Source organism: Thamnophis sirtalis, unplaced genomic scaffold (genome assembly GCF_051295495.1).
Source record: "Thamnophis sirtalis isolate CommonGarterSnake01/CBP01778 unplaced genomic scaffold, rThaSir2_p1.2 scaffold_6, whole genome shotgun sequence".
NCBI classification, from domain to species: domain Eukaryota; kingdom Metazoa; phylum Chordata; class Lepidosauria; order Squamata; family Natricidae; genus Thamnophis; species Thamnophis sirtalis.
The window spans coordinates 20,835,169-20,906,803 of NW_028261386.1; the positions used below are offsets into that span (position 1 = coordinate 20,835,169).

The 71,635-nt window shown below is 41.2% G+C and overlaps 3 protein-coding genes and 1 long non-coding RNA gene across 4 annotated transcripts in view; 3 read left to right on the forward strand and 1 right to left on the reverse strand.

Annotated features, from left to right (window-relative positions):
- The first annotated feature begins 12,724 nt into the window (after nt 1-12,724).
- LOC148044887 (C-C motif chemokine 4-like) lies at nt 12,725-24,729 on the forward strand. Its single transcript, XM_087719087.1, has 3 exons — nt 12,725-12,843; nt 13,809-13,911; nt 24,567-24,729. The coding sequence occupies exons 1-3, from the start codon at nt 12,768-12,770 to the stop codon at nt 24,646-24,648; spliced, it is 261 nt and encodes an 86-aa protein (XP_087575213.1). The 5' UTR covers nt 12,725-12,767; the 3' UTR covers nt 24,649-24,729.
- A 9,649-nt stretch (nt 24,730-34,378) lies between these two features.
- Nucleotides 34,379-36,103, forward strand: LOC148044888 (C-C motif chemokine 18-like). Its single transcript, XM_087718034.1, has 3 exons — nt 34,379-34,454; nt 35,260-35,359; nt 36,022-36,103. The coding sequence occupies exons 1-3, from the start codon at nt 34,379-34,381 to the stop codon at nt 36,101-36,103; spliced, it is 258 nt and encodes an 85-aa protein (XP_087574160.1).
- Nucleotides 36,104-60,243: 24,140 nt separating this feature from the next.
- Nucleotides 60,244-62,921, reverse strand: LOC106554231 (C-C motif chemokine 4). The gene is made up of 3 exons (XM_014072855.2): nt 62,793-62,921; nt 61,945-62,056; nt 60,244-60,635 (listed from the first exon to the last, which is right to left on the reverse strand). Exons 1-3 carry the CDS (start codon nt 62,860-62,862, stop codon nt 60,521-60,523), a joined length of 297 nt encoding a protein of 98 aa, XP_013928330.2. The 5' UTR covers nt 62,863-62,921; the 3' UTR covers nt 60,244-60,520.
- A 69-nt stretch (nt 62,922-62,990) lies between these two features.
- LOC148044889 (uncharacterized) overlaps nt 62,991-71,635 on the forward strand; it is a 10,004-nt gene continuing 1,359 nt past the window's right edge. Inside the window, exon 1 of the long non-coding RNA XR_015696884.1 lies at nt 62,991-63,219. This is a non-coding gene — a long non-coding RNA (uncharacterized LOC148044889). The remainder of the gene's footprint in view (nt 63,220-71,635) is intronic.

Here is a 71,635-nt window from a genome sequence, read left to right on the forward strand (position 1 = left end):
CCTAACCCTTAACCTAACCCTAACCCTAACCCTAAACCTAACCCTTAACCTAATGCTAAACCTAACGCTAACCCTTAACCTAACGCTAAACGTAACCCTAATGCTCTAAACCTAACCCTAACCCTTAACCTAACCCTAACCCTAACCCTAAACCTAACCCTTAACCTAATGCTAAACCTAACGCTAACCCTTAACCTAACGCTAAACGTAACCCTAATGCTCTAAACCTAACCCTAACCCTTAACCTAACCCTAACCCTAACCCTAAACCTAACCCTTAACCTAATGCTAAACCTAACGCTAACCCTTAACCTAACGCTAAACGTAACCCTAATGCTCTAAATCTAACCCTAACCCTTAACCTAACCCTAAACCTAACCCTAAACCTAACCCTAACCCTAACCCTAACCCTAACCCTAACCCTAACCCTAACCCTAACCCTAACCCTAACCCTAACCCTAACCCTAACCCTTACCTTTATGTGAATCGGCTTGCTTTAATTGTATTTTTATTTCAATTTTTAATTTTTTTCGTCGCGCTGTGATGACGTCAAATGCGCGCTTTCGTCGATCGCGCTTTTGTGGACCACGGTTTTGACGGGTCACGGTTCTTCTTTGCACTTTTTCCAAACTCTAAACATCTTTATTGTAATGCGGTGACCAAAACTGGATGCAGTATTCCAGGTGTGGCCTTACTAAGGCTTTATGGAGTTGTACTAATACTTCACATGATTTTGATTCTGTGCTTCTCTTTTATACAATCAAGGGCTGTATTAGCTTTCTTGGCTGCTGTCGCACATTGCTAAACCACATTTAAGTGATCATCCATCAAGACTCCACGGTCCCTCTCATAGTTACTGTTTTTGTACCTTTGGTTTTTCCTGCCTGTTATGACGTAAAACCTTGATGTTCGCCATATTACCTTTCTTTTTGTTGGATTAATCAAGTCTGTCAAGATCATTTTGGAACCTGAGCTTATCTTCTGAGGTGTTGGCTATTACTGCCAGCTTAGTGCCATCTGCAAATTTGATGAGTTCCCCTTCTATCCCCTCATCTCAGTGAAAACATTGAAGAGTACTGGGCCTAAGATGGAACCTTGTGGCACCCCACTGCTTACCTCCCTCCATGTAGATGTAGTACCATTAAGGACTACCGGTACTCATTGGAGTGCAGTTTGTCAACCAGTTACAAATCCATCTGGTGCTGATGCTATTTTTCTAGTTTACCAAGAAGTAGGTTGTGGTCTGTTTATGGTTTCATTTGCTTCTTTTCCATTGTTGTCTATAAAATACTTGTACTTCTATTCAAAGTCTTAAATGCAGCCAGAATTGCTCTCATGGCTGTTTATAAATTACCCAACTGTTCCCTTGTATACAATACCCTAGGCAAAGGGAGAGAAAATTAATTTGACCAGTTCTCATCTGTTACCCTTTGGCTTCTAAAACCACCACCTAAAACTTCCCTTCCTGTCCCTCCCTTCCCTCTTGTGGATGAGGAACATGAGTTCATTAATTTGTTTCCATTATGGCAGGTGGAAGATAGTAAGATGGTTTGTGTTGTTCCAAAGATGTCTCTTTCCTTGGCACCATACAGCACCTCATTTCTAGCCATGATTTTGTAGTTCTTAAGAAACTCCCTTTCTCCTCCATGCCATTTTAACACCAAGAACCACATATTAGAATGGTTTCTGTTACTGAAATAAGCATTGGAGTACAAAAATACCAGTACATATGTTTTCCCATTATCATTCATAAGGTTGTTTAATGTGGAATTGGAATAATTTCATGCTCTTTGCTGCCTGCTGTCCATGAGATCCATTCACTTTTTTATATTTGGGAAACATAAGGCAATAACAACTGTAATATATAAATGCATGGGAGGGTGGTGTGCAATTTAATTTATTTACTGTATTTTTCAGAGTATGAGACGCACCTTTCTCCCTCAAAAAAGAGGCTGAAAATCTGGGTGCATCTTATACACGAAGTACAGCATTTGTTTGCCTCCTGAAACCCCACTCCCTTAACCAAAATGGCTGTTCATAACCTTTAGGAGGCTTATAGAATGCTCCTGGGGGCTGGGGAGGGCAGAAATGAGCGAAAAACAGCCTCCAGGAGCACGTTACAAGCTTCCTAAAGGCTATTCATGCCCTTGTTTTGAAAAAAACAGGGCTGTTTTCATGAAAAATGGGCTGGTTTTGGGAGGTCTGCAGAGTGAAAAAACATTTTTTTTTTAATTTGCCTCTTCAAAATCTTGATGCGTCTTATACTCCAGTGTGTCTTATATTCCAAAAAAATTGGTATGTTTTGAATGGCTAAGCTGTTACTGGTGGGATGGTACCATGATTTCCCAAAAATAAGATCGGGTCTTATTTTCTTTTGGGCCACAAAATAAGCATTAGGGCTTATTTTCAGGAAATGTCTTATTTTTCTTCCATGTACGGGAGGCACACTTCTGCTTGCTCACCATGAGATGGAAGAGTGGAGGTGCCCCACAAGCCCAGCACAGCTTACTTCAGGACCCCCACAGCCAAGTCACCCACGCACCTACACCTGCATTACCTTGCGGCAATGATGCCAGCAGCTCCACTCTTTTGTTGCTTATAACCCTTTGGGTCTTTTTTTTAAATATAAAGTACCAAGCAGCTAAGTATAACTTACAAGAAATCTCATGGTTTTGGAAACACTACAGAGGGTAATAATCTGGAAAGAATAATATAAGCACCCATAAGTCTTGAACAGTAAGATCTGGAAAAGAGGCAGTTCCCTTGCAATGGAGATAAAAGTTGCAATTATTATTGTATCTTTCTTATAATCTACGTATTTATGTTTTGCATGAATAGGCTATTAATGGTAGGATGGTACCGTGTTTCCTTGAAAATAAAACCGGGTCATTTTCTTTTGTGCCACAAAATAAGCACTAGGGATTATTTTCAGGACGTGGTTGGGCTGAATGAGACGGGTGACTCTTAACCTCTCTCTGTGAGGTTAAGAGAGGATTTAAATTTGGATAAATAAATAATATAACACTCCTGTCTTGTGAAAGAGCTGAGCTTGGCTTCTTTTGATTAAGCCAAATCCCAGTATGAAATGTCCTAGGTGTCTTTTGTCCATATTTGAGATTTCAGCTCACTGTTACAATGTTATGTTAAATAATTTCAAACATTAATATTTGTGAATGAACGAATATCAATGAAAAATCACTGGATATTACACTGGAAATGCACATGAACATTTTTGGGCAGGAAATCTAAAATCCGGACAAAAGCATTTTGTTTTCTAAGAAAGCATAAGAATTTAAACATGATTTCTTTCTAGAAATAACTTTGAGAGCCTGTGTGGTATATGTTGGACTAGGATTGGATACACCTGGGTTCAAGGCAACTTTATCTATGGAAACTCTCTGGATGATTTAGAGTCACCAGTCTCATACAGCCCAACCAATCTCAAAGTGTTGCTCCTTTTAAAAATGAAGGGTAATACACACGTAAGGTATCAAAAAAATGAACTTGAAAACTGTGACCCTAATCTGAAAGACAATATAGCAAACAAAATATTTTTTGTTTCCGAAAGATCCTAATGAATGATAATATTAAATATTCATTGTTTATACAAAGACTCACATTTCAGATCAAAATCATACTGGTCAGATCAGGAATTGCTCCTGCTCCTTATATATTATACCACAAGGTTTTCTGAATCTAGAAAAAACAAATCTGCTAGCTTAAAGAATGTATAAAATATCTGGGATTCATGTTTAAAATATGATATGAAATAAGAGCAAGTTTCATACAAGAGAAGCCAGGCAATGTTCTATTACTCTGTTTTTCAAAGAATTTACCTAACTTAATAACTTTTTGTTATAATTCTGTAATTCTGAAATTCATTTGCACAGTTTTTTTTACACTTTTCCAATGTATAGAAATCTTAGGAGTACTTGTTCCACTTATAGTAAAAAAATACTAATGTTTGTGTACGAAGGGTTTTCAATAAAGCATGCTATACACTCAAAAACCATAGAAATGGTGATGGATTTGAGAAGAAAACCTCCTATACTACCATCTCTTACAAAACTTGACAACACAGTATCAAAACCTCAAAACTGTAGAAATAGTGCCTCCACCTTCCTTTCTGCCCCACTCCTCCCAACTCCATTCATCCCAAACCGCAATTCAAATAAATCTTAGTCCCCGCTTTCCTCGCAGAAAACACTTCATGCGCAGTTTGGATTGAAATTCAAATAAGTCTTGTAAAAGTCCCGTATAATGTCTGTCTAGAATAAGCAATGCTTCTTTCCATTCCTCATCAGTACACAGCTTTACCATTTCATACCAAACAGAAATCCTAAAGTTTTAATCAGTCCAAAAGCTTAGAAAGTGTTTTAAAGACATCGCTGGATCTATATTCTTTACTCTTCTGCCCTTTCAGAAAGAGAAGGCTACACTTGTATACTGTTGATCCTTATCTTTTCTTTTTATTTTTCTCTTTTTTTTTCTTTTTATTTTTTCCCCTTCTTTTTTCTTTTTAGCGTAACTGAATAGATTAAGGAATAGAGAAATGCACCATAGTGAGAGAGGAAAGGAAGAGGGAGAAGTAAGGAGGGAGGAAGAGGGGAATGTAAGGAGGATGAGAGGGGAAGGAGGGTGAGGAAGGCGAGAAAGGAAGATAGGAGGGGAAAGGGAAGTAGGAGGGGTGATCGTTGGAGGGAGAAAGGAAAGTTGGAGGGGGAGAAGAAGGGGTGTATGAAAGTGATAGGTTGGGTTTATGAGTTGTGTTTAGGTTGGGGTTTTTCTTTTCTTATTATTATATTATTATTATTGCAAATATCCAGTATATAAGTGAATGTACAAAATTGAAAATGAAAATGAATAAAACATTTAAACAGAAAAAAAAACACTGTAGAAATAGTGATGATTTTAGAAGAAAACCTCCTATACTACCACCTCTTACAATACTAAAGAACACAGTATCAACAGTAGAGACCTTCAAGTTTCTAGGTTCTATCATATCTCAAGACTTAAAATGGACACCTAACATAAAAAATGTCATCAAAAAAGCACAACGAAGAATGTTCTTTCTGTGCCAACTCAGAAAGCTCAAATTGCCCAAGAGCTGCAGATTCAGTTCTACAGAGGAATTATTGAGTCTGTCATCTGCACTTCCATAACTGTCTGGTTTGGCTCTGAAACCAAACACGACAAATGTAGACTTCAACGGATAATTAGAACTGCAGAAAAAACAATTGCCACCAATCTCCACTGAGGATCTCTATCAAAAAGTCAAATTGAGTCAAAAAGAGAGCTCTGATAATATCTATAGACCCCTCACATCCTGGACATAAATTGTTTCAACTTCTACCTTCAAAATGACGCTATAGGGCACTGCACACCAGAACTAGACACAAGGACAGTTTTTCCCCGAATGCCATTACTCTGCTTAACAACTAATTCCCACAACACTGTCAATAATTTACTAAGAATATATTACTAATATTCTTCTCTTCCTTCCTAGTACCTATCTCTTCCCACTTATGACTATAACCATGTTGCTTATATCTTTCAATTTATATTGTTTTATTTGTTTCCTAGTACGATTTGATAGCTTATTAGTAACCTTGATTATCACATTATCACTGAATGTATTTTATTTTCCTTATGTACACTGAGTGCATATGCACCAAAGATAAATTCCTTGTGTGTCCAATCACACTTGGCCAATTAAAAATTCTATACTATTCTATTATTCCATCGGAAATTCTCTGGCAACATTAAAATACAAATTATTGCGTTAGTCCAGGGGGGGGGGGACAATGTACAGATTGCCTGAGTTCTTTTCTGGGTCATGTGAAATAACATTTCAACAAAAAATAAGAAGAATGGGGTGTTTCCATAGTATTAATGTATTTTCTAATAATAACAACATCCAATCTTTTAGACATGACCTGAACAATAATTATCATTTATTTGAATTCTTTATAGCAAGGGTGTCAAACTTGATTTGTCACAGGCTGCATCAGGATTTTGTTTGCCCTTGGGGGTTGGGGTGGGTATGGCCTGGTTGTTGCAGCTGATTGAATATGTGTTCAGTTCAGTTCAGTTCAGTTTATTGTATTTATATGCCGCCCTTTTCCCCCGAAGGGGACTCAGGGCGGCTCACAACTCGAACCGGGGAAGGGGGATACAGACAAAAATTTAAAAAACAAGCATAACAATATATAATTTAAAACTCACAACAGTCATACCATTCGAGATGGGGGCAACAGCTCTTTAGCCCCAGGCCTGTCGGAACAGCCAGGTTTTGAGGGCTTTGCGGAAGGCCTGGAGGGTGGTGAGGGTTCGAATCTCCATGGTGAGTTTGTTCCAGAGGGTCGGAGCAGCCACAGAGAAGGCTCTCCTCCGGGTAGTCGCCAGTCGACACTGGCCGGCGGATGGAATTCGGAGGAGGCCTAATCTGTGGGATCTAATCGGTCTAGTGGAGGTAATTGGCAGCAGGCGGTCTCTCAAGTACCCAGGTCCAATACCATGAAGGGCTTTATAAGTGACGACTAGCGCCTTGAAACGTATGTGTGGCTGGTCCAGGGTGGCAAATTTGGAAAGACTTGACATTGCCAAGGTCAACGGCAACAATCAGACTTAGACTTACATACTGCTTCATAGTGCTTTTACAGCCCTCTCTAAGCAGTTTACAGAGTTAGCATATTGCTCCCAACAATCTGGGTCCTCATTTTACCCACCTTGGAAGGATTGAAGGCTGAGTCAACCTTGAGCTAGTGAGATTTGAACTGCTGAACTGCAGCTAGCAGTCAACTAAAGTACCCTGCAGTAATGCACTCTGACCACTGTGCCATCTTGGCTCTATAGGGTGTATGTGATTGTCAAGAAATGTTGCAATGCCTTGTTTAGAAAATCATAGAAAGTACTGTGTAATTGTAGGACTTTCTTTGCTTCACAAGGCAACAACTTGCCTTTTGGACCTCGTTTTTCTGAGAAGACAGTGATCCTATGCACAATGTTCCCATTGTTTTCAGACTAATGCACTTCATATACTTTTACTTCATTCAAAAATCAATACCTCTTATCAGCTGCTTGAGGGGAAGTCTTCCTCATAATTGTTCAGTGAGTCAAAACTTATACTAGAGAATGGAGGGCTGCTCTAATCCTGAAGACAATTAGGGAGCAAATGAATGTTTGAGGTATATGAGCTGTGGAATGGGTGGGAACAATTACTCTTCTACTAACCACTCATGTTCAGAATCCTGTGTACCTACTTGCTCCATTTAGCTTTTACGATGAACCAGTCTGGATGGGCTATTAGACAAGAAGATCAGCGAGAAGATAAACATTTTCGATGTTGGCTGCAATTATAGAGCTGAGGTGGCACAGTGGTTAAATGCAGCACTGCAGGCTACTTCAGCTGACTGCAGTTCTGCAGTTCGGCTGTTCAAATCTCACCGGCTCAAGGTTGACTCAGCCTTCCATCCTTCCGAGGTGGGTAAAATGAGGACCCGGATTGTTGTGGGCAATATGCTGACTCTATAAACCTCTTAGAGAGGGTTGAAATCCCTATGAAGCGGTATCTAAGTCTAACTGCTATTGCTATTGCTATCAGCTGCAGTCAATATGACTAGGATATGTTTTCTGAGAAGGTTTCCAAACCCCAATCTTCCTACACTAATGATTGGGGGGAAAAACATTCAGAAGGAACTATATCTTCAACTTTGCTACGCTTAACTTCAGAATGCAGAAAACAGGAAAGACCTTAAACCAATAAGAGCTTCAGATGATCAATAGAAGACTATAAGAAAGCTATAAGTATTTTGCTTCAAATCCTTCAGCTTATCCACTGTCACAAATATTACTATTTCTACCATTCCTTCTTGTAATAGGAATTAGAGTAATAGATATAGGAGTAATTAAGTGAATAATAGATATAGGAGTAATATAAGCAATTAAACAGTTAAAAAAATCAAGCTGCAGTTTCTCTTTCTCCAAAATCTCAAATCTCAAAGCCACCCAAAAGGTCATTCGTTTTTTTTTTGAAAAGTTTTTTTAATTTTAATTAAAAACACGAAAAAAGAATCATCCTTCATTACATCTTATAGAAAGCGTGTCAATAGGTTACAGATAACCTTCGTGCATTTCTTCCACAGTCATTACTTATAGTTCATATTAGATTATACACTTTAAATCAAAAATCTTTGTACATCTTACTATCAATGTGCCACAATTCTCATTTGACTACAATTATTTGAATGTGCTTTTACCTCTAATAATTCATACTTAAAGACACAACCACATAATGGCATTCATTAGCTATTTCAAAAATCCTCCAATAACATTACACCTTTATGACATGTTCTAAGTAAAAGTCAATTAATAAAGTTTCTAAACCTTTTCCCCCTTTTTTTCAACTCGCTGTTTAGAGTTTGTATCCAAACTTGTATCCAAACTTGTATCCAACATGTATATATCATTAAGCTGCATCCATTATCATTTCATTATTGTTATTATAATTAATTATTTGTTAATGAATAAACATTTAATAACAATCTAAAACAATCTAAAAATTACTAAATTCCTACTTATTCATCACCAAAATTAACTAATTTTTTATTATCAACTTTCATTGTCAACCTGTAACTTTCCAGTAACAAAGCAGTCTTATCTCTCTTGCCAATTGTGGCATCAGTCTTCTTTTTATCTCCTTTATAAGATTTTTATAGACTTCTCTCCACATTTGGTTGTTTGAAGAATCTCTCAGGTAATCTCGTTGCCCTCCATCTGCTATTAAAATTAGCTTGTCTTTGGTTGTCAATCGTGCTTCTGAAAAAATTTCTCTTCTTAAATCAATCATCATTTCTCTTTTTCTTCTTCTGTATCTTGGAATCTGAGGTAGAGCTCCAGTTCGTCAAATTCCCTTTTCCATATTCCCTTCTTTCCACTTTCACATTTGCTCCATTAATAAAATCATCTATTGTCTTGTCTTTATCTTCTATGTCTTCATTCTCCCCTTTGATTTTGGGGGCTCCAACCCCTTTATCTTTTGCTGTGAGGAACACTAGTTTTTCCAACTTCTTCTCAATTCTCTCATATCCTTCCAGTAGATTTTGAATTCCAGACAAGATATTTTGGAATTTTAAGGCTTCCTCATCTGAGTATTGATCCATGTTTCCAAAAAAGAAGGAGGAAAAAGAAAAACTAATAGCCACTGCCACTCTAGCCTTTCAGGCCTCTTTTATTTTATTTTTATCTTAGATTGACTTAAACACAAGTTCTTTTATGCTCTTCAAAGGAGAAGGTTCCCCCCCCCCTTTCTCTCCCCTGCCAAAATAGTTCTCAAAGGGCACCTGCGTAAACAATTCATGCCCTTGGCTCTTTATCAGTTTCTGTAAACAAATTGCAAACCCTTCAGTTACAAAGTCAGTAAGATCAAAGAGGAAAAGAGAAGAAATACGTTGTTTCAAAAACTCCCACCTCTGACCGCCGAGTGGCAGTGTTGCTACCTTTCACTTTCTAATATTTATCTCTGGCTTAAAGGAAACAAAGTTCTTTTAATGAAATTTAATGACAAGTAATAGGAAGAATTGTTAAAATAAAAAGGAAGATTTTAATCCAAAAGTCAAAAAATAAAGTATCAAAAAACAGAAGAAAAATTAATCCATTCACTTTAAGAGGAGAAACAAAAAATGTTGCAAGCACTTCAATCCACAAAGTACAGTTACAAAGAAAAAAAAAGCTTTCCAGAGCAATCCAATATAGGTTAATTTCGCCGCTTAATTCTTTTGCTGAAGGATTTAATTTGGCTAAAAAAAAAGTTTCTTTGGGTAGTCTTTCTCAAAATAGAAAAAATACCTCACCAGATGGAGTCATTTCCTCTTTTCACTTCCCTTCCTTCCGTAGCCTTCCCAACTTCATCTGCCTGGGGCTGCCTGTTTACCGCCGGATTGAAGAGCTTCCCTTGGGTCAATCAGGGACTTTGCGGTGTCCCTGAGACCAGCAAGGCTTCGTCTTCCTGGTCACTGTCTCTGCGGGATGGTTTAGGTCCAAATGGACCATCCAGCGGCAAAAGTATCAACGGCAGTCTCGGAGTGTCGAGACCGCATATTGTATCGTCGTGATGTTGGCTCCTCCTTCTCTCAAAAGGTCATTCCTGTTTCATTAATGCCAGTCTTGAAATCCTATACTAGTATATCTTGACTTCTGTGGAAATCTAACTGCTACTCTGCAAACTCTGCTATGAGTGAGTGGATCAATAATTTCTTGTCTTCTCTTACCAATAACTTCCATTTTCAGAAAATGGAAGACAGGACAAGGGGGCATGTTAGCCTAAACCCAATCCTCACCAAAAGGAAGGAAAAGCCATACATGTACATGGTCATCATGACATCATGAACTCCATTCACCTGTTCTTATAAACATGGAAAATGAAGTTGCCCAAATTGAATAGTATAAAGCAGGAAGGATGCTACTGGGCAACTCAGCTGCCAGGTCACCAGTGGGATGACTAATGTGCTCTTATAGATTGCTTTGCTATGATTGTTTATGCAGAGAAAAGTGTCATTCATTTCTGGACATTTGTTAAAGCTCTAAGACTGTTTTTGACCCAGTTGCGCAAGAGTAGAGGTCCCTGACTCACTGCCTTGCTCTTTCCTCAGACAGGGAAACTAGAAGGTCCTTTCAGGGCTTCTGGGTTTCCTCTTCAACTCTAACTCTTGAACTCTTAACACATGATAGTTTTCCTTGCTGTCTGATTCATGTTCCCTGTGACTCAAAAGTTCCTTGCCCCAAATGTTATCCTTTTCACTAGTTGGGTGGAAAACTGGAAGTCCCATTCACCTGATAAAACTCTACATTCTAAAGAAATATTCTAAAGAAAAGAAACAAAAATTAGTTGAGCAATTTCATCCTAGATTAGATTTTGCTTTTTAAATTTCTCCTTCTGTTCTTAATATCAGATTTTTATTATTGTCATATAGACTAATCCCAGGAGATTGAGTTGGATGCAAACAGAAATCACTAGTCTCAGAGATCTCTCAATAGAAGGAGAGGTGGTTGATCTGTTGGATTCTAGACAAGCTAGTGAGGTCTTTCTTTCTACCAAGGAGAACCTACTGAACTAAAATTCGGGTCACGAGAAATGTTCTGTTTCTTTCATACTGCAAATGTATTATTAGGAACCTTTGATGCATCCTTTCCCTGCTGGAATATTTGCCAATGGGCGTCCAAAATGTCTTCTGAAAAGGAGAGACCTTCTGTGGCAAATGTCCAATGCCCCTCTGGGGTTTAATCTGATATTATTTCATCATTGGCATTATTTGCTTCTACAATTAAAAGAACATTTCACGTTCCTACAAATGAGAATTCTTGACATTTTTAATGATTCATATCACTTATTAATGACAGGTGACAAATTACATTTTGGTAATTACTCATTTAAGGAAGGGACTGAGTGACATTTGCAAAAGTCAGAAAGCTTTTTCTGTGGAAAGAAAACAATGATGTGTTCATATATTAGGCCAAGGAATAATGTGGCCTGTTTGGTTTTGCTTAATCGCTAGCTATTGCGATTGCTTAATTATGTTTTATAATTCAGTGGTTTATTTAGATTACTACATTTTGTTCAACAAATCATGTCTTTATGTATTCATAGGTATGTTCATCCGATGAGCTGTGAGAGACAGGAAGAAGAGCTGCAGGCTAGCCAGCAGGCAAAAGATATCTCAGTCCACAGAGGAAATGGCATATGGGGGCCATTTCATGTTAGCCTGAACCCAATCCTCACCAAAAGGAAGGAAAAGCCATACATGCACATGGTCACCATGGGGTCATTCACCTGTTCTTATAAACATGGAAAATGAAATTGTCCAAATTGAATAATATACAGAGAGCAGTTCAGGAAGGATGCTACTGGGAAACTCAGCTGCCAGGCCACCAGCAGGATGACTAATTTGCCTTTATAGATTGCTTTGCTATAATTGCTTATGCAGAGAAAAGTGCTATTCATTTCTGAATATTTGTTAAGGATTTAAGTATGTTTTTGACCAGTTGGGCAAGGGTTTAGGTCCCTGACTTTGTTGGATCACATTTCTTTCCACCAAGGAGAACCATGCTGAATTAAAATTTGTGTCAAGAGAAATGTTCTATGTCTTTCATATTGCAAAAATATTATTAGGAACCTTTGGTGCATCCTTTCCCTGCTGGAATATTTGCCAAGGGGAATCTAAAATGTCTTCTGAAAAGGAAAGACCTTCTCTGGCAAATGTCCAGTGCCCCTCTGGGGTTTAATCTGATATTCTATTCTATTCTATTCCATCCCATCCCATCCCATCCCCAGACACTGCAGGGAACTGTGCTGGTCCAGCCACCACCCCCCCGGAAGAAAGCTGTGCTAACAGCCTCTGCTGTGAAAGGCAGAGAAGATACAGGAAGTTCTACCTCAGAGGACATCTGCTCATCTCGGGTGGACCTTTGGATCGATACCAGGGCCAAGCTCAAGCCAACGAGCAAGTTTCCCTTGAGAACTCATTTGTTTCCCACCAGTATTCCTTCATTTCTTTGCAAATCAGCTCTCTTAGAAATCCCCAAAACCTTGCACCATTTTCAGATTCTGAGGCCCTAATTGAGATTCAGATATGATTTTATTTCCAGCAAATCTCCACCCTCTTCTCAACCGGTCTATATAACACGAGACGTTCTGCCTCTCAGCATGGAACTAGGGAGGTGCACAAGCTACCACAACTGCTATTTCTTCACACCTTTGATCCAAGAGCAAAGATGAACAGCTCCCTGGCTACCCTCGCCCTCTTCCTCATTGCTGCTATGTTCTTATCCCAAGCTCAGGCTAAGTCCCGTAAGACTTCATTTTCTTCTCTTTTTCAGCATCCCACCTACCTTCTGAGGGCGGTTGGGTGGCTCATGTTTAAAACATTGGACTTGTCGGCTGAAAAGCCGGCAGCTTAGGTTCGAGACCTGAGCGTCAAGAGATGGGGAGAGCTCCTGCCCTTGCCTCAGCTCTTGTCAATCTAGCAGTTCGAGAACATGCAAATGCGAGTAAGTAAATAGGTACCACTTTGGTGGGAAGGTAATAGTACTCTGTAATGTCATGTTGGCCTCATGACTGCAGAAATGTCTTTGGACGGTGCTGTCTCAAGGGCTTTGAACTGGAGATGAATATTGATAAGAATTATTTTCCGTATTGAACATTGTCTATTGAATGGACAAAAAGGAAAGTGGATTCCCTATGTAAGAGAAATCTAAAGTTCCTTTCCAAAATAAGTGTATTTTCCTCTAGTGCCAGGTAGAATTTTTAGGAGTTAGTGCTTTGGGGCTCACATAGTCACTATCTAGCTATAATAGATACATACTAGTAAGAATCCATTCTATTCACGAAGGAAGAAAGGAAGGAATCTGCCTGAGTGAGACAATTCCTGCATTCTTAATTTCTGCAGAAATCATTGTTGAATTTGCTTCTGAAATTTTCACTACTCAAAGTAAAATACAAATCTCCACTTCTTAAAAACATTGTTTAAAAGACTTTGGGCCAGTCGTTCTTAGTTCAACCTATCTCTAGGGCTGTTCTTGTGGAGAATATGGAAGGATGAAGCATTAGCTATGTAAGCTACCATGAATTGTACAAAGTAGGGTTGGATATAAATCTAATAATAATAACATGATCCATTGTAAAGTCAGTCCAGGAAAAATCTGCCCATATTATTGAGGGGAATGTAAATTAGCAGATGAGAACTTCAGTTTCAAGACTCAATGATTGGGGAAGGGAAACCATTAAAATGTCACGTCTCTTTTCCTGTCTTTCAGCCCCCACTACCTGTTGTTTTGAGTACACACCCAGGCCTGTTCCACAGCACCTCCTGAAGTCCTATGAGCGTACAAATTCCAGGTGTTCCAGGCCAGCTATCATGTAAGTACTTTAAAAAAATCTATCAACTCCTAAGGAATTCCTGAATATGTTAAATGTGATGTTGGCTGCCCTTGAAACATCTAGTATCTTTGTGTGACCTTTATGGAAAAGTGCACCAGCCAATAATCATCATATTGCCCTATATTGACTTTATGTGAATTTAATTTAAGTGTAAAATTAGTTGTGGTCCCGCCCAACATATCACAATGAGGCCAGAAAGTTCTTCACACAGAGAAAAAAATCGATTAGTTTTTTGCAATAAACATTAATGAATAGGTGAGGTTGCAATTGCAAGGCCCTTGGCTGCTATGTTGATTTATTTGTCACCCCCTCTGCCCATGCACCCCCTTTCATGAAATCAATTTGGAACAGGAGCCTCTTGAGGGCAACTGATGGGAGGGGATCTGCGCCCTTGAAAACTGAGTGTGGTGCCAATTGTAGAGAATTGTTTTCTTTCCATCTTGTGACGAAATATGCATGTTTATGTCTCTTCTGCAGATTTACCACAAAGAAGGACAGAAAGATTTGTGCAGATCCCAGTGAAGCATGGGTCCAGGATCGTATAAGAGAGTTGTCTTAAAACTGACAACCTCCCACCTCCTTCATATTCTCCTGGATAATCCCCAAGAAGTCAAAGCTTTTAAAATGCTTCAGATGTGGAAAAAAAGAACACGTGTGACTCTTATTCTGACCTTGCACACTCCTAACTTAAACATCATTCATGGAAGATGAAATATGAATAAATCTCAGGGTGATGGAATCCATATATGTCTCTGCTAGTCTATGTTTGAAATCTTTTCCGAGAGCTCCTTCAGGTTACACAACAATTCTTATTGCATTGAAAGATTGACTAGGACTCTGTCTGGGCTCTGCCCATCTCCTTCCCTGGGAGTGGGGATTCCTGATTCCTTTTTCAGACTTGAAAGATGGATGTCAACCTTGCAAGGTAGACTAGTCAGGAAACACCGTGAGATGAACTAATAGTACTTTATTGTAAGGTTCCATTAACAGAACCTTGCAAATTTGAAAATACCTTCCTCTTCCATTTCCTTATACAGCCCAAGAAACTAGGGATGGTCCCTGTTGAGTCTCTTGTTCTACTCACATTCCTGATGCAGGCTGAATTGCCTGTCATCTACCTCTGTCTGCCCTGACTCCCAAGATCATTCCCACATACCACTATACCCTCCATTGGCTGTGCTGTCGGTGCACTAGAACCTATGAGACAAGGAAGCAGCAGCATGCAATGCAGTGGAGATACTGTGTATTCAGAGTGAAGCCTTTGAAAGCAGCGTGGAAGGTGGAATAAAAGCTATTGAAATTCTCCATTGGGGCTATTTTTTTTGTCTCACTCACGTAAGAGGTGGCTCCATTCTGAAATGGCTGTACTCTTGTTGGTTTTCTCTTCATTTCCAGCACTCTTATTCTTAAAAAGAAAGTATAGTGCTGTTTACATGGTTGTATGCAGTAGGGATTTTGATGCTAGATGGATGCTGCTTTAATATTGAAACCTGGCAGGTTTTCTCTGTTTGCAAGGAAGGGAGAAGGGGAGGAGAGGGGGGAGTGGTTGTTTATAAGTAATCAAGAGTTCGCTTATCACAAACAGCATCTTAGCCAAGGTGGCAAGAAACCTGGGAAGGCGTGCTTAAAGTAATTTCAAGTGACTGCACTTTAATTAACTCAGTATAAATGACAATAGGAAATTTTTATTAAAACTTTTAAACAAGAAGTTTTAAACAAATTAATAAAATTGAGGCCTTTGAACTATGGTGCTGGACAAGAGTCCTACGAGTCCCTTGGACTGCAAGGCGATCAAATCGGTCAGTCCTAGAGGAGAAGGACTGGAGAAGAGCCTAATGCTGGGAAAGACTGCGGGTAAAAGAAGAAGGGGACGACAGAGAATGAGGTGGCTGGATGGAGTCACCAAAGCAGTGGGCCTGAGTTTAAATGGACTCCAGAGAATGGTAGAGGACAGGAAGGCCTGGAGGAACATTGTCCATGTTACTTGAGTCTCCAATGACAATTATTACTATAGGAACACCTGCACACCCCAGTCACATGCCCACACTTTTTCATGAACCAAATGTTCATGACAAGACAGCCTGGTGCCAAAGGTACCCCTTCTTTCAGGCTATGTCCTAGCAATTTATGTCCAGTAAAACTTTGCGATACATCCATAATCTGTCATAGAAAGCATAACATTTCAGCTAGCTCTGCTGAAGCAGCTTCAGGATGGCATTTACTTTCGATTTTGAACTAAAAACATCCAACAGGTACAATAGATTCACTTTATCAACTTTCATTTATTTAACCACTGCACTAACAGAACAGAATAACAGATTTGGAAAGAACCTTGGAGGTCTTCTAGTAGAACCCCCTGCTCAGGCAGGATACCCTCTACCAGCGATGGCTGGTGTGCCATAAGTGGGGGAAGCATAATGGGGGTCGTATGCGGGTATGCCACACTCATAATGCAGTGCGTGATGCCTCCCTGGGTGCATGGCAGGTGCCCCCCCCCCATTTTTTGCATGCTTTTTTCACCCTCCCCAGGCTCTAGAGGATTTATAGGAGCCTGGGGAGGGTGAAAACCGCCTCCCCTACCCCACCCGGAGACCCTCCGGAGGCTTCAGGGACCTTCAGGAGGCTCTGAGAAACTCCATAGACATTTAACCATATCATCTCAGTTCACAATCCATCTTGTTCATCTAGATTGGCAGTTAAGCTTCTAGTAAAAAGCTCCTACAAAAAGCTTACTATTGAATGTATCCCATTTGAATTCCTGCTTCATCCCAGTAAGGTTTCATTTGTGTTCTCTGTTTAATAAGGAACTTTTGTATTTTACTTACTTTACTGGAAATACATATACCTTTTAGATTTCCATATAATAGGTAATTAATTATTGGACATGTTCAGAATCATAAAGAAGATGCATTTATATCAGTGTTTTCCAAACTTGGCAACTTTAAATTATGTGAACTTCAGAGTTGGTCCACAGATCTTAAAGTTACCAAGTTTGAAAAATCCTGATACATACAAAATGCAAAGCTTAGCTTTAAACTTATTAATGTTTGTATACATGTGTACACAGGCTTCTGAACATGAGTGGTTAGGAGAAGAGTCATTGTTCCCACCCAATCCACAGCTCCAATATCTCAAAACCTTCATTTGGTCCCTAATTGTCTTCAGGATTAGAGCAGCCCTTCACCCCATTCTCTAGTATAAGGTATGACTCATTGAACAATTATGAGGAAAACTTCTCCTCAAGCAGCTGATAAGAGGTAAAGATTTTTAAATGACGTAAAAGTACATGGAGTGCATTAATCTAAAAACAATGGGAACATTGTGCATAAGATCACTGTCTTCTCATAAAAATAAGGTCTGAAAGGCAAGATGTTGCCTTGTGAAGGAAAGAAAGTGCTACAGTTACACAGTACTTTCTATGATTTTCTAAACGAGGCATTGCAACATTTCTTGACATGCACATACACAGTATCTGCAGCTAAAGAAGGAATTGGGTTAAGTTGCCTTTGACCTTGACAATGTCAATCAATGATTTCCAACTTTGCTGATTCAAAGATCAGGGCCCACCAACACAAAATGGCCATAGGAACCAACAGTCAGAGTCAAATGAATAGAGGAATGAACTTGAAGGAGAGTCCATAACTTCATGGAAATTTCAGAAGCAAAGCAGTAATGTGTCCCAGATTTTAAAAATACATTCTTTAAGATATCAATTGGAGATTTCTAGATTCAAACATTTTTGTGGTATAATGCACAAGGAGAAGGAGCAATTCCTGATGTCCTGCCAGCTTTCGCATTGACCTTCCTTATGGGAAGCTGAAAGAGAGCATTGAAAACCAACCTTCCTTTCTTCCTCTCTCCCTTCCTCCTTTCCGTCCTCTCTCCCTCCCTCCCTCCCATTTCCTTCACTCCTCTCTTTCTGTATTGGCCTATTAATTATTTTCACTGCTTTACATCTTTAAGTTAATCAGTAGTTATGTTAATGTTATGTACAACTCTTGCATTTTGGTAGCCAAAGTGATTTGAATAATCTAAGTTGATTGGTTATTAAATGTCTATTTTTGCACCTTTGAAATGGGTAACACATATTGTATATCAGTGCCAGGAAGGGTCCAGTGTGCTGTGCTATGTTTACTTCAGCTGTGATGGCGAACCTATGCCACATGTGCCACAGGAAGCCATATCAGTGGGCACGCAAGCTCAGCTCCAGCGCACATGCACGCTCTGGCCAGCTGATTTTCAGGCCTCCTGGGCCCACCAGAAGTCAGGAAACAAGCTGTTTTCACCCTCCCCAGGCTCTGAGAAAGGCTTTGGAGCCTGGGGAGAGCGAAAAACGGACCTTCCAGTCTGATCAGAAGTCGGCAAAGGGGCTGTTTTCAGCCTCTGGAGGGCCCCTGGTGTGTGTGTGTGTGTGTGTGTGTGTGTGTGTGATGAAGGCCATTTTCACAAATTGAGGCTGCTAAAAAGAGATGTCTAGAGCATTAGTGATGCTTAATAAACACTGAACCAAACTAAACATTGGTTAGAACCACTATTAAGCCTACCTTGTGTCAGTAAGGGTGGCAAAGTGTCAGTATTTCTGTACGCTCATTGGAGAAGTGGATTGCTTCTTGTTCATCCTGGTTCAGCCGAACCGGTAAGGATGATTCAGTCTGGGTCGCAAAACTGGCAGTGACCCAGACTGGCCATGCCCCCGAATTGGTTCTCTGGTCTGTTCTGCTGTTGCTGGCATGTTTCTGCGGATGCACGAAACAATTCACAGTCAACTGCGCATGCGCAGAAATCATTTAAATATATTTGTCAGAGCTGAAGAAGCTTCTTGGATGAGAAGCAAAATGTCTTCAAAGACAAAAAACCCAGAAAGTCCAGTTGTCTATTGAAAAAAGCAGTTTTGGGATAATGGGTGGAAGCTTGTTAAAGAGAAATTCAACCTAGAAGGTGGAGAAATTTTCTGACAAAGAGAACAATTAATAAGTGGAATAGTTTGCCTTGTGGAATTATGGCTCCATCCCTGGAAGTTTTCAAAAATAGGGCAACCATTTGACTGGGATGGTATAAGTTTTCCTGCCTTGAGCAGGGAGACTAGAAGACTTCTGGGGTCCCTTCCATCCCTATGATTCCATGATATTTTATGTTCTAAGTTCTATGAACACAAAGGAAAACAGTCTGTTGCAAGATATTTTGTTTTTATTAAAATATATGCTTTATTAAAGTATTTAATCAACATTTTTCTGATTCTTTACAAGCTTATTAAAGATAGGGTACAGAAAAATATACATTTTCAAAAAAAATATAAATCTTTCTTTCTTCATCAGTAAATACAATAAAATAATGCAATCACCCAATCCATGATTTTTTCATGGTATATCATGTGAATCTAGCCAAATCCTTCCCATTTGAGATCAAGATTATTATTATTTAAGTGCTTTTGATAATTCCACATCAATTCACAACAAATTGCATTGTTCTCATAAGAAATGTCATCCTCAGTGAAGAAGTAAGGTCTTTGGGCCTTTGGTGGCATCCATGGCTGTAGGGAAAACAAGTGACTTTCCCACAATCAAAATAAATTTGTCTTTCTGTGGCTATTGTACCTTCCATAAAGTATAGGGATTGCAGCTTCTTTGTTTGAACCTATAATTTATTTGGGTTCTTTGAAAATCTTGGGTAGAGAAAGAAAGAACTTGGGGGTTATGTTGCATTGACTTCTATTTGATGGGGCTGCCCAGTGTATCTGTGTGAATGTGAAACAAGTAGAGAAACTACAACAAAGAAAGCAAATGCTGGAGCACCACTTGATTGGCTTTAGGTTATTCCATTCTGTTTTAGGTTTCAACTGTCCAAAATGAAAAGACATTCTATCAGCATGATAAGGTTGTACAGGAAACAGAAACAAGACTGTTATTAAAGTGCATAAGTTGAATTAATTAACTGGGAAGACACTTTCAGTTGAATTAGCACATGACAATAGCATAAGGCTATTGATAAGTCTGATCAATCAAGCTCCCTGGATGTGTACTTGTTCCAACCCTGAACAAAGCTACCTTTATTTCATGATTACCTTTTATAGAAACGGCACTTTAATTGTAACATTACATTAGATAAATTAACAACGTGAGTTTCCTTTAATAAAGGATCTTCAATTATAGGATTCTGAATGGTCTTTTCATCTTTGGATTGCTTTTTCTAGAATCACAATAGAATACACTACCTTTCAACATCAAATTATCTTAATTTTCCAATATTTATACATATACACAAACTCCCTAATAATGACTGTAAGAATTAGAAGTTGATGGTAGTTTTTCAAACAAAGATGTCAGTCAGAAAAGATGATCCCTTGTGTGATTAATTGGAAGGAAGACTTGAGAGACTGAGGTTGTTATCCACAGATATAAAGAAGCAATGCAATCAATAATTTCTAGCATCAAACCACTCTTCAACTCTGTCTGTATGCTCACCTTGTTATATACTGGCAGCAACTGAGATTGTGGATATCAGACGGTGAATGGACCTTAGTTGTGAGTTACATGATTGATTTTCCCTATGAGTTGGCTCATTTGTTTACACTTTTCTTTTAGTTTTGATTGAAAGGTCTGTTGACCAAATTTTAATTCTACTAAACTGCTCCAACTACTCAAACAAACATTGGGCTAGGCAGGTTCCTGTAAGAAGCCCAATGGCAAGACGTGAAAAACTGTTTTCTGCTCCTTGAATACACACAATGATCAGCATTCAGAAGGAAATTGCTTCAGTATAAAGCAGCCATAAAGTGAGATTTGGACATTACAGGTGAAACCTACTGGGTCAGGCTGGACAGCCTCTTAGAACCCCTTTACTTCTATATTAAAAGTCACATAGACAAGAGTAGGGACTTGCAATAGAATAACCGGGACAGTTAGAAGTTACTTAAAGGAAGTGTCCCCATTCACTGATCACAGGATGTCCTTGCCAACGTCCCTACTTGTGTTAAAAGTCCAAACCACAAAGTTCAATTAAAGTTCATTAATAACACGTAAGCCATACCCGAAACAAAAGGAGAAGTAAGACCTTCATCCCCTTATAAGGTTTTCTCCTCAAGGTAACCACTAAGAAATGTGTTAAGAATTTCTGTGTTGCAATGCTTTTGGGAATGTATAAGAATGCCTGCTTCGATGATTAAGGTTGTTCAGAACTTGCAATGTTAGCCATGGGCTAGCTTTCTGAACCTGGCTGCCAAATAAACTTTTCCTATATTCTGAGAAGTCTAACGCCTGTCATTTTCTGCAACAAGTATATGCAATATTTTTTTTACTTGTTTCAACCTTTTTCAGCCTGGAGTCTCTAGAGCCATGATGGTGAACCTATGGCAGTCGTACCACAGGTGGCACACGAAGCCATATCTGTGGGCAAGCCAGTGTTGCCCTGGCTTGCTCCAGCATGCATGTGTGCCCTGGCCAGCTGATTTTCAGCTGGCCCACCCATGCTGCCAGAAGTCTCCATGTGATGCCAAGTAAGTACAGGGCTTGTGCAGAGGCTCTGGGAGGGCATTTTCAGCCTCCAGAGGACCTCCGGTGTGTGTGGAAGGCCATTTTCGCCCTCCCCAGGCTCCTAGAAAGCCTCTGGAGCCTGGCGAGGGAGACAAATGGGCCTACGAGGCCCACCGGAAGTCAGGAAATGGGCTGTTTCAAGCTTCCCAAGGGCCTCGGAGGTTGGGTGGGGGGGGGGCAGGGAAGGCCACAACTCCAGGGGCTTTCTTGGAGCCTGGATAGGGGAAAAAATGGGCCTACCGGAAGTTGGAAAACAGGCTGTTTCCGGAATCTGGAGGCTTCAATGAGGCCTGCTAGACCCAAAACGGGACATGGCAGGTGTGGGGATGTGCACCCATGTGCCTGGAAGTCACATGGAGGGGGGAGTGGACACAAGCACACACACGACAGCACACATGAACTTTTGGCACCCCAGGGAAAAAAGGTTTTTCCATCACTGCTCTAGAAGTTTTAGAACAAAATGCTAATGGGCAACATGGTTTTGGATGACAAGAGGCTGGTAAAGACGGCTTATAATAAAGAATCCACTGAAAAAGGGCTCCACCACAAATCCGCGAAGCACTTCTGCGCAGAGACATAAGCGCGAAGACTAATTGGCGCCGTTCTAAGCGCTAGGGAAAAACGCGACCCTACCGCGATGACATAATCGCGGAAGGCAAAATTGTGCATTCCCAAGCACTCAGTACCCTAAACCTAACCCTAAACCTAACCCTAAACCTAACCCTAAATCTAACCCTAAACCTAACCCTAAACCTAACCCTAACGCTAAACCTAATGCTAAACCTAACCCTAACCCTAACCCTAACCCTAACCCTAACCCTAAACCTAACCCTAAACCTAACCCTAAACCTAACCCTAAAACAAACCCCTAAACCTAATCCTAACGCTTACCTTAATTGAAGTCGGCTTTCTGCCGCGGCGCCGTTTTAAAGTGCCCTTCTGTTGCCGCGCTGTTGTTGCGGCGGTGATGACGCGAAGTAATGACGACCCGTACTTGTCAACGCATATTTGTCGGCGCTCTTTTGCCTAGCGCGGTTTTGTCGTGGCACGCTGAAAAAGGACCACTTCTCTTGTGGGAATTTATATCGTGTTTCTCAATCTTAGAAACTGTAAGATTCCTGGAGTTCAATTCCCAGAACCTGAGAATTCTGGAAGTTGAGGTCCAGACACTTTACAATTCCCAAGGTTGTGAGATACTAATCTGAAGCCTTCTGGTAACCATTATATTATTCTGTAGCAAGTTTCCCTTGAGAACTCATACCAGTATTCCTTCATTTCTTTGCAAATCAGCGCTCTTAGAAATCCCCAAAGCCTTGCACCATTTTCAGAATCTGAGGCCCTAATTGAGATTCAGATATGACACCTGGATTTTATTTCCAGCAAATCTCCACCCTCTCCTCAAGTGGTCTATATAAGAATAGAAGTTCTGCCTCTCAGCATGGAGCTAAGGAGGTGCACAAGCTACCCCAACTACTATTTCTTCTCTCCTTTGAGCCAAGAGCAAAGATGAACAGCTCCCTGGCTACCCTCGCCCTCTTCCTCATTGCTGCTATGTTCTTATCCCAACCTCAGGCTACGCACCGTAGGACTTCATTTTCTTCTCTTTTTCAGCATCCCACCTACCTTCTGAGGGCGGTTAGGTGGCTCATGGTTAAAATGCTGGACTTGTCGGCTGAAAAGCCGGCAGCTTAGGTTCGAGACCTGAGCGTCAAGAGATGGGGAGAGCTCCTGCCCTTGCCTCAGCTCTTGTCAACCTAGCAGTTTGAGAGCATGCAAATGCGATAAATAAGTACCACTTTGGTGGGAAGGTAATAGCACTCCGTGATGTCATGTTGGCCCCATGACTGCAGAAATGTCTTTGGACGGTGCTGGCTCAAGGGCTTTGAACTGGAGATCAATATTGATAAGAATTATTTTCTGAATTGAACATTGTCTATTGAGTGGACAAAATGGAAAGTGGATTCTCTATGTAAGAGAAATCTAAAGTTCCTCTCCAAAATAAGTTTAGTTTTCTCCAGTGCCAAGGTAGAATTTTTGGGAGTTAGTGCTTTGGGGCACACATAGTCACTATCTGGCTGTGACAATTCCTAGTAGCATACTAGTAAGAATCCATTATATTTGGGAAGGAAGGAAGGAAGGAAGGAAGGAAGGAAGGAAGGAAGGAAGGAAGGAAGGAATCTGCCCAAGTAAGACAATTTCTGCGGAAATCATTGTTGAATTTGTTTCTGCCCATCTTATATGAGGGGAATGTAAACTAGCAGGTGAGAAGTTCAGGTTCAAGACTCAATGATTGGGGAAGGGAAACCATTAAAATGACACAAGTCTCTTTTCCTGTTTTCCAGAGCTCTCTTGTTGTCTTCGCTACACAGGCAAGGTTATTCCACTGAAAATCTTGAAGTCCTATGAAAGGGCATATGGCATGTGTCCCCAGCCAGCTATCATGTAAGTACTTAAAAAAAATCTATCAACTCCTAAGTGATTCCTGAATATGTTAAATGTGATGTTGGCTGCTCTTGAAACATTTAGTATCTTTGCGCGACCTTCATGGAAAAGTGCAAAAGCCATAATCATTGCATTTCCCTATTTTGACTTTATGTGAATTTAACTTAAATGTAAAATGAGTTGCTGTCCTTCTGGATAGGCATTCCCACCCAACAGATCACAATGAGTCCAGAGAGTTCTTCACTCAGAAAAAAAAACTATTCATATTTTTGCAATAAATATTAATGAAGAGGTGGGGTTTCAATTGCAAGGTACTTGGCTGCTATCTTGATTTATTTGTCACCCCCTCTGCAGATATCCCTATGCCAAAATTTAAATTCATCTCCATCTTGAAGGGGCCTATGTGCAGGTTTAGTTCAACACTTCAATCCACAACTTTCAGGCAAATCAGTCCTTTAGCTGAAATATTGAAATTCATTGAAAGGTTTAGTGGACATCTGCCAATGCACCCCTTTTCATGAATTCAATTTCCAACAAGAGCCTCTGGAGGGCAACTGATGGGAGGGGATCTGCGCCCTTGAATACTGAGTGTGGTGTCAATTGTAGAAAATTGTTTTCTTTCCATCTTGTGACAAAATATGCATGTTTATGTCTCTTCTGCAGATTTCTCACAAAGAAGGACAAAAGGATTTGTGCAGATCCCAATGCAGCATGGGTCCAGGATCGTATAAGAGATTTGTCTTAAAACTGACAACATCCCACCTCCTTCATATTCACCCGGAGAATCTCCAAGAAGTCGAAGCTTTTAAAATGCTTCGAAGATGGAAAAAAAGAACACGTGTGACTCTTATTCTTGCACACCCCTAACCTTGCACACTTCTAACTTAAACGTCATTGATTGAAGATGATATATGAATAAAATCTCAGAGTGATGGAATCCATACATCTGCTTGTCTATGTTTGAAATCTTTTCTGAGAGCTCCTTCAGGTTACACAACAATTCTTATTTCATTGAAAGATTGACTAGGACTCTGTCTGGGCTCTGGCCCTTCTCCTTCCCTGGGAGTGGGGATTCTTGGACCGTCCATCTGCTCCTGCACCACCATTCATAACAATGCTCCTTTTCAGACTTTGTCTGCCCTGACTCCCAAGGTCATTCCCACACACCACTATACCCTCCATTGACTGTGCCGTCGGTGCACTGGAACCTATGAGACAGGGAAGCAGCAGCATGCAAGGCAGCGGAGATCCTCTGTATTCAGAGTGAAGCCTTCGAAAGGAGCGTAGAAGGTGGAGTAAAAGCTATTGAAATCCTCCATTGGGGCTATTTCTTTGGTCTGTTCATTATACTTACGTAAGACGAGGCTCCATTCTGAAACGGCTCTACTCTTGTTGGTTTTCTCTTCATTTCCAGCACTCCTATTCTTAAAAAGAAACCACACCTTATACTGCTGCTTATGTGGTTGTATGCAGTAGGGATTTTGATGCCAGATGGATGCTGCTTTAACATTGAAGCCTTGCAGGTTTTCTCTGTTTGCAAGGAAGGGAGAAGGGGAGGGGAGGGGAGTGGGGAGTGGTTGTTTATAAGAAATCAAGAGTTTGCTTATCACAAACAGCATCTTAGCCCAGGTGGCAAGAAACCTGGAATGGCTTAAAGTCATTTCAAGCGACTGCACTTTAATTAACTCAGTATAAACAACAATAGGAAATTCCTCTTAGCTTCCGAGCTTTGGCATTTAGCCAACACCAGCATTAAATACACTTTGGTGAAACCTTGGCTGATCTTGCACAGGTGCCTGGGGCTTGGCTGTCTTCCGCACTATTAGAAGGTAGAACGTAGAATGATAGAGTTGGAAGGTCTTCTAGTCCAACCCCCTGCTCAAGCAGAAGACTTTATACCCGTGGTGGTGAACCTATGCCACAGGTGGCATGCAGAGCCCTCTCTGTGGGCACGTGAGCCAGTTGCCCCAGGTCAGCCTCACTGCGCATGTACGTGCTCCTCCCACCAACCAGCTGGTTTTTGGGCCTCTGCAGGGTATGAGTGGGAGGCAGTGCGTATGCAGGAGATCCGCATGCATGCATGGGGGTGGGGTGCATGCATGGGGTGGGGTCCATATGTGGGATTGCATACACATGTGGAGGATCATGTATGCGTGCATTGGCATGACATGTGGGGGGTTGCGCACGCATGCAAAGAGGCAGGGGTCGTGCGGGGGTTGCACACACATTGCATTATGGCACACAAAAACAAAAATATTAGCCATCACTGCTTTATACCATCCTGGATAAATGGCTGTCCAGTCTCTTCTTGAAAGCCTCCAGTGATGGGGCACTCACAAATTCTGGAGGCAAGAAGTTCCACTGGTTAATGGTTCTCATGGTCAGGAAGTTTCTCGTTGGTTCTAAGTTGCTTCTCTCCTCCTTAACACGAGTATCAACCATGTGGCATTGTAATTAATACAGGTGGGAGTTTCTGCACATCTGGGATTTCCAACATGAAAGCTTGTGCTTATTACCACTCCTACTTCATAGACAGGAACATTTTTCTTTTAAAATATGGCATTGGACCTGTGCACAATACTGCAATTTAAACATCATTGGGCTGATCTGTGCAGATGTGAAACAGTTTGTGTGAACCTGGGGTCAGGTTCTTTTTTCATAATGCTTAAACTGCCTGTGCTATTCTGTAGAGGGGGCTCACATTACTATAATTACTAGGATATTTTGAAACAAATCTTTTAATGGATACTGTTTGTTATAGGTTTTATGGGACACTTGCTCTTGACTTTTGGTTAACAGTCCACAATTCTTTCTTCTTTTTCATTTTAATCCATATATGTTTGATTAAAACATTTAAACAAGAATAACTAAACAAATTATTAGAAACTAAGGGAGAAAAAGAAATCAAAGGAAAAGGAAAAAGGGCAAGAAAAATAAAAGTTAAAGATAGAGAAAGTTTCATAAGCACAGATACAGTTTAACCTCTCTCTCTCTCTCTCTCTCTCTCTCTCTCTCTCTCTCTCTCTCTCTCTCTCTCCTCCCTCCCTCCCTCCCTCCCTCTCTCTCTCTCTCTCTCTCTCTGTGTGTGTGTGTGTGTGTGTACTGCCACCCTGTCTATTTAACTCATACGCAGAGCACATCATGAGAAACATGGGGCTGGACAAATCAAAAGTTGGAATTAAGATTGACAGGAGAAATATCAACAGCCTCAGATATGCAGATGATACCACTCTAATGGCAGAAAGGGAAGAGGAACTAAAGAGTCTCTTAATACGGGCGAAGAAGGAGAGTGCAAAAGTTAGCTTGAAACTCAACATTAAGAAAACTAAGATTATGGCATCTGGCCCTCTCAATTTTTGGCAAATAGATGGGGAAGAAATGGAGGTAATAGTTTTCCTGGTCTCCAAGATCACTGCAGATGGGGACTACAGACAAGAAATTTAAAAAAGCTTGCTCCTTGGGAGGAAAGCTATGGCAAATCTAGACAGCATACTAAAAAACAGAGACATCACTCTGACAACAAATGTGCCCATAGTCAAGGCTATGGTTTTCCCAGTTGCAACGTATGGCTGTAAAAGTTGGACAGGCTGAGCACCAAAGAATTGAGGCCTTTGAACTGTGGTGTCGGAGAGGACTCCTGGGAGTCCCTTGGACTGCAAGGAGATCAAACCTGTCAGTCCTAGAGGAGATGAACCCTGATTGCTCTTTGGAAGGCCAAATCCTGAAGATGAAACTCAAATACTTTGGCCACCTAATGAGAAGGAAGGACTCACTGGATAAGAGCCTAATGCGAGGAAAGACCGAGGGCAAAAGAAGAAGGGGATGGACAGAGAATGAGGTGGCTGGATGGAGTCACTGAAGCAGTGGGCGTGAGCTTAAATGGACTCCAGAGGATGGTAGAGGACAGGAAGGCCTGGAGGAACATTGTTCATGTTACTTGAGTCTCCAATGACAATTATTACTATAGGAACACATGCACACCCCAGTCACATGCCCTCACTTTTTCATGAACCAAATGTCACTGACAAATCAGCATGGTGCCAATGGAACCTCCTCTTTCAGGCTATGCCCTAGCAATTGCTCCAGTAAAAGTTTGAGATACATCCATAATCTGTCATAGAAAGCATAACATTTAAGTTAGCTCTGCTGAAGCAACTTCAGAATGAATGTTGGGCTCTCTTAGAATTTCCAACATCACCCTTTAGACCAGTGTTTCTCAACCTTGGCGACTTTAAGTCCTGTGGACTTCAACTCCCAGAATTCTCCAGCCAGCTGTGCTGGCTGGAGAATTCTGGGAGTTGAAGTCCACAGGACTTAAAGTCGCCAAGGTTGAGAAACACTGCTTTAGACCATCTCTGCCAATTTGGTGAGGAAGGTTGTTGGATAACAAAATAGTACCTAGCATCTCCGGGCTCTTTCATTGATTCAGCACCAGGCATAGAGCCTTATAACCTGCCCCAGTGTGAAGGGGTTTCTGGTGAGCAAGATGCTGCTCCAAGGGTCAAGAATGTTGCCCTCCCCAGCTCAGATTGAAAAACCAGATGAGCACACAGTGATTACAAGGAGTCAGCAACTGCTGGAAGTTCCAACAGCCCTCGGGAGGTCTCTAGCGAGGCTAGAGCTACTTAGGGCTTGGTTCCAAAGTTCCCCTCTCCACTCACATCATTGCAATGGGGTTCTTGGCAGCTGATCTGCATTCATGGCCATTGGAAGCATCCTGTGGTCACATGATGGAGATTTACAATGTTTATTGCCAGAAACTGGTGTTTACTTTTGATTTCCAAGTAAAAACACCCAACAGGTACAATAGGTTCACTTTATCAACTTTTGTTTACTTAACCCCTGCATTAACAGAACATAACAACAGATTTGGAAGGGACCTTGGAGGTCTTCTAGTCCAACCCCCCGCTGAGACAGGAAACCCTACACCATTTCAGACAAATCATTATCCAACATCTTCTTAAAATCTTCCAGTGTTGGAGCATTCACAACTTCTTGAGGCAAGTTGTTCCACTGATTTATTGTTCTAACTGTCAGGAAATTTCTATTTAGTTCTAGATTGTCGCATACGGAGTCCCTGATTGGCCCGCAGTTTGAGTGGGAAAGTTCCGAAAGCAGATTGGTTGGCTGGTTTTTACACCAGGCTATTTAAAGGAACTGTCAAACGGGAACAGCATTCGCTTTCTGCCTCCCAGCTTGTTGCCGGTCTGTGCTTGTTGAATTGTTAGAAATACTGTAAATGTTAGCTTGTTAAGCCTGCCTCACCTTAGTCATTACTCGATCTACCCACGGTTCCCAGTATTTAATATTGGGGAGGAAGGTGGGATTGAGTGCTAAGGAGGCAATCTGAGCTGAGCACTAACACAAAGAGCTGAACACCTCATGGACAAGCTAGTCACTGGGAACGATGAGAGGTTGTTACCTCAGCCGGGCCAAATGCATCCCTCACTGTGCCACAGTTTGACAACGATAGCTGCCCTCACGTCCTTCACACCATTCAGCCCTACTACAGAAATGTGGGAATCATAGGTGGAAAGATTTGAATGTTTCCTCACAGCCAACGATCTCTCTGAAATCTCCAGTGAACGTAAATGTTCCTATTTCTTGACTGTGTGTAGCACTGAGATGTTTGACACAGCCCAGGTTCTCTCTGCGCTGGTCTCTATCCACTTAGTGCCATGGGAGACGCTGTTAATGAAATTAAAGAACCACTATGCCCCATCATCTTAAAGCATTGCCTGCCACCATGCCTTCTATAATAAGAACCAGACCGATAGGGAGTCTACAAACCACTATGTGGCGGCTCTGCAATCCTTCACTGCAAATTCAATGCTGGATCATTTGGTCTGCGGGGTGAGGGACCTTCCCCTCCAACTCCATTTGTTGGCTAAGCCTAAGGTGCCCTTCCAGTCAACTTTGGATGAGGCCAGGGTGACCGAAATGTCCACCCAGTCATTGGCGGTCATCCAGAACCGCTAGATCCCTCAAGGATCCGTGAAAGCTGTCACTTCACCCTGCACTGGGCTCCCTCAGAATGAAGCTGATAGCGAGCCAGAGACTGAAGGAGAAGAAGAGGTAAACTGCCTTTCTCTATATATATATCTAGCAATAGGACTTAGACTTACATACTACTTCATAGTGCTTTTACAGCCCTCTCTAAGCAGTTTACAGAGATATTTTATTGCCCTCAACAATCTGGATCCTCATATTATCCATCTCTGAAGGATGGAAGATTGAGTCAACCTTGAGCCAGTGAGATTTGAACTGCCAAACTAAAGTTGCAGTTTTGAGATTTGAATGGGAGGACTGAATGCAATGACTGTACAATGAATCCTCAACTCACTTCAGTCAGTCAGACCTTCAGCTTTAAAAGTCTTTAAGTCACTCTGACCACTGTGCCATCTTGGCTCTATACGATGTATGTGATAGTCAAGAAACGTTGCAATACCACGTTTAGAAAATCATAGAAAGTACTGTGTAATTGTAGGACTTTCTTTGCTTCACAAGGCAACATCTTGCCTTTCAGACCTCGTTTTTCTGAGAAGACAGTGATCTTATGCACAATGTTCCCGTTGTTTTCAGACTAATGCACTCCATATACTTTTACTTCATTCAAAAATCATTACGTCTTATCCTAACAATTCCTCATAATTGTTCAATGAGTCAAAACTTATACTAGAGAATGTAGGGCTGCTCTAATCCTGAAGACAATTAGGGAGCAAATGAATATTTGAGGTATATGAGCTGTGGAATGGGTGGGAACAATTACTCTTCTACTAACCACTCATGTTCAGAAGCCTGTGTACCTACTTGCTCCATTTAGCTTTTATGATGAACCAGTTTGGATGGGCTATTAGACGAGAAGATCACCGAGGAGATCTTGAATGCTGGCTGCAATGATCAGCTACAGTCAATATGACGAGGATATGTTTTCTGAGAAGGTTTCCAAACCCCAATATTCCTACACTAATGATTGAAAAAAAAAACATTCAGAAGGAACTATATCTTCAACTTTGCTATGCTTAACTTCAGAATGCAGAAAAGAGGGAAGACCTTAAACCAATAAGAGCTTCAGATGATCAATAGAAGACTATAAGAAAGCTATAAGTATTTTGCTTCAAAATACTGCAAATTCTGAACAAAAAGAGCATCCTAATAATTCTAGGCTATAAGGAAATGAAATTACTTTTCTCTCTCATGTTTCCCCTATATGTCCTGCTTGCTGCAAATCTGAGCAACCAAACCAAGGGTTCAGGTGTAGCTGAGAATTACTTCACCTCTTGCTCCACAGTCCAATTAAAGCCTTGGTCACTGCTTCAAATGGGGAGGCACTTAACGATTTGGACCAGATCATACCCATGTGGCCATTCCCTTCTAAATCCCCTATCACTTCTCAGGGTTTACTGAGAATTGAGGCTGCTGAAAAGAGATGTCTAGAGCATTGGTGGTGCTTCATAAAGGCTGAAGCCAACTAAACATTGGCTAGAACCACTATTAAGCCTACCTTGTGTCAGTGAGGGTGGCAAAGGGTCAGTATTTCTGTACGCTCATTGCATAGGTAGGTTGCTCCTAGTTTAGCCTGGTTCAGCTGCACTGGTAGGTATGATTCGGCCTGGGTTGCAGAACTAGCAGCAACCAAGGCTGTTCATGAATTAAATCAGAGTTCAAGACATAACTTTCATCAAAGTATCAATTTAATAAGACAGACTTGTTGGTACAAACTGTGTAAACCTGAATCTGAAAGCTTCCTGGGTTCCCACCGAGTTGAAAGTTGAAGACCTTGCCCCCACACCCACAAGTTCATCACATGGTCCAATATTCCTCTGCCACACTGGCATTTCCGCCCATCTAGTTCCGGTCAGGTGCAGAGGTGCAGAGATAACGGATGACCTTGGGCTTCTAGAAAGGAATGTTTTATTTTGACAACAACACATTCTATAATTCTACTCCTTACTATTCCCCCTCCCAATTCCCCACTAATGAAACAGCATAGAAAAATAATAGGAAGTGTGGCAGGTAAAAATCCTAAAAGGAATATCACTGTAGGCCTGACAGGCGGTCTCTCCTCAGAAGAAAAAAGTTTAAATATATTTAAATATATTTAAATCATTTAAATATATTTGTCAGAGCTGAAGAAGCTTCTTGGATGAGGAGCAAAATGTCTTCAAAGACAAAAAAACCAGAAAGTCCAGTTGCCTCTTGAAAAAAGCAGTTTTAGAATAATGGGTGGAAGCTTGTTAAAGAGAAATTTATCTTAGAAGGTGGAGAAATTTTCTGACAAAGAGAACAATTAATCAATGGAATAGCTTGCCTTGTGGAATTATGGCTCCATCACTGGAAATTTTCAAAAATAGGGCAACCATTTGACTGGGATGGTATAAGTTTTCCTGCCTTGAGCAGGGAGACTAGACTAGAAGATCTCTGAGGTCCCTTCCATCCCTATGATTCCATGATATTTTATGTTCTCAGTTCTATGAACACAAAGGAAAACAATCTGTTGCAAGATATTTTGTTTTTATTAAAATATATGCTTTATTAAAGTATTTATTCAACATTTTCTGGTTCCTTACAAGCTTATTAAAGATAGGGTACACAAAGATATATATTTGCAAGAAAAATATAAATCTTTCTTTCTTTCTTCATCAGTAAATACAATAAAATAATGCTTGTGAAATATCCAGCCCCACGATAACTGTGTAAATGTTGCGTATTTTAACGTGTTGTCTTGTTTATTTATCCCCTTCCCTTGTTTATTGTGAGTCGCCCGGTGTCCTTCGGGAGTGGGCGGCATACAAGATCAATAAACTACAAACTACTACAAACTAACTACAATCACCCAATCCATATTCTTTGCATGGTATATCATGTGAATCTAGCCAAATCCTTCCCATTTGGGATCAATATTATTATTATTTAAATGCTTTTGATAATTGGGCATCAATTCAGAAGAAATTGCATTGTTCTCAGAAGAAATGTCATCCTCAGTAAAGAAGTAAGGTCTTTGGGACAGGAGGAATACACGATTGTAGGGAAAACAGGTGACTTTCCCACAATCACAATAAACTTATCTTTCTGTGGCTATTGTACCTTTTATTGTACATAAAATTTGGGACTGCAGCTTCTGTTTGAACTTATAATTTATTTGGGTCGAGAAATACAGAACTTGGGGGTCATGTGACATTGATTTCTACTTGATGGGGCTGCCCAAACAGTGTATCTGTGTCAGTGTGAAACAAATAGAGAAACTACAACAAAGATAAAAACAAAGAAAGCAAATACTGAAGGAAATTGCTTCAGTATATGCAATTTTTTTTTATTTGTTTCAACCTTTTTCAGCCTGGAGTCTCTAGAGCCATGATGGCGAACCTATGGCACTCGTACCACAGGTGGCACACGGAGCCATATCCATGGGCAAGCCAGTGTTGCCCTGGCTCGCTCCAGCACGCATGTGAGCCCTGGCCAGCTGATTTTCAGCTTGCCCACCCATGCTGCCAGAAGTCTCCATGTGATGCCAATTAAGTACAGGGCTTGTGCGGAGGCTCTGGGAGGGCATTTTCGGCCTCCTGGCAAGGGCGAAAAATGGGCCTACCAGGCCCACCGGAAGTCAGGAAACGGGCTGTTTCAAGCTTCCCAAGGGCCTCGGAGGTTGGGGGGGGGGGGCAGGAGAAGTCACAGCTCCAGGGGCTTTCTTGGATCCTGGATAGGGGAAAAAATGGGCCTACTGAAAGTTGGAAAACAGGCTGTTTCCGGCATCTGGAGGCTTCAATGAGGCCTGCTAGCCCCAAAACAGGGCGTGGCGGGTGTGGGGTTGTGCACCCATGTGCCTGGAGGTCGCATGGAGGGGGGGAGTGGACACAAGCACACACACGACAGCACACATGCACTTTTGGCACCCCAGGGAAAAAAGGTTCGCCAGCACTGCTCTAGAAGTTTTAGAACAAAATGCTAATAGCCAACATGGTTTTGGGTGACAAGAGGCTGGTAAAGACGGCTTATAATAGAGAATCCACTGAAAAACGACCACTTCTCTTGTGGGAATTTATATCGAGTTTCTCAATCTTAGAAAGTGTAAGATCCCTGGAGTTCAATTCCCAGAACCTGAGAATTCTGGAAGTTGAGGTCCAGACACTTTACAATTCCCAAGGTTGTGAGATACTAATCTGAAGCCTTCTGGTGACCATTATATTATTCTGTAGCAAGTTTCCCTTGAGAACTCATTTGTTTCCTACCAGTATTCCTTCATTTCTTTGGCAAATCAGCGCTCTTAGAAATCCCCAAAGCCTTGCACCATTTTCAGAATCTGAGACCCTAATTGAGATTCAGATATGACACCTGGATTTTATTTCCAGCAAATCTCCACCCTCTCCTCAAGTGGTCTATATAAGAATAGAAGTTCTGCCTCTCAGCATGGAGCTAAGGAGGTGCACAAGCTACCCCAACTACTATTTCTTCTCTCCTTTGAGCCAAGAGCAAAGATGAACATCTCCCTGGCTACCCTCGTTTTGTTCCTCATTGCTGCTATGTTCTTATCCCAACCTCAGGCTAAGCGCCGTAAGACTTCATTTTGTTCTCTTTTTCAGCATCCCACCTACCTTCTGAGGGCGGTTAGGTGGCTCATGGTTAAAACGCTGGACTTGTTGGCTGAAAAGCCGGCAGCTTAGGTTCGAGACCTGAGCGTCAAGAGATGGGGAGAGCTCCTGCCCTTGCCTCAGCTCTTGTCAACCTAGCAGTTTGAGAGCATGCAAATGCGATAAATAAGTACCACTTTGGTGGGAAGGTAATAGCACTCTGTGATGTCATGTTGGCCCCATGACTGCAGAAATGTCTTTGGACGGTGCTGGCTCAAGGGCTTTGAACTGGAGATGAATATTGATAAGAATTATTTTCTGTATTGAACATTGTCTATTGAGTGGACAAAATGGAAAGTGGATTCTCTATGTAAGAGAAATCTAAAGTTCCTCTCCAAAATAAGTTTAGTTTCCTCTAGTGCCAGGTAGGATTTTTGGGAGTTAGTGCTTTGGGGCACACATAGTCACTATCTGGCTGTGACAATTCCTAGTAGCATACTAGTAAGAATCCATTATATTTGGGAAGGAAGGAAGGAAGGAAGGAAGGAAGGAGGAAGGAAGGAAGGAAGGAAGGAAGGAAGGAAGGAAGGAAGGAAGGAAGGAAGGAATCTGCCCAAGTGAGACAATTTCTGCATTCTTAATTTCTGCGGAAATCATTGTTGAATTTGTTTCTGCCCATATTATATGAGGGGAATGTAAACTAACAGGTGAGAAGTTCAGGTACAACACTCAATGATTGGGGAAGGGAAACCATTAAAATGACACAAGTCTCTTTTCCTGTTTTCCAGAGATCAAGTGTTGTCTTCGCTACGCAAGCAGGCCTTTTCCAAAGAAAATCTTGAAGTCCTTTGAAAATGGAAATCCCTCGTGTCCCAAGCCAGCTATCATGTAAGTACTTAAAAAAAATCTATCAACTCCTAAGTGATTCCTGAATATGTTAAATGTGATGTTGGCTGCCCTTGAAACATCTAGTATCTTTGCAAGACCTTCATGGAAAAGTGCACCAGCCATAGTCATTGCATTTCCCTATTTTGACTTTATGTGAATTTAACTTAAATGTAAAATGAGTTGCTGTCCTTGTGGATAGGCATTCCCACCCAACAGATCACAATGAGTCCAGAATGTTCTTCACTCAGAAAAAAAATATATTCATATTTTTGCAATAAATATTAATGAAGAGGTGGGTTTCAATTGCAAGGTACTTGGCTGCTATCTTGATTTATTTGTCACCCCCTCTGCAGATATCCCTATGCCAAAATTTAAATTTATCTCCCTCTTGAAGGGGCCTGTGTGCAGGTTTAGTTCAACACTTCAATCTACAACTTTCAGGGAAATCAGTCCTTTAGCTTAAATATTGAATTTCATTGAAAGGTGTAGTGGACATCTGCCAATGCACCCCTTTTCATGAATTCAATTTCCAACAAGAGCCTCTGGAGGGCAACTGATGGGAGGGGATCTGCGCCCTTGAATACTGAGTGTGGTGTCAATTGTAGAAAATTGTTTTCGTTCCATCTTGTGACAAAATATGCATGTTTATGTCTCTTCTGCAGATTTATCACAAAGAAGAACAGGCGGGTTTGTGCAGATCCCAAAGAAAAATGGGTCCAGGATCGTATAAGAGATTTGTCTTAAAACTGACAACATCCCACCTCCTTTAAATTCACCCGGAGAATCTCCAAGAAGTCGAAGCTTTTAAAATGCTTCGAAGATGGAAAAAAAGAACACGTGTGACTCTTATTCTTGCACACTCCTAACCTTGCACATTCCTAACTTAAACGTCATTGATGGAAGATGAAATACGAATAAATCTCAGGGTGATGGAATCCATACATCTCTCTGCTTGTCTATGTTTGAAATCTTTTCTGAGAGCTCCTTCAGGTTACCCAACAATTCTTATTTCATTGAAAGATTGACTAGGACTCTGTCTGGGCTCTGGCCCTTCTCCTTCCCTGGAAGTGGGGATTCTTGGACCGTCCATCTGCTCCTGCACCACCATTCATAACAATGCTCCTTTTCAGACTTTGTCTGCCCTGACTCCCTAGGTCATTCCCACATACCACTATACCCTCCATTGACTGTGCTGTCGGTGCACTGGAACCTATGAGACAGGGAAGCAGCAGCATACAAGGCAGTGGAGATCCTCTGTATTCAGAGTGAAGCCTTCGAAAGCAGCGTGGAAGGTGGAGTAAAAGCTATTGAAATCCACCATTGGGGCTATTTCTTTTGTCTGTTCATTATACTCACGTAAGACGAGGCTCCATTCTGAAACGGCTCTACTCTTGTTGGTTTTCTCTTCATTTCCAGCACTCCTATTCTTAAAAAGAAACCCCACCTTATACTGCTGCTTATGTGGTTGTATGCAGTAGGGATTTTGATGCCAGGTGGATGTTGCTTTAACATTGAAGCCTTGCAGGTTTTCTCTGTTTGCAAGGATGGGGGAAGGGGAGGAGAGGGGGGAGTGGTTGTTTATAAGTAATCAAAAGTTTGCTTATCACAAACAGCATCTTAGCCCAGGTGGCAAGAAACCTGGAATGGCATGTTTAAAGTCATTTCAAGAGACTGCACTTTAATTAACTCAGTGTAAACGACAATAGGAAATTCCTCTTAGCTTCCGAGCTTTGGCATTTAGCCAACACCAGCATTAAATACACTTTGGTGAAACCTTGGCTGATCTTGCACAGGTGCCTGGGGCTTGGCTATCTTCCTCACTATTAGAAGGTAGAACGTAGAATGATAGAGTTGGAAGGTACATTGGAGGTCTTCTAGTCCAACCCCCTGCTCAAGCAGAAGACTTTATACCCGTGGTGATGAACCTATGCCACAGGTGGCACGCAGAGCCCTCTCTGCGGGCACGCGAGCCAGTTGCCCCAGTTCAGCCTCACTGCGCATGTCCATGCTCCTCCCACCAACCAGCTGGTTTTTGGGCCTCTGCCCAGTATGAGTGGGAGGCAGTGCGCACGCAGTAGATGCACATGCATACATGGGGGTGGGGTGCATGCACTGGGTGGGGTGTATATGTGGTATTGCGTACATATCTGCGTATTCTGCCCTGAGTGTCTCAGGAATAGGGCGGCATACAAACTTAATAAAATCAAATCAAAATCATGCATGTGTGCATGGGGTGTGTCACGTGGGGGGTTGCACACGCATTCGAGGAGGCAGGTGTCGTGCAGCTGTCGCACACACATTGCATTATGGCACGCAACGACAAAAAGATTAGCCATCACTGCTTTATACCATCCTGGATAAATGGCTGTCCAGTTTCTTCTTGAAAGCCTCCAGTGATGGAGCACTCACAAATTCTGGAGACAAGAAGTTCCACTGGTTAATGGTTCTCATGGTCAGGAAGTTTCTCCTTGGTTCTAAGTTGCTTCTCTCCTCCTTAACACGAGTATCAACCATGTGGCATTGTAATTAATACAGGTGGGAGTTTCTGCAAATCTGGGATTCCCAACATGAAAACCTGTAGTTATTACCACTCCTACTTCATGGACAGGAAGTCTTTTCTTTAAAAATGTGCTAATGAACCTGTGCACAATACTGCAATTTAAACATCATTGGGCTGATCTGTGCAGATGTGAAACAGTTTTTGTGAACCTGGGGTCAGGTTCTTTTTTCATAATGCTTAAACTGCCTGTGCTATTCTGTAGAGGAGGCTCACATTACTACAATTACTAGGATATTTTGAAACAGATCCTTTAACGGATACTGTTTGTTATGGTCGTTTTATGGGACACTTGCTGTTGACTTTTGGTTAACAATCCACAATTCTTTCTTTCCTTCTTTTTCATTTTAATCCATATATGTTTTATTAAAACATTGAAACAAGAAAAACTAAACAAATTAATAGAAACTAAGGGAGAGAAAGAAATCAAAGGAAAAGGAAAAAAGGCAAAAAAATAAAAGTTAAAGCTGGAGAAAGTTTTATAAGCATAGATATAGTTCAACCTCTCTTAAATTTACATCATGTTACAATACTCTTCCTTTCTTGGGCTGAGGAAAGGACAGGCCCAAAGTGACCCATCCTCAGGGAAGCAAGCGGCTAGGCCTTTCTAGCCCAGCACTAACAATTACATATACTGCTATCATCCCAAGTCTACGTAAAAAAACACAATGTCACATTTATAATTTTTCCTCAAAGGAACATGTTCTTACAATTATATTTGAGCATGCTTGTGTTAAGATAACCGGCATTGTCACTTTTCTGTGTACACACTGGCACACATTGAAATTCTGATGCCCTGTCTCAAAAGTCTCTCTCTCTCTCCCTCTCTCTCTCTCTCTCTCCCTCCCTCCTTCCCTCCCTCCTCCCCTCCCTCCCTCCCTCCCTCCCTCCCTCTCTCTCTCTCTCTCTGTACTGCCTCCCTGTCTATTTAATTTATACGCAGAGCAGATCATGAGAAACACAGGGCTGGACAAATCAAAAGTTGGAATTAAGATTGCCAAGAGAAATATCAACAGCCTCAGATATGCAGATGATACCACTCTAATGGGAGAAAGGGAAGAGGAACTAAAGAGTCTCTTAATGCGGGCGAAGAAGAAGAGTGCAAAAGTTGGCTTGAAACACAACATTAAGAAAACTAAGATTATGGCATCTGGCCCGTTCAATTCCTGGCAAATAGGTGGGGAAGAAATGGAGGTAGTAGTTTTCCTGGGCTCCAAGATCACTGCAGATGGGGACTACAGCCAAGAAATTTAAAGAAGCTTGCTCCTTGGGAGGAAATCTATGGCAAATCTAGACAGCATACTAAAAAGCAGAGACATCACTCTGTCAACCAAAGTGCCCATAGTCAAGGCTATGGTTTTCCCAGTTGCAACGTATGGCTGTAAAAGTTGGACAGCCTGAGCACCAAAGAATTGAGGCCTTTGAACTATGGTGCCGGAGAGGACTCCTGCGAGTCCCTTGGACTGCAAGGCAATCAAACCGGTCAGTCCTAGAGGAGATGAACCCTGACTGCTCTTTGGAAGGCCAAATCCTGAAGATGAAACTCAAATACTTTGGCCACCTAATGAGAAGGAAAGACTCACTGGAGAACAGCCTAATGCTGGGAAAGACTGAGTGCAAAAGAAGAAAGGGACGACAGAGAATGAGGTGGCTGGATGGAGTCACTGAATAGTAGGTGTGCGCTTAAATGGACTCATTTAAGGATGGTGGAGAACAGGAAGGCCTGGAGGAACATTGTCCATTTTACTTGAGTCTCCAATGACAATTATTACTATAGGAACACATGCACACGCCAGTCACATGCCCACACTTTTTCAAGAGCATGACATCACAAACACATGACATGACATCACAAACCAAATGTCACTGACAAGACAGCCTGGTGCCAAAGGTACCCTTTCTATCAGGCGATGTTCTAGCAATTTATGTCCAGTAAAAGTTTGAGATACATCCATAATCTGTCATAGAAAGCATAACATTTAAGTTAGCTCTGCTGAAGCAGCTTCAGAATGAATGTTGGGCTCTCTTTGAGTTTCCAACATCACCCTTTAGACCACATCTACCAATTTGGTGAGGAAGGCTGTTGGATAACAAAATAGACAGTACCTAGCATCTCCGGGCTCTTTCATTGATTCAGCACCAGGCATAGAGCCTTATAACCTGCCCCAGTGTGAAGGGGTTTCTGGTGAGCAAGATGCTGCTCCAAGGGTCAAGAATGTTGCCCTCCCCAGCTCAGATTGAAAAACCAGATGAGCACACAGTGATTACAAGGAGTCAGCAACTGCTGGAAGTTCCAAAAGCCCTCGGGAGGTCTCTAGCGAGGCTAGAGCTACTTAGGGCTTGGTTCCAAAGTTCCCCTCTCCACTCACATCATTGCAATGGGGTTCTTGGCAGCTGATCTGCATTCATGGCCATTGGAAGCATCCTGTGGTCACATGATGGAGATTTACAATGTTTATTGCCAGAAACTGGTGTTTACTTTTGATTTCCAAGTAAAAACACCCAACAGGTACAATAGGTTCACTTTATCAACTTTTGTTTACTTAACCCCTGTATTAACAGAACATAACAACAGATTTGGAAGGGACCTTGGAGGTCTTCTAGTCCAACCCCCCGCTGAGACAGGAAACCCTACACCATTTCAGACAAATCATTATCCAACATCTTCTTAAAATCTTCCAGTGTTGGAGCATTCACAACTTCTTGAGGCAAGTTGTTCCACTGATTTATTGTTCTAACTGTCAGGAAATTTCTATTTAGTTCTAGATTGTCGCATACGGAGTCCCTGATTGGCCCGCAGTTTGAGTGGGAAAGTTCCGAAAGCAGATTGGTTGGCTGGTTTTTACACCAGGCTATTTAAAGGAACTGTCAAACGGGAACAGCATTCGCTTTCTGCCTCCCAGCTTGTTGCCGGTCTGTGCTTGTTGAATTGTTAGAAATACTGTAAATGTTAGCTTGTTAAGCCTGCCTCACCTTAATCATTACTCGATCTACCCACGGTTCCCAGTATTTAATATTGGGGAGGAAGGTGGGATTGAGTGCTAAGGAGGCAATCTGAGCTGAGCACTAACACAAAGAGCTGAACACCTCATGGACAAGCTAGTCACTGGGAACGATGAGAGGTTGTTACCTCAGCCGGGCCAAATGCATCCCTCACTGTGCCACAGTTTGACAACGATAGCTGCCCTCACGTCCTTCACACCATTCAGCCCTACTACAGAAATGTGGGAATCATAGGTGGAAAGATTTGAATGTTTCCTCACAGCCAACGATCTCTCTGAAATCTCCAGTGAACGTAAATGTTCCTATTTCTTGACTGTGTGTAGCACTGAGATGTTTGACACAGCCCAGGTTCTCTCTGCGCTGGTCTCTATCCACTTAGTGCCATGGGAGACGCTGTTAATGAAATTAAAGAACCACTATGCCCCATCATCTTAAAGCATTGCCTGCCACCATGCCTTCTATAATAAGAACCAGACCGATAGGGAGTCTACAAACCACTATGTGGCGGCTCTGCAATCCTTCACTGCAAATTCAATGCTGGATCATTTGGTCTGCGGGGTGAGGGACCTTCCCCTCCAACTCCATTTGTTGGCTAAGCCTAAGGTGCCCTTCCAGTCAACTTTGGATGAGGCCAGGGTGACCGAAATGTCCACCCAGTCATTGGCGGTCATCCAGAACCGCTAGATCCCTCAAGGATCCGTGAAAGCTGTCACTTCACCCTGCACTGGGCTCCCTCAGAATGAAGCTGATAGCGAGCCAGAGACTGAAGGAGAAGAAGAGGTAAACTGCCTTTCTCTATATATATATCTAGCAATAGGACTTAGACTTACATACTACTTCATAGTGCTTTTACAGCCCTCTCTAAGCAGTTTACAGAGATATTTTATTGCCCTCAACAATCTGGATCCTCATATTATCCATCTCTGAAGGATGGAAGATTGAGTCAACCTTGAGCCAGTGAGATTTGAACTGCCAAACTAAAGTTGCAGTTTTGAGATTTGAATGGGAGGACTGAATGCAATGACTGTACAATGAATCCTCAACTCACTTCAGTCAGTCAGACCTTCAGCTTTAAAAGTCTTTAAGTCACTCTGACCACTGTGCCATCTTGGCTCTATACGATGTATGTGATAGTCAAGAAACGTTGCAATGCCATGTTTAGAAAATCATAGAAAGTACTGTGTAATTGTAGGACTTTCTTTGCTTCACAAGGCAACATCTTGCCTTTCAGACCTCGTTTTTCTGAGAAGACAGTGATCTTATGCACAATGTTCCCGTTGTTTTCAGACTAATGCACTCCATATACTTTTACTTCATTCAAAAATCATTACGTCTTATCCTAACAATTCCTTATAATTGTTCAATGAGTCAAAACTTATACTAGAGAATGTAGGGCTGCTCTAATCCTGAAGACAATTAGGGAGCAAATGAATGTTTGAGGTATATGAGCTGTGGAATGGGTGGGAACAATTACTCTTCTACTAACCACTCATGTTCAGAAGCCTGTGTACCTACTTGCTCCATTTAGCTTTTATGATGAACCAGTTTGGATGGGCTATTAGACGAGAAGATCACCGAGGAGATCTTGAATGCTGGCTGCAATGATCAGCTACAGTCAATATGACGAGGATATGTTTTCTGAGAAGGTTTCCAAACCCCAATATTCCTACACTAATGATTGAAAAAAAAAACATTCAGAAGGAACTATATCTTCAACTTTGCTATGCTTAACTTCAGAATGCAGAAAAGAGGGAAGACCTTAAACCAATAAGAGCTTCAGATGATCAATAGAAGACTATAAGAAAGCTATAAGTATTTTGCTTCAAAATACTGCAAATTCTGAACAAAAAGAGCATCCTAATAATTCTAGGCTATAAGGAAATGAAATTACTTTTCTCTCTCATGTTTCCCCTATATGTCCTGCTTGCTGCAAATCTGAGCAACCAAACCAAGGGTTCAGGTGTAGCTGAGAATTACTTCACCTCTTGCTCCACAGTCCAATTAAAGCCTTGGTCACTGCTTCAAATGGGGAGGCACTTAACGATTTGGATCAGATCATACCCATGTGGCCATTCCCTTCTAAATCCCCTATCACTTCTCAGGGTTTACTGAGAATTGAGGCTGCTGAAAAGAGATGTCTAGAGCATTGGTGGTGCTTAATAAAGGCTGAAGCCAACTAAACATTGGCTAGAACCACTATTAAGCCTACCTTGTGTCAGTGAGGGTGGCAAAGGGTCAGTATTTCTGTACGCTCATTGCATAGGTAGGTTGCTCCTAGTTTAGCCTGGTTCAGCTGCACTGGTAGGTATGATTCGGCCTGGGTTGCAGAACTAGCAGCAACCAAGGCTGTTCATGAATTAAATCAGAGTTCAAGACATAACTTTCATCAAAGTATCAATTTAATAAGACAGACTTGTTGGTACAAACTGTGTAAACCTGAATCTGAAAGCTTCCTGGGTTCCCACCGAGTTGAAAGTTGAAGACCTTGCCCCCACACCCACAAGTTCATCACATGGTCCAATATTCCTCTGCCACACTGGCATTTCCGCCCATCTAGTTCCGGTCAGGTGCAGAGGTGCAGAGATAACGGATGACCTTGGGCTTCTAGAAAGGAATGTTTTATTTTGACAACAACACATTCTATAATTCTACTCCTTACTATTCCCCCTCCCAATTCCCCACTAATGAAACAGCATAGAAAAATAATAGGAAGTGTGGCAGGTAAAAATCCTAAAAGGAATATCACTGTAGGCCTGACAGGCGGTCTCTCCTCAGAAGAAAAAAGTTTAAATATATTTAAATATATTTAAATCATTTAAATATATTTGTCAGAGCTGAAGAAGCTTCTTGGATGAGGAGCAAAATGTCTTCAAAGACAAAAAAACCAGAAAGTCCAGTTGCCTCTTGAAAAAAGCAGTTTTAGAATAATGGGTGGAAGCTTGTTAAAGAGAAATTTATCTTAGAAGGTGGAGAAATTTTCTGACAAAGAGAACAATTAATCAATGGAATAGCTTGCCTTGTGGAATTATGGCTCCATCACTGGAAATTTTCAAAAATAGGGCAACCATTTGACTGGGATGGTATAAGTTTTCCTGCCTTGAGCAGGGAGACTAGACTAGAAGATCTCTGAGGTCCCTTCCATCCCTATGATTCCATGATATTTTATGTTCTCAGTTCTATGAACACAAAGGAAAACAATCTGTTGCAAGATATTTTGTTTTTATTAAAATATATGCTTTATTAAAGTATTTATTCAACATTTTCTGGTTCCTTACAAGCTTATTAAAGATAGGGTACACAAAGATATATATTTGCAAGAAAAATATAAATCTTTCTTTCTTTCTTCATCAGTAAATACAATAAAATAATGCTTGTGAAATATCCAGCCCCACGATAACTGTGTAAATGTTGCGTATTTTAACGTGTTGTCTTGTTTATTTATCCCCTTCCCTTGTTTATTGTGAGTCGCCCGGTGTCCTTCGGGAGTGGGCGGCATACAAGATCAATAAACTACAAACTACTACAAACTAACTACAATCACCCAATCCATATTCTTTGCATGGTATATCATGTGAATCTAGCCAAATCCTTCCCATTTGGGATCAAGATTATTATTATTTAAATGCTTTTGATAATTGGGCATCAATTCAGAAGAAATTGCATTGTTCTCAGAAGAAATGTCATCCTCAGTAAAGAAGTAAGGTCTTTGGGACAGGAGGAATACACGATTGTAGGGAAAACAGGTGACTTTCCCACAATCACAATAAACTTATCTTTCTGTGGCTATTGTACCTTTTATTGTACATAAAATTTGGGACTTCAGCTTCTGTTTGAACTTATAATTTATTTGGGTCGAGAAATACAGAACTTGGGGGTCATGTGACATTGATTTCTACTTGATGGGGCTGCCCAAACAGTGTATCTGTGTCAGTGTGAAACAAATAGAGAAACTACGACAAAGATAAAAACAAAGAAAGCAAATACTGAAGGAAATTGCTTCAGTATATACAATTTTTTTTTTTAATTTGTTTCAACCTTTTTCAGCCTGGAGTCTCTAGAGCCATGATGCCGAACCTATGGCACTCGTACCACAGGTGGCACACGGAGCCATATCCATGGGCAAGCCAGTGTTGCCCTGGCTCGCTCCAGCACGCATGTGAGCCCTGGCCAGCTGATTTTCAGCTTGCCCACCCATGCTGCCAGAAGTCTCCATGTGATGCCAATTAAGTACAGGGCTTGTGCGGAGGCTCTGGGAGGGCATTTTCGGCCTCCTGGCAAGGGCGAAAAATGGGCCTACCAGGCCCACCGGAAGTCAGGAAACGGGCTGTTTCAAGCTTCCCAAGGGCCTCGGAGGTTGGGGGGGGGGGCAGGAGAAGTCACAGCTCCAGGGGCTTTCTTGGAGCCTGGATAGAGGAAAAAATGGGCCTACTGAAAGTTGGAAAACAGGCTGTTTCCGGCATCTGGATGCTTCAATGAAGCCTGCTAGCCCCAAAACAGGGCGTGGCGGGTGTGGGGTTGTGCACCCATGTGCCTGGAGGTCGCATGGAGGGGGGGAGTGGACACAAGCACACACACGACAGCACACATGCACTTTTGGCACCCCAGGGAAAAAAGGTTCGCCAGCACTGCTCTAGAAGTTTTAGAACAAAATGCTAATAGCCAACATGGTTTTGGGTGACAAGAGGCTGGTAAAGACGGCTTATAATAGAGAATCCACTGAAAAACGACCACTTCTCTTGTGGGAATTTATATCGTGTTTCTCAATCTTAGAAACTGTAAGATCCCTGGAGTTCAATTCCCAGAACCTGAGAATTCTGGAAGTTGAGGTCCAGACACTTTACAATTCCCAAGGTTGTGAGATACTAATCTGAAGCCTTCTGGTGACCATTATATTATTCTGTAGCAAGTTTCCCTTGAGAACTCATTTGTTTCCTACCAGTATTCCTTCATTTCTTTGGCAAATCAGCGCTCTTAGAAATCCCCAAAGCCTTGCACCATTTTCAGAATCTGAGACCCTAATTGAGATTCAGATATGACACCTGGATTTTATTTCCAGCAAATCTCCACCCTCTCCTCAAGTGGTCTATATAAGAATAGAAGTTCTGCCTCTCAGCATGGAGCTAAGGAGGTGCACAAGCTACCCCAACTACTATTTCTTCTCTCCTTTGAGCCAAGAGCAAAGATGAACAGCTCCCTGGCTACCCTCGTTTTGTTCCTCATTGCTGCTATGTTCTTATTCCAACCTCAGGCTAAGCCCCGTAAGACTTCATTTTGTTCTCTTTTTCAGCATCCCACCTACCTTCTGAGGGCGGTTAGGTGGCTCATGGTTAAAACGCTGGACTTGTTGGCTGAAAAGCCGGCAGCTTAGGTTCGAGACCTGAGCGTCAAGAGATGGGGAGAGCTCCTGCCCTTGCCTCAGCTCTTGTCAACCTAGCAGTTTGAGAGCATGCAAATGCGATAAATAAGTACCACTTTGGTGGGAAGGTAATAGCACTCTGTGATGTCATGTTGGCCCCATGACTGCAGAAATGTCTTTGGACGGTGCTGGCTCAAGGGCTTTGAACTGGAGATGAATATTGATAAGAATTATTTTCTGTATTGAACATTGTCTATTGAGTGGACAAAATGGAAAGTGGATTCTCTATGTAAGAGAAATCTAAAGTTCCTCTCCAAAATAAGTTTAGTTTCCTCTAGTGCCAGGTAGGATTTTTGGGAGTTAGTGCTTTGGGGCACACATAGTCACTATCTGGCTGTGACAATTCCTAGTAGCATACTAGTAAGAATCCATTATATTTGGGAAGGAAGGAAGGAAGGAAGGAAGGAAGGAAGGAAGGAAGGAAGGAAGGAAGGAAGGAAGGAATCTGCCCAAGTGAGACAATTTCTGCATTCTTAATTTCTGCGGAAATCATTGTTGAATTTGTTTCTGCCCATATTATATGAGGGGAATGTAAACTAACAGGTGAGAAGTTCAGGTACAACACTCAATGATTGGGGAAGGGAAACCATTAAAATGACACAAGTCTCTTTTCCTGTTTTCCAGAGCTCTATTGTTGTATTCGCTACAGAAGAAGGCCTACTGTAGATGTAATCTTGGTATCCTATGAAAATGGAAGTGCCTTGTGTCCCCAGCCATCTATCATGTAAGTACTTAAAAAAAATCTATCAACTCCTAAGTGATTCCTGAATATGTTAAATGTGATGTTGGCTGCCCTTGAAACATCTAGTATCTTTGTGCGACCTTCATGGAAAAGTGCACCAGCCATAATAATTGCATTTCCCTATTTTGACTTTATGTGAATTTAACTTAAATGTAAAATGAGTTGCTGTCCTTCTGGATAGGCATTCCCACCCAACAGATCACAATGAGTCCAGAGAGTTCTTCACTCAGAAAAAAAAAACTATTCATATTTTTGCAATAAATATTAATGAAGAGGTGGGTTTCAATTGCAAGGTACTTGGCTGCTATCTTGATTTATTTGTCACCCCCTCTGCAGATATCCCTATGCCAAAATTTAAATTTATCTCCCTCTTGAAAGGGCCTGTGTGCAGGTTTAGTTCAACACTTCAATCCACAACTTTCAGGCAAATCAGTCCTTTAGCTGAAATATTGAAATTCATTGAAAGGTTTAGTGGACATCTGCCAATGCACCCCTTTTCATGAATTCAATTTCCAACAAGAGCCTCTGGAGGGCAACTGATGGGAGGGGATCTGCGCCCTTGAATACTGAGTGTGGTGTCAATTGTAGAAAATTGTTTTCTTTCCATCTTGTGACAAAATATGCATGTTTATGTCTCTTCTGCAGATTTCTCACAAAGATGAACAGGAGGGTTTGTGCAGATCCCAGTGCACCATGGGTCCTGCAAGCTTTAAGAGATTTCTTCCCACCCTCTTCATAGTCACCTGGAGAATCACCAAGAAGTCGAAGCTTTTAAAATGCTTCGAAGATGGAAAAAAAGAACACGTGTGACTCTTATTCTTGCACACTCCTAAACTTGCAGACTCCTAACTTAAATGTCATTGATGGAAGATGAAATATGAATAAATCTCAGGGTGATGGAATCCATACATGTCTCTGCTTGTCTATGTTTGAAATCTTTTCTGAGAGCTCCTTCAGGTTACACAACAATTCTTATTTCATTGAAAGATTGACTAGGACTCTGTCCGGGCTCTGGCCCCTCTCCTTCCCTGGGAGTGGGGATTCTTAGACCGTCCATCTGCTCCTGCACCACCATTCATAACAATGCTCCTTTTCAGACTTTGTCTGCCCTGACTCCCAAGATCATTCCCACATACCACTATACCTTCCATTGACTGTGCCGTCGGTGCACTGGAACCTATGAGACAGAGAAGCAGCAGCATGCAAGGCAGAGGAGATCCTCTGTATTCAGAGTGAAGCCTTCGAAAGGAGCGTGGAAGGTGGAGTAAAAGCTATTGAAATCCTCCATTGGGGCTATTTCTTTGGTCTGTTCATTATATTCATGTTAGACGAGGCTCCATTGAGAAACGGCTCTACTCTTGTTGGTTTTCTCTTCATTTCCAGCACTCCTATTCTTAAAAAGAAACCCCACCTTATACTGCTGCTTATGTGGTTGTATGCAGTAGGGATTTTGATGCCAGATGGATGCTGCTTTAACATTGAAGCCTTGCAGGTTTTCTCTGTTTGCAAGGAAGGGAGAAGGGGAGGGGAGGGGAGTGGGGAGTGGTTGTTTATAAGAAATCAAGAGTTTGCTTATCACAAACAGCATCTTAGCCCTGGTGGCAAGAAACCTGGAATGGCTTAAAGTCATTTCAAGCGACTGCACTTTAATTAACTCAGTATAAACAACAATAGGAAATTCCTCTTAGCTTCCGAGCTTTGGCATTTAGCCAACACCAGCATTAAATACACTTTGGTGAAACCTTGGCTGATCTTGCACAGGTGCCTGGGGCTTGGCTGTCTTCCGCACTATTAGAAGGTAGAACGTAGAATGATAGAGTTGGAAGGTCTTCTAGTCCAACCCCCTGCTCAAGCAGAAGACTTTATACCCGTGGTGGTGAACCTATGCCACAGGTGGCACGCAGAGCCCTCTCTGTGGGCACGTGAGCCAGTTGCCCCAGGTCAGCCTCACTGCGCATGTACGTGCTCCTCCCACCAACCAGCTGGTTTTTGGGCCTCTGCAGGGTATGAGTGGGAGGCAGTGCGTATGCAGAAGATCCACATGCATGCATGGGGGTGGGGTGCATGCATGGGGTGGGGTCCATATGTGGGATTGCATACACATGTGGAGGATCATGTATGCGTGCATTGGCATGACATGTGGGGGGTTGCGCACGCATGCAAAGAGGCAGGGGTCGTGCGGGGGTTGCACACACATTGCATTATGGCACACAAAAACAAAAATATTAGCCATCACTGCTTTATACCATCCTGGATAAATGGCTGTCCAGTCTCTTCTTGAAAGCCTCCAGTGATGGGGCACTCACAAATTCTGGAGGCAAGAAGTTCCACTGGTTAATGGTTCTCATGGTCAGGAAGTTTCTCGTTGGTTCTAAGTTGCTTCTCTCCTTCTTAACACGAGTATCAACCATGTGGCATTGTAATTAATACAGGTGGGAGTTTCTGCACATCTGGGATTTCCAACATGAAAGCCTGTGCTTATTACCACCCCTACTTCATGGACAGGAAGTTTTTTCTTTTAAAATATGGCACTGGACTTGTGCACAATACTGCAATTTAAACATCATTGGAGTGATCTGTGCAGATGTGAAACAGTTTGTGTGAACCTGGGGTCAGGTTCTTTTTTCATAATGCTTAAACTGCCTGTGCTATTCTGTAGAGGAGGCTCACATTACTATAATTACTAGGATATTTTGAAACAAATCCTTTAATGGATACTGTTTGTTATAGTTTTTTTATGGGACACTTGCTCTTGACTTTTGGTTAACAGTCCACAATTCTTTCTTCTTTTTCATTTTAATCCATATATGTTTGATTAAAACATTTAAACAAGAATAACTAAACAAATTATTAGAAACTAAGGGAGAAAAAGAAATCAAAGGAAAAGGAAAAAGGGCAAGAAAAATAAAAGTTAAAGATAGAGAAAGTTTCATAAGCACAGATACAGTTTAACCTCTCTTTAAATTTACATTTTGTTACAATACTCTTCCTTTCTTGGGCTGAGGAAAGGACAGGCCCAAAGTGACCCATCCTCAGGGAAGCAAGAGCCTAGGCCTTTCTAGCCCAGCACTAACAATTACATATACTGCTATCATCCCAAGTCTACGTAAAAAAACCACAATGTCACATTTATAATTGTTCCTCAAAGGGCACATGTTCTTACAATTAACCTGTATTGCCACTTTTCTGTGTATACACTGGGCGACATTGAAATTCTGATGCCTGCTCTCAAAAGTCCACCCCCTGTGTGTGTGTGTGTGTGTGTGTGTGTGTGTGTGTGTGTCTGTGTGTGTGTCTGTGTGTACTGCCACCCTGTCTATTTAAATTATACGCAGAGCACATCATGAGAAACACGGGGCTGGACAAATCAAAAGTTGGAATTAAGATTGCCAAGACAAATATCAACAGCCTCAGATATGCAGATGATACCACTCTAATGGGAGAAAGGGAAGAGGAACTAAAGAGTCTCTTAATGCGGGCGAAGAAGAAGAGTGCAAAAGTTGGCTTGAAACACAACATTAAGAAAACTAAGATTATGGCATCTGGCCCGTTCAATTCCTGGCAAATAGGTGGGGAAGAAATGGAGGTAGTAGTTTTTCTGGGCTCCAAGATCACTGCAGATGGGGACTATAGCCAAGAAATTTAAAGAAGCTTGCTCCTTGGGAGGAAATCTATGGCAAATCTAGACAGCATACTAAAAAGCAGAGACATCACTCTGTCAACCAAAGTGCCCATAGTCAAGGCTATGGTTTTCCCAGTTGCAACGTATGGCTGTAAAAGTTGGACAGCCTGAGCACCAAAGAATTGAGGCCTTTGAACTGTGGTGTCGGAGAGGACTCCTGCGAGTCCCTTGGACTGCAAGGAGATCAAACCTGTCAGTCCTAGAGGAGATGAACCCTGATTGCTCTTTGGAAGGCCAAATCCTGAAGATGAAACTCAAATACTTTGGCCACCTAATGAGAAGGAAGGACTCACTGGAGAAGAGCCTAATGCCAGGAAAGACCGAGGGCAAAAGAAGAAGGGGATGGACAGAGAATGAGGTGGCTGGATGGAGTCACTGAAGCAGTGGGCGTGAGCTTAAATGGACTCCAGAGGATGGTAGAGGACAGGAAGGCCTGGAGGAACATTGTTCATGTTACTTGAGTCTCCAATGACAATTATTACTATAGGAACACATGCACACCCCAGTCACATGCCCTCACTTTTTCATGAACCAAATGTCACTGACAACTCAGCCTGGTGCCAAAGGTACCCTTTCTATCAGGCTATGTCCTAGCAATTGCTCCAGTAAAAGTTTGAGATACATCCATAATCTGTCACAGAAAGCATAACATTTAAGCTAGCTCTGCTGAAGCAGCTTCAGGATGAATGTTGGGCTCTCTTTGGGGAAGAGCTCTTTGGGCTCTCTTTGAGTTTCCAACATCACCCTTTAGACCACCTCCACCAATTTGGTGAGGAAGGTTGTTGGATAACAAAATAGACAGTACCTAGCATCTCCGGGCTCTTTCATTGATCCAGCACCAGGCATAGAGCCTTATAACCTGCGCCAGTGTGAAGGGGTTTCTGGAGAGCAAGATGCTGCTCCAAGGGTCAAGAATGCTGCCCTCCCCAGCTCAGATTGAAAAACCAGATGAGCACATAGTGATTACAAGGAATCAGCAACTGCTCGAAGTTCCAACAGACCTCCCTAGAGCTACTTAGGGCCTGGTTTTAAAGATCCCTTCTCCACTCACATCATTGCAATGGGGTTTTGGCAACTGATCTGCATTCATGGCCATTGGTCGCATCCTGTGGTCACATGATGGAGATTTACAATGTTTTTTTTGCCAGAAACTGGCATTTACTTTCAATTTTGAACTAAAAACACCCAACAGGTACAATAGATTCACTTTATCAATTTTTGTTTACTTAACCACTGCATTAATAGAATAGAATAACAGATTTGGAAGGGACCTTGGAGGTCTTCTAGTCCAACCCCCTGCTCAGGCAGGATACCCAATACCATTTCAGACAAAGGGTTGTCCAACATCTTCTTAAAAACTTCCAGTGTTGGAGCATTCACAACCTCTTGAGGGAAGTTGTTCCACTGATTAATTGTTCTAACTGTCAGGAAATTTCTCCTTAGTTCTAGTTACTTCCCTCCTTGATTAGTTTCCACCCATTGTTTCTTATCCTGCCTTCAGGTGCTTTGGACCATAGCATTTGCTTAACAAGTACTGCAAAAAAAAATATGTCATAAACTTTTTTGCAATCAGTGGTCTGTTTAAAAACTAGCACAACATATGGCTCCCATTCCAAGCTTTTTCATCCATGATCAAATGAAGAATCAGTGACATTTTTAGTTTCCCTTAGTTTGATGAAGATTAATGGGCTGAGCTCCGTTGGTCTTATGAACCTAGAATTTTGTCCTAAATACTTAACATGTTATAAACTGTCAGGCAAGGATGAATTTTTAACGCATGGTCAGGTTTTGGGAGAGATAATTTAGCTAATGAAGGAGATCCAGATATACATATTTCATAAGGGAGCTAAATAAGAGGAATATGGATCTGTTTGACTGTTTATTCGCTTTGTTCAAGTTAATGAAATTCTCATGGAGGGGAAAAGGAAATTTGATGGTGAGGACGCCAAAGATGATTCCAGTTCCCGAAACATGAGAAGATTATGAGGATATAGGAAATGTTGAGATAATAAATTCTGCTTGGCTAAAGACAAATGTTACATCAGACTAACCAGCCTGAAGATTTCTCAGCAAACATAGCCACAAGGTGGTGCTCTTGCAATTTGTTAGATGTAAGATTTCCTAAGGATCAACATTTCTTCTTTGCCTTATTTTTTGGCAAGTGTTAGAAAAAACAGAGAACTAAACTAGGTATTATTTTTATTTTGCAGTTCCAGGCAAACAATTATCCACTATCACCACCACCACCACCACCACCACACACAAATATAAACATCACTTTTCACTGTGATAAAAAGTTAACCATATCATCCCAAGGGTGCTTTTTCAAAAGGCAACTGGACTTTGTTTTTCCTTGAAGATATTTTGTTTCTCATTCAAGGAGCTTCTTCAGCTCCCCAAAACAGTATATAAGTCTAAGAACTGAAGAAGCTCCTTGGATGAGAAGCAAAACATCTCCAAGGGAAAGTAAAATCCATCTGCCCTTTGAAAAAGCACCTTTGCCTTTTTTATGCTTGTCATGGGAGAAACATGACCTGGATGACTGAGAAACTCCATAGACATTTATCATTTCAATTCACAATCCGTTTTGTTCATCTAGATTAGCAGTTAAGCTTCTAATAAAAAGCTCCTACAAAAAGCTTCCTATTGAATGTATCCGATTTGAAATCCTGCTTCATTTGTGTTTTCTGTTTAATAAGGAACTTTTGTATTTTACTTATTTTACTGGAAATACATATAACTTTTAGATTGCCATATAATGGGTAATTAATTCTTCGACATGTTCAGAATCATAAAGAAGATGCATTTATATCAGTGTTTTCCAAACTTGGCAACTTTAAGATGTGTGAACTTCTGTTCCCAGAATTCCCTTGCTGGGGGATTCTGAGAGTTGGTCCATAGATCTTAAAGGTACCAAGTTTGAAAAATCCTGATGTATACAAAATGCAAAGCTTAGCTTTAAACTTGTTAATGTGTGTATATATGTGTGTATCTTAGACTTAGAGCAAATCTCAATTGTTTATTTACGATTTGCTGATTTATTCAGCCAATAAAGTGTGTTAATTCAATTGCCAGATTAAATGTTGTGTATGTTTCTTTGTCACATCAATCTTAGATGTAACCAGTGTCATCAGTTAAGCCACTGGTGTCAAACTTGCTGCCTCATGTTGCCATCATGTGATGTTTCATGAGGTTTTTCCCATTCAAGGAGCTTGGGTGGATGTGGCCTTCATGTGATGCATCCAGCCTGCGGGCGCCAGTTTGACATCTCTTGCTTAAGTGGTCTTAACAATCGTTCTTAACCAATTGCCTCCCAGGTATCTTGGACTTCAGTTTCCAAAAATTCACTCAAAACTATTCTCCAATAGCTTGGAATTTAAGGAGTTGCAACCCCAAAGAATTCTTTACAACTTGCTACAGGTTGTTTTCAGATAATAAATATAGTATTGTAGTAATTAAATTAAGACGTTGCTTGAGCATCTTTAACTTATCTTTCCTTCATATGCAAATTTTAGTGGTGGAAGTTCAGCAGTGAAATTCTTGCTCCTTTTCTCATTATATGTCACACCTATTTAACATCTACCCGAACCTGCTGAGGAAGTTTGTCCTTGGTTCAGGGTGAAGTGACATCAATATGCTGATAGGTTATATGTATAGTTCCCAAATTGTGTGCTGCAATGCCTCAGGCAAAGTCATAGGGATGCTGTGGGATATTTTACTACTTAATAAATGGAGCTCAGCTGTTTGTGGGCTTGCTGTGCTGTACCAGGGCACCCTAGTATATAATTTAGATACCAGGGAGAATGCTATGAACCAAGGAAATTTCAGAACTCTGAATCATTTACATCCAGAATCAAACAGGAGATCCAGCAAATGTCCTTAGCAATTGGATACTGCAAGGATCTGGATGGGACAAACAAGATGAAGCTAAAAGTTTTTTAAAAAATGAAATCTTGACAGGTGGTTAGCTCTGGGGAGGACTACACACTTTCTCCAAAGAGCAAATCTACAACTTTTTTGCTCCTGAATCGGCAGATCCACTTAGATCAGTAGTTGGAAGCTGTCCCCAGGATTGTGCTAATGCTCAGCTTTGTCCATTTTTATGCAAGAAGCCATCATTGCTTTATAATTGCGTTATTGCAAGTTACTCTATATTGGGCTGCTCTTGAATACTGCCAAAAAAGTGGAGCTGGTACAAAATATAATGGTTTGCATTGTGCAGACCAAGTCAACAATATAACATACCACATTTTTCAGAGTATAAGACGCACCGGAGTATGATGCACCAAGGTTTTGAAGAGGATTTTTTTTTAAAAGGTAGATAGAGGGGGAGAGAGAGAGAAAGAGAAAGAAAGAAATACAGTAGGTAGGTAGTGAGAGAGAGAGAGTACTAGAGTAGGTAGGTAGGTAGATGTTTCCAGGTGTCCATGTGCTGGAGAAGGAAATCACTGACAATCTGCAGCACCTAAGACTTTGTTTCTGCTGGCACAATACTTGTTCAATCTAATTCTCATCAATCAGTTAAAGAGCTTTCCAAAAGGGGAAAAAAGTTTTTGCACTCTGCAAACCTCCCAAAAACGGCCTGTCTTTTTTAAAAAAAGGCATGAATAGCCTTGGGGGGAGGGAGCTTGCAAAGTGCTCTTGGGGGGGAGAGACAAGCAAAAAACTTCTTTTTTCATGAAAACGAACTGGTTTTTTGTAAAAAAAAAAAATGCATGCATAGCCTTATGGAGGCTTATAGAATGCTGCTGGGGGGGGCAAAAAACAGCCCATTTTTTGCTCATTTCTGCCCTCCCCAGCCCCCAGGAGTTCTCTGAAAGCCTCCATTAGGCTATGCACGGCCATTTTGGTGAAGGGGGCAGGGCTTCGTGAGGCAAATATGCTGTAGTCGATGTATAAGACGCACCCAGATTTTCAGCCTCTTTTTTGAGGAAAAAAGGTGCGTCTTATACTCTGAAAAATACGGTACTTTCTGCGAATGATGGATTGGCTTCCAGTAAGTTTCCAAGTACAATTTGAGATAGTTCAGGTATAAAAACCTACAGAGCAAGAGACCAAGAGGTTTTTACGGGACTGTCTCCTTCAAGTTGACTCTGGCTAACTCGTCTTTTCTGCTAAGAGGAGATGTCCCAGATTCCCTAGGTTTAGGAGAAGGGTGTCAGGGTCCAGAAGCAACACCTCCCTGTTGCTCTACCCACTCTGTAGTATGATTTCTCCTTAGATCTTTAGTCACCTCACCAAAAACTGTGCAAATGTGTGCTTCACTTCTGAATCTATTGGTAGTAGGCTACTTACAATTTTACTGTTCTTTTAAGAGTTATCTTTATTTGTGGCATTATTGGAAACTATTCAAGGAGAGAAGTAACCTTAAACTAAGGAGAAATTTCCTGACAGTGAGATCAATTAATCGATCAATTAATTAATTCAGAAATTGTGGGTGTTCCATCACTGGAAGCTTTCAAGAAGAGATTGGACAGCTATTTGTCTGAAGTGCTATAGGCGTCAGCAGTGGTGAAATTCAAAATGTTTTACTACCAGTTCTGTGGGCGTGGCTTGGTGGGCATGGCATGGGAAGGATACTACAAAATCTCCATTCCCACCCCACTCTGGGGCCAGCCAGAGGTGGTATTTTCTGGTTCTCCAAATTACTCAAATTTTCCGCTACCGGTTCTCCAGAACCTGCTGAATTTTACCCCTGGATGACAGACAGGGAAGACAAGGACATTAACCCAAATGCCATTTAAAAACTCTACCAGCTCCCCCGAAATCCGGGATGTTTTCCGGGATCCTGAGCCCCAAGCATCAACCCGAACTCGGGTGGCACGAAAACTCAGGGAAGATGAAGGAAGACAAGGACAATAAGGTTTTTTGCTTGAGCAGAGAATTGGACTAAAAGACCTCCAAAGTCCCTTCCAACTCTTATATTTTGTTATCCTGTTTTTTTTTAATTGATAGAAATAGTTAAAATACATAAATCTGATGCTGCTCTGGAGAACCTAAAAGCTTTTTCAATGACTTCTCTTATTTCAAATGATTTAATATAATAAAGATGTTACCCAATAAGCATTTTGAGACTATTTCATACAGATCACTGGGATCTGGTTTGCTTTTAATCTGTCAGCAAGTTTAAGAATTTGCCCTGCAGTGAATAATGTTAAGCTCTGTAGATGGTCCTTCACATCAAAAGGCTGAAATTCACATCAAAAGAAGCTATAGGAGAAAAAAAATAGCAGTCTTTAAAATAATAACACACTTTTTTAAAAGGGAAAGCATCAAAATTCTTTGGAGAAGTGTATGGAGAGATAAAGTCTTGTAAGAGGGAATGTAATTTAAAGTAATTACAAATGAGTTAGTGAGGTCATCTGTCAAGCATACCTCCTTTAAAATCCAAGAAAGAAAACTCCCAATTCCATTGGTTTAGAGAAAAGTTCTTTTACTGGATATGGTGAAAACAGCGAAAGTGAAGCAAGATCTGAGGCGTGAACTTGTACATATCAAAAGTTTACCCAAATCCCTCCCCCCAATTACCCCAACTTAAATGTCCGATCTCCAACCCCCAAGGGTGTCATGAGGAGTGCATCTTCAGGTGGCCTCATCCAACTGGTATGCAGAGACGGTTGGCCTTAACCAAACCCAAACATGAGCCTTCAGCATGCACAGAAGATGGTGAGAACAAAACTCCCTCTTTGAGATGTCTCCTCCAGCATAATTCCCCTCTCAAATATTGTAAACCCCCTCCCTCCCCGTTACTATGGCAGCCAATAGCAAGCAAGCGATATAGAGGCTGACATCATCATTCATAATAATTTCTCTGAGGGTTAAGTCAGAGATTCTAGATATAAAAAGTACCCATTGAGTTGGAGAAATTGCAAGGAGCCAGGTGGACCAATTCATGAAGCGAAAACAAGAATTATCAGGAAATGTTGGCTTTGATGGCTATATAGAACATCTGTGTTCAGAGGGGGGGTCTAGCTCTTAAACTAATTGCTAGGTTGAGTAGCAAGAAAAAAGTTTCCTTCATCTTTTGCTCAAAGGTCTCCCCTACCCTATTGGTTGTTGTGGGGGAAGAAATAGGCCCACATGGTTTACTCTAACAGCTGGATTTCTCTTAGGGTTTATTCAACCGCATCTGTTACTACATTCTCAGTCCCAAATCCTAACCCTTATATTCAGTTCATTATTATCATCTATTGTACAAGATAATTAGTCTTGAGAACATCTGGTTGGTTAAATATCAATACAATACAATAGCAGAGTTGGGAGGGACCTTGGAGGTCTTCTAGTCCAACCCCCTGCCTAGGCAGGAAACCCTATACTGTTTCAGACAAATGGCTACTCAACCTCTCCTTAAAGACTTCCAGTGTTGGGGAATTCACAACTTCTGGAGGCAAGCTGTTCCACTGATTAATTGTTCTGTCAGGAAATTTCTCCTCAGTTCTAAGTTGCTTTTCTCCTTGATTAGTTTCCACCCATTGCTTCTTGTTCTGCCTTCAGGTGCTTTGGAGAATAGCTTGACTCCCTCTTCTTTGTGGCAACCCCTGAGATATTGGAACACAGCTATCATGTCTCCCCTAGTCCTTCTTTCTATTAAACTAGACATACCCAGTTCCTGCAACCGTTCTTCATATGTTTTAGTCTCCAGTCTCCTAATCATCTTCGTTGCTCTTCTCTGCAATCTTTCCAGGGTCTCCACATCTTTTTTACATCATGGTGACCAAAACTGGATGCAGTGTTCCAAGTGTGTCCTTACCAAGGCATTATAAAGTGGTATTAACACTTCACATGATCTTGATTCTATCCTTCTGTTTAGGCAGCCTAAAACCGTGTTGGCTTTTTTGACAGATGCTGCACACTGCTGGCTCATATTTAAATGGTTGTCCACTAGGACTCCAAGATCCCTCTCACAGGTACTACTATTGAGCAAGGTACCACCTATACTGTACCTGTGCATTTTGTTTTTGCTCTTGTCTTAGTACTAGATACAGATAGTTCTTGACCTGGGACCACAATTGGGATCATAATTTCTGTTGCTAAGCAGAAATTGTTAAGTGAGTTACAACCAACCTTTTTTTTGTCATGGTTAACAGAGAAAGCTAAGCAACCACTGTAGTGGTTCAGTAAATTATACAGTTGTAAAGGAAATTGGGCTTCCCCTATTGCCTGTTTGCCAGAAGCTGGCTGTGAAGATTGCAGATGGCAAAACATGACTGCGGAACACCACAATCATCGTAAATACATTTGTCAAACACCTGCATTTGATCATGTAATTGTGGGGATGCTCTGGTGGTTATAAACGCAAGAACCTGATTGTAAGTCACCTTTTTCAATGCTGTTGTAACTCTGAATAGTCGCTAAGTGAATGATTTTAAGTTGTAGACTACCTACCATAGTTTTGGGAGTGTAAGACACACCGGAGTATAAGATGCACCAAAATTTTGAAGAGGTAAATTAAAAAAAAACATTTTTGCACTCTGCAGGCCTCCCAAACCCTCTACAGACCTCATTTTTTGTGAAAAACAGGGCATGCAGAGTTTGAGTGGCCTGCAAAGTTCTCCTGGGGCCTAGGGGGGTAAAACCAAGCATAAAACCGCCCATTTTTCGCTCGTTTTTGCCCTCCCCAGCCCCCAGGAGAACTTTGCAAGCCTCCCAAATCCTATGCACATCTGTTTTTTCTGAAGGCACCCAGGTTTTGGGAGGCCAAAAATGCTGCATTCAGTGTATAAGATGCACCCAGATTTTCACCCTCTTTTTGGGGGGGGAAAGGTGCATCTTATACTCCAAAAAATACGGTATATAAACACTTTGCAGATTTATATTTGTAATATTCAAACTTTAATTACCTAGGTCCTAGACCTAGGCTGTATGTAAAGTTAGCTGATTTGAATAAAAATATATCTTCAGAAAACCAGCATGGTGGCAGAGTAGTTAGAATGCAATATTGCAAGCTGACTCCACAGTCTGGAATTCGATCTTGACCTGTTCAAGGTTGACTCAGCCTTCCCTCCAGTGGTGGGATTCAGTCAGCTCGCACCACTTTGGGAGAACTGATGGTTAACTTTCTGAGCAGTTGGGTGAACTGGTTATTGGAAGAAATCATTAGGGCAGAGAACCGGTTGTTAAATTATTTGAATCTCACCACTGCTTCCATCCTTTTGAGGTTGGTAAAATGAGGACCCAGAGTGTTGGGGGTAATATGCTGACACTGTAAACCGCTTAGAGAGGACTATAAAGCACTGTGAAGTGGTATATGTCTAAGTCCTATTGTTATTGCTGTTGTATGCTAGGAACATACAGAATAGTACCCAATTAATTAACTAATACAACTATCAAATACAGCTATTAATTTAACCAGGTCCAAAATGTAAGGTGAACATGTAAAGAGTGTGGAAGCTTATATATAGCATTAAGATTTTGAAAGTATTCAGGCAGAGTTTTTCCACAATTTGTGGAGGGGGGTGGAAGGAAATAAGTCTTTAGAGATTAATACTGTTAATAGAAAAATATTTATTAACGCAAATATTTTTTCGGTTTCATGTATATTCTAACACTCAAATACATAAACATATACAAAATTCTTTTATCTTATCTTAACTTTTTTCATAAATAAAATAATTACTAGGAGTGAACATTCATTCCCCAAATAAAATACTTTAAATATTTTAAAATAATTTCCTGAGATTTAAGTGCCGTTGCACGTGGAAAATTGCTTGATTAAGCAAGTATGTATGCAGTTGTGTTATGCCCTTAAGTTTTCATCTCTTCTAGTTTGCCACAGTTGCACGGGCTGTTCGGTTCGCTTTCAAGTAATTCACATGCTCTTGAACCCACTTCTCAGAGGGATCGGCACAAAGCTGCAGGTTTCTCCGTGTGATGAACCTGAAGGGAATCATAAGAATAACAAAAAATTATACCTTCCAATTTTATTTTCACACCAATTGCACTGCTTTTTTAAATCACACATTCTGCTTCACCTGAACTCTGATTTCAAAGACTTCCTAACTGTTTTCCCTTAAATTATTCCACATAGCAATTATGCTGAACACAGAAGGTAGCATATATGGTTTCAAGCACCTAATCCTCAAACTTTAATCTGGAAAATGTGACTTCCTCCCTGAAATACTGCAAATTACATAATTTCATTAGGATGACCATCCCAGATTGAGGTCCTCAGCTATATTGATTTGACCTCCCAGAATTCCCATGTTTCACCATAATAGTTACTCTAACCATTCTGATTACTGAAATACATAGTTCTGGAGAACACCATATTGAAGATGACGCATAAGAAAATGTAGTAACATTCTTTTTAATTCTTTTTAACATTTTTTTAAAAAAAGACCAAGTTTGCTATCTCATCACTTAATTTACATAAAGCACTAAGGGTTTATTTTAGCCATGTTTAAAATAAATGAGTTACTTGGTTTCTCAAAATAAACTAACATTGTATGGATTTGTATGTCACTGTATAGATTTCCCTGACGTGCAAACCCTCTTAATATATTAATATAGATCAATGAAAGAAATGTCTTGTTATATCTGCTTTGGATAATACTGTCTTATATCTCTTTTTAATACTCTTTTTGCCCTTACCAAAATAGTGGTAAAATGTACAGTTATTTAGAAAAGCTTATGTGAAAATTAATTTCCCAATATTGTTCCTAAGTTGTGGGGTGTACTTTCTTTTCACTTTCAGAAAAAAAAGTTAAAGAACACCCTCTTGGGCCAAATTTATAACTTCTGTGAATAATATTTTTAGTTTTATTTATTTTAATAAAATAATTGTAATTGTTTTAAATGTTTAGATGCTTAGCTTTTTTACCGGCTTATGGGCAGAAAAATGGAGGTTGATTATGGCAATATATGCATATAATGCATATAATAATTAAATAATAAAACTTTGTCATTTTTGTTGCAAGATCATAATAGAGCTACTCCTTTTCTTTCTCATATTGTAAAATGTTAGTGAGCAATATATCAGCTCTTTGCCTCCAAATGTCAATCATCAAATTTCAGGAGAATTTGGAAGTCATCTGTAGCACACGGATTATGTTAACCATCCTTGCTCTAGCGAGCAGGTACATATATGAAGAAGTAGTGGCATTAGATCTATGAGGATGCTTTAGCCCGTCTTCACTATACCTGCTCTACGCCCGACTGCTGAAATTGCTGCGGAATTGATACTTACACAACACCTGGCTGAGAGCATCTGCCATTTGTTTCATAGAAATTGACCAAAAGCTTGAGTGGAATCTTCTTTTTTGTGTAGCTGAAGCAGCAGGAGGTTGGGGGATCAGATGCTATAGGAGGAAATGAAAACGCAAGTGAGTGGAAGAACAATTTTGGATTTCTGCAGTAAAAGACAACAAGGCTTGTGCTTGTCAAGAATTCATTTGTTTGTTTGTTTGTTTTTACTCTGGAGTCCTGGGACTCCAGAATAAATGGAAGAAGAGGGCTAATTATTCAGCAATGTTGGAAGAGATACTCTGCATCAATGCTTCCAAAGGGTCCCCACACACACACTTTCCTTATATAAAAACACTTATCAGAAAGTCTTATCTACCAGGTCTGGTTAGAAGCCCTTTTCTTCAACATCATGGCAACTTCCAAGTCATTGAATGAATGGTAGTTACTTGTGGATAAGGTTACTAGCTGGCTGGAGAATTATGGGAGTTGAAGGCCACAAGTCTTAAAGTTGCCAAGTTTGGGGACCCCTGATGTAAAGTTTTCCTGAACTGCTCCTGTCTTTGATCAATACGTTCCAAAGGACTGCAATCACCGTTTGATCATTAAACAGAGCATGGAAGGAAATCAATGGGCCTATTTCGACAAAATTCTCAGACAACTGTCCCTTTCTTAGAGGCGGAGAGAAGCCAAGGAGAAGAGGAAAAGTGGTTTGGGACAACCGCTGCCCGCCCGCTCACCGTTTTCTCTTCCTCCCTGTCCCCTCGGGCTCGACAGGAAAGCGACCGACCCGTCCTCATCCCTTTCTTCCCCCCCCATTCCCTTTCTCCCCCCAGACTTGCCCGGACTGACCTAGAATCGAAGAACTGAGCATCAGCACCAGCAGAGCCAGAGCGGCGGCAGTTTGAACTGAAGCGCGCATGATGTCGAGGGTAGGAAGAAGCGAGGTTGGCTGCTGAGAGATCCTGGAAAGCGACTGACGGTCTCCATGGTTCTCTTCGCTTATATTGGCGGGTTTCTAAGAAGGGAGGAGCGGAGGCCGGGAATTCCCAAGCATGAGCTGAGCTCATTCCGAAAACTCCGCCGTATTCAGCAAAGGGGCGGGACTGAGCTGAGCTGAGAAGCGGATGAGACAAATCTGCCGACCATCGGCAGTTCCGCGCTGTGCCGGGAGCCAAGTCTTGGGCAATCTTGGAAAGGCGTCGCTCTCCCCTTCCCCCCGGGGGAAAGGGGCGCGGGGGGGGGGGCGCAGCGGCTTCTCTTCGTTTTGCATCCCAAGGTGAGAGCAATCCCGTGCGCATTCTCGGAGGGGATTTTTGGGTTGGCATTGCTGGGACTGGGGGGGGGGAGAATTTAAATGGGGGAAAATGCTATCTAACAGATGAGATCCCGCACTTGTCTGAAATGGTATACGGGGTCTCCTGCTTGAGTAGGGGCTAAACTAGAAGACCCACTTTGAGCTTTTATTTTCTATTCTATTTTCTATTCTATTCCATTCTCTAAGTCTGCATACTATTACTATTAATCTTCTCATGGTTCCTATCACCCTGACTCCTCTCACTTATGACTATAACTTTGCTGCTTGTATCCTTACCATTCATATTGATCGTTTCCTAGTATGATTTGATTGCTTATTTACCCTGTGACTATCATTAACTGTTGTACCTTATGATTTGTGACAAATATATCTTTTCTTTTATGTACACTGAGAGCATATGCACCAAAGACAAATTCCTTGTGTGTCCAATCACACTTGGCCCATAAAAAATTCTATTCTATAAAGAATTCAATTCAATTCTGTTCTGTTCTACCCTACCCTACCCTACCCTACTCATTTCAAATCTCTGCTCCTCTTTGGCTGCATTCACACATCACTGGCTTAAATTCTGATGAGCAAAATGCAGTTATGGTGCTGATATAACATACTGTGCTCAAACAAACAAGCCATAAATAAATAAATCCCAAACCCTATGTTTAACAGAATATCCTGATGCACGCTATATGCCACATGATCTCAGGCCCGAACATAGCAGGTTTAAGTCAGTCATTCTGGTACTCCCCCTGGTTAATGGGATTTTGTTTAGGCATTGCCTTGAGGTAGGTAAGATCACTTAAACTTACTTGGAGAAAAACAAATGATGTGGCAATATGGGAATTTGATATCAAAGATTGGCAGCACTTCAACGCAGCGGGTGTCTTGTTTCCTTTACACAAGATGTAATTGCTTTCTGGTTACATGTGTAACATGTGTCAATTAAGACAGAACATGGCAATGAGAATGCCACTAAAGGATTTGGCACTGGCTGCTTTTTTGTTTTGTTTCCTAGTCTAAACATTTCTAATCCTCCACTTTATTTGGTTCATTTTGGATCCTGCATGCTACTTCAGTCCTTACAGCTTGCTTATGGTTTGCTAGATTAAGCAGTAATTTCCCCAATTTTGTTTTACTAAGTGTCAATCTATTCTTTTTCTGAACACTACAGAAAAATTATGTCAAGATGTTGCAATCTCATTTGGGAAACGGAAGCCCATGCCTTCATTTAGTCATACAATTCGAAAGATTCTTTGTCAGCAAGTCAAACTCCAAATTATCTAGAATCATAAATCATCCATAGCACATCTTTAAGTATCACATTTTATTATAAAGCATAAGTTTTGGTGATCTACAACTCAGTTCCATTGTTAATTTTCAAAGGTGCTACCAGTCTCTGGCTGATTTTTTGGACTACCTTCGACTAATATGGCTCTCTTCCTACAATGTCACTTACAATGTCAAGGTATCCAATTAAAGCACGCCTGTCATAAGAGATTATGCATTATGTGTCCAAAATATCTAACTTCATTATATTATTGTTATTTTATTTCATTTGCAAATGTATATTGCCACTTATATGCACATGGCGATTCAAGGCAGCTTATAAGAATATCAATCAATCAATCAATCAACATATAATATAAAAAGCGTAAAACTAATAAAATAGAGAATAATAAATTAATAAAATAACAATAAAATAACCTCCACCACCATCACCCGCCCCGGCGACAACATATTGTCCATATTATTCCAATGAGAATCTATTTTTATTCATCTTATGTCAAACTGTTCGGTGTTCTTGCTTTCCAAGATACCGTCGACCATATCCTCCAATATAAAGAGGTTGATTTTTCTTTGCTCAGTCTTTCTGATGGTTCAGCTTTCCCAGCCATGTGTTGTAACAGGGAAGCCTTGATGGTAGTGTGATGTCTCTGCATCTTTGTGGACTTTTGAGCCCAGGAAAATAGAGCCTATTATCAGTTCTACTATTTCCCCTATTTGCATTATGGTGGCACTGGCAATCAATACATTTTAAGGATGTTTGATTTTGAGCAACAGTTTGGCTTTTGCACATCTCTCTTTTCTTCTGAAAGAAATTTCTTAATTCTTCCTTGCTTCTATCTACCTAAATTGTTTCTTCTGTCTCCCTACCAGGTGATAGATAGATAGACAGACAGAGACACACACACACAATTTAAATAGATTGGTGACAGTATGCAGTCTTGGCATCCTCCTTTCCCATTTTTGAACCCAATAGCAGTTTCATATTCCATTCTAAATGTTGGTAGCTAATCAGTGTTATTTCCAGCAAAAATTGTCCTTGTATTCCCAGGCAAAACATTTAATGCGCCTCTTCCTTTATATCCAAGCCTATAAATAAAGTTGTGTATTCAAAGGAAAGGATGCTTTAGGCTGCCTAAAGCATCCTTTCCTTTGAATACACAACTTTATTTTCTCTGCCCTGACACATTTTATTTATATTTTCCCCATATACATACCCAGCTCCTTTTATTGGGTTCCACCACAAAATCGTGGAGGACAAAATTGCACTCGACGAAAGCGCGCATTTGACGTCATCACAGCGCGACGAAAACATCGCGCTGTGATCAAAAAATGTAAAAATAAAGCTAAAACCTTACCCTAACCCCCCCCAAACCTAACCCTAAACCTAACCCTTAACCTAACCCTAAATCTAACCCTAAACCTAATCGTTAACGTAACGCTAAACCTAATGCTAACCCTTAGCCTAACGCTAAACCTAACGCTAACGCTCTAAACCTAACCCTAACCCTTAACCTAATCCTAACCCTAACCCTAAACCTAACCCTTACCTTTATGTGAATCGGCTTGCTTTAATTTTAATTTTATTTCAATTTTTAATTTTTTTCGTCGCGCTGTGATGACGTCACATGCGCGGTTTCGTCGAGCGCGATTTTGTCCTCCGCGCTTTTGACGGGTCACGCTTTTATTGTCTCCCCTATATCTCATACACATGTGGGGAAGTCTTTTTTTAATTAACATTTCCAGATATGGACCACAAAAAGACATACTTTCCCCCCCCTTCTGTTTACTGCTATCTAGTTGGTTGCACAGAATACAGAATATAGCCTGGATATCCAAGTAGCTTTAGCAGCCCGTTTCTCATAATTAAATGGGAGAATTGTGAGGCTGTGGGGGAGAGGAAGGTCAAGATCAGCATATAACCAACCTTCCGCAAAGCGACTAAGACCTGGCTGTTCCGGCAGGCCTGGGGCTGTTGACTTTGTCCAGCCCCACCCTAAGTTGTGAATGTGTGGAGCAGTCATTGACAAGTAGGACATTGTAGCAGACAATTTTGTGTACTACGCTTAGGTCAGACCTTAGTTGGTTGACATAGTTCTAGGTTGTCTAAACCCAAAATTTCAAGCCTGGGGACATAAGGTATTCTATTGTGAGCAGAGGAGTGGAGGACTCTTCTCGTGAAATACCTCTGGATTCGCTCAATTGCATTAAGTCTTTCAGGCTGAGCCATCCATGGCCTCTCACTGCCAGGATGTTTCTTTGAATTTCTCAATTTAGGTGATGGAAATGGAGTTTAAAATTAGATGTCTTCTCTTTTAAGTCTGAGGGACAGGTCATAGACATAGTGGAAGAATCCGATTGAAGCAAGAAGATCACCCTATGGTCCTCACAATCTTTCATTGCTTTGGTGACCTATCATCAGGCTATTTCCAAACAACGATCTAGCAGTCGATTTCTAAACAAGGATCTAGCAATCGTCCATATAAAGAAAGACAAATATCTGGCATGTCATAGGAGTAGAGAAAATGTAATACCTGATCACACATTGCACACATCTTTAGTATGATTTCCATTCTTTAGAACAAATTTTAAAATATATTCTAGATGAGTCTTTAACTGCAAAATAGTACTGTCTCTTGTGTAGAATTGTATACTGATTAGATTTACCCTGTTTTTGTTGATAGATGCATTAAAGAGGATAAGAAAAACTGTTTATACATGGTTTTTGATTGGTAGCACTTGAAACTGTTATTCTGGCTGCCCACCAAATCTCTATTTCCTTGGGAATTTCCCATCCCTCCAGCATGGGAAAAAACACAGACCCATATCATTTTCCCTACTTTGTATGCAGTATTCTTTTTGCCAATGAAGCAGAAATACATTTGAACTGCTTTTGGTGTGTTGTCCTTCCAAAAATAAAAGTTAAAGAAAAGGAAACTGAATACCTGAATTTTTGTGGACAATCAAGTAATATAAAGGTTGAGAACAATTTGTCAAGAGCAGAAAATCCTGAAAGAAAAATGACCCCACACCAAGTGCTGATTTTAAAAGATCAGGAAGGCATACAACCAGACTTGGAGTTTAAAAAACATTTTCTCTTAGTGCTATACAGGTACTTTGAAAATCTGGAGGGTGATAAGCAAAACCTGCTCTTTCTTATTTTGTTAATGCTCTACAGTTTATCCCTTGTCTTGACCCAACGTTGGTAGCAACTGATTTGAACATATGACCAAAATTCTCGGGTGGTGGGACTCAGCCAGCTGCCACTGTTTGCTTCTTTCGACTGTACATATCAGTATTAAGTTTGGTTAATGATATGGTTTATTGTACCAAGTGGTGAACCTAATCTATTTGGGATTTTGTTAGATTATGATTTACATACTGTACCAAATCAGAAAGTTAGATTCAGTAACTGTATTATATAAATGTACTGCATGTAATCCTCAACTTATAACCATACTGTTAGGCAAGCTCCCTGTTGGGAGAGTGAGTGCGTTCAGGGAAGCGTTGGAGAGTTGTGTTGGAGAACATACAAACCAGCATACAGAGACACTGCAGTTTAAATAGGCTTTTACTTTCGTGGAAATAGAATCCCCCAGCTGCTGGCTGGGGGATTCTGGGAGTTGAAGTCCACAGGACCTAAAATCGCCAAGGTTGAGAAACACTGGTTTTCTGTCTGAGCAGATGGTTGAACGAGAAGACCTCCAAGATCCCTTCCAACTCTGTTATTCTGGCAGCTGTTGAAATCAACATCTTTTTTCACAATTCCTCCCACCACAGGGAGCCCATCACATTCTATACATTATATAATATGCTCTGTAGTTTGTCATACAGGTTAAATATAACTTTTAAAACATAGATCCACCACCATTAAGATTGGGCTCCCAGTCTCTTGACTAACCGTGTGCAGTTTGGAGTTTGCAGTATCACAATTCCCAGGATCCCCACCAGCGTTTCCTGCAGAATCATGGGGTTGGGGGAGAGTTTCAGAAACATCTGGTGGAGAGCAGACTAGAAGAAAGACTGGTGGGAGTGCCGGGAAGGGGCGATCTCTAATTTCCAGGAATTCCGAAAGGAACCGGAAGGACTCACTTCTATAGGAGGATTATAGAAGAAATGGTATTCCTCATTATGGGGCTCTGCGTCCCTTGGGACGGCGGCGGGGCTGTCAGAAAGCCTGGTTTGTGTGAGTCAACACCCCCCACCCCCGGCATGGGCGCATTTTGCTCCAGGCGCCCTTCGACTTGCTCCTAAAACGCCGATGAGCGCGGGTGAATCAGCAAGGCACGGGATCGGCGGCCAAGGAAACGAGTCGGGGCAGCGAGGAAGAAAAAGAAAGTTGGGAACCTGGACGATTCGTAATGCAAAACGAAGAAAGCCTTAGTAGAGGAAACCTCTCTAGGGGATTTTGCGCTGCTTCTGGGATTTTAAAGACATTTAGCGCCAATGTGTTATGATTGATGAATCCCGCTTGCTTGGTCCTCGATGACACCTTCTCTTCTAAGGAAAAGAGAGGGAGAAATTTCCTTTCTCTCTTCCCCTCCCCCCCTTCTACCCCCCGGTATGTTGCTGTTTCCAATCTGGAGTGATTCTCAGCCATCCTCTGGTCGCAAACTTCCCCCAAAGGGCGTCTGTTCTGTGGCCCGTTTATTGCGTGTGGCGGCTGCCTCGTTAGCAACTCGCTTCGCGGATGAAGCTTGCTGTGTAAACGTTGTTTGTTCATAATCAGACTCGGTCAGTGGTGAAATTCCATTTTTTACTACTACCGGTTCTGTGGGCGTGGCATGGTGGGCGTGGCAGGAGAAGGATACTGCAAAATCCCCATTTCCTCCTCACTCTTGGGGAGAGATTGCAAAATCTCTATTCCCACCCACTTTGGGGCCAGTCAGAGGTGGTATTTGCCGGTTCTCCAAACTACTCAAAATTTCCACTACCCGTTCTCCAGAACCTGTCAGAACCTGCTGGATTTCACCCCTGGATTCAGTGTTAATAGAATAGAGTAGAATAGGATAGGATAGGATAGGATAGGATTCGATTCTTTATTGGCCAAGGGTGATTGAACACACAAGGAATTTGTCTTTGGTGCAGATGCTCTCAATGTACATAAAAAGACAAGATACATTCGTCAAGAATCATAAGGTACATTCCTTAATGATAGTCATAGGGTATAAATAAGCAATCAGGTAAACAATATCAGTATAAATGGTAAGGTTACAAGCAACAAAGTTACAGTCCTGCAGTCATAAGTGGGAGGAGATGGGTAATAGCAATAGCACTTAAGACTTATATACCGCTTTACTGTGCTTTTACAGCCCTCTCTAAGTGGTTTACAGAGTCAGCATATTGCCCCCAACAATCCGCATTTTACCCGCCTAGGAAGGATGGAAGGCTGAGTCAATCTTGAGCCTGGTGAGATTTGAACTGCCAAATTGCAGGCAGCCAGCAGACAACAGAAGTAGCCTGCAGTACTGCACGCTAACCACTGCGCCACCATGGTTCATAATGACTTTATTTCCATGCAGAAAACGAATGCAAGCATTGCGCTTCCTGTCATCTCTCTTTTTGTTCAGAAACTGGGAAGGGAACCTGTGCAACGCAGGCAGGGAGGGAGAAAAACGTAATTTACCTTCTCTCAACAGGGTTTGAAAATAGGATATTTAAGAGTGCCAATATGAGGGCAACTTGGAGAGTGCAAATATCAAAAACACACACATGCGTAATAGGAAGTCAGCAGAAATGTTTAGACTAGAAAAGATTATGAAAGTTGGAGATGTGTCAGATACACTGCAAGTCATACTTTAGTGATATTCCAGCACCCATCTGATTCCTTGTATTTCAGGTGAATCCTTTGCCTTTTGTAAATTTTGCAGGTAGCATTTCTTGGATTGCACCATTTAACATTCATTCATCATCTTCCTCAAAAGCATTTTTGAAAAGTGCAAGCCTCCAGGGAAGGAAGGCAGTCTGATTCAGGAGCTGAGTTCATCGGATATATTGAGCTCACATTAAAAAGATCTCGTGTTCATATTAGGTGTCCTACTTATAATCTGAATTATAGCCAGACATGTTGGCCTGTAGATACACATGGAAACAATAGCTAGTATCCCACAGCACACCAAACCATAAAGCCCATCTTAGCCTAGCTTAGACCAAGGTAGCCATGGCATCCATTTACACCTGTCTATTGGTCCAGATTTTACAATTTGCCTTGACTGGCCAGTGTGCTTTATTAAGGTGGATGAGTGGATAGAATACTTTTTTTGATGGCGGAAGAGTGCTAGTGGCAAATGTGCTGTGTCCGACAGGGAAGGAAGAAGCACAATGTCAACCCTGAAGCCATCTTGGTGCTTCAATGTTGCCACACTGGAGCTGAAGGATAGGGAAGGGGTAATTTGATATAGCTGGGACTTTGTGCTCAAAATAAAATACTTTCTCTTGGGAACTAAGGACACTCTCACACCTGGTTGGAGGAAGGAGGAGTGATGTCACCAGGCAATTGGACCAGAGCTGTGATTAGACCATGTGACTGATTGTTTTGAGAAAGTGGCAAACTTTTACTTTTAATCAGGTGAAAACCGTGGGAACCTTCAGAGTCAGTTTTCATTAGATCTGTGCCAACATGATATATCCAATCAAGCTATTCTTTGAGGAATCAACCTGCCTCTGAGTTTTGCTTGTTATGGGTCTATTACTTGGAACCCTGACACACAACCAGAAAATGCAATACAAAAGACACATCACTAGCCTCCTGGAAACATGCCGGTAACAACCAGAGAATCTGGCCATCCTTTGTTGTTGTGATTGTTGTTGTACTCTTTAGAAGCTCTAAAATTGGCTAGATTCATAGAGCATGCTCAAGTAAAATGAGATGAAGTTGGGTAGGTTGTTGCAGGAATTTAGCTATGGTATTGTCACAATGTGCTGTGTGAATCCCCAATCTACATTAAATCCACTGGAGAGATGTAGCACCCCAAATGAGAACAGTAACTGTGATTTGTGAGTGTGTTGTATGAACCCAACCTCAAGAACAACAGAAAGGCCATGTCCACACAACATGCCAGTGGAATGAAAACCTCATCTTCAAAAACAATGCAAAATC

Bases quoted from the DNA above. Each gene is read 5' to 3' on its own strand.
- LOC106554231 (XM_014072855.2), bottom strand. From the start codon at position 62,862: ATGCGCGCTTCAGTTCAAACTGCCGCCGCTCTGGCTCTGCTGGTGCTG. The intron at 62,057-62,792 runs GTCAGTCCGGGC...TTCCTCCTATAG, and splicing joins GCTCAGTTCTTCGATTCTAG to CATCTGATCCCCCAACCTCC. The intron at 60,636-61,944 runs GTAAGTATCAAT...GATTCCCTTCAG, and splicing joins TGCTCTCAGCCAGGTGTTGT to GTTCATCACACGGAGAAACC.
- LOC148044888 (XM_087718034.1), top strand. From the start codon at position 34,379: ATGAACATCTCCCTGGCTACCCTCGTTTTGTTCCTCATTGCTGCTATG. The intron at 34,455-35,259 runs GTAAGACTTCAT...CCTGTTTTCCAG, and splicing joins CCAACCTCAGGCTAAGCGCC to AGATCAAGTGTTGTCTTCGC. The intron at 35,360-36,021 runs GTAAGTACTTAA...TCTCTTCTGCAG, and splicing joins TGTCCCAAGCCAGCTATCAT to ATTTATCACAAAGAAGAACA.
- LOC148044887 (XM_087719087.1), top strand. From the start codon at position 12,768: ATGAACAGCTCCCTGGCTACCCTCGCCCTCTTCCTCATTGCTGCTATG. The intron at 12,844-13,808 runs GTAAGACTTCAT...CCTGTCTTTCAG, and splicing joins CCAAGCTCAGGCTAAGTCCC to CCCCCACTACCTGTTGTTTT. The intron at 13,912-24,566 runs GTAAGTACTTTA...TCTCTTCTGCAG, and splicing joins TGTTCCAGGCCAGCTATCAT to ATTTCTCACAAAGAAGGACA.